General features: G+C 39.6%; 6 protein-coding genes across 11 annotated transcripts; 3 read left to right on the top strand and 3 right to left on the bottom strand.

Annotated features, from left to right (window-relative positions):
• Window positions 1-12,099: 12,099 nt before the first annotated feature.
• Window positions 12,100-27,083, bottom strand: ranbp3b (RAN binding protein 3b; the record flags this gene model as incomplete). Of its 5 annotated transcripts, none has more annotated exons than XM_080502903.1 (17): window positions 12,100-13,423; window positions 14,122-14,317; window positions 14,506-14,648; window positions 15,090-15,210; window positions 15,296-15,420; window positions 16,281-16,395; window positions 16,454-16,529; window positions 16,614-16,714; window positions 17,888-18,004; window positions 19,601-19,698; window positions 20,255-20,347; window positions 20,432-20,497; window positions 23,385-23,456; window positions 23,565-23,642; window positions 23,730-23,766; window positions 23,940-23,995; window positions 27,030-27,083. In XM_080502903.1, 17 exons carry the CDS (start codon window positions 27,049-27,051, stop codon window positions 13,380-13,382), a joined length of 1,560 nt encoding a protein of 519 aa, XP_080359029.1. In that variant the 3' UTR covers window positions 12,100-13,379. The 5 variants fall into 5 exon arrangements, with proteins under 5 accessions (XP_080359029.1, XP_080359030.1, XP_080359026.1 ...); XM_080502904.1 differs by having other exon boundaries at window positions 16,281-16,377; window positions 27,030-27,051; XM_080502900.1 differs by lacking the exon at window positions 27,030-27,083 and having other exon boundaries at window positions 23,940-24,023.
• Window positions 27,084-38,114: 11,031 nt separating this feature from the next.
• Window positions 38,115-39,906, top strand: ccl25a (chemokine (C-C motif) ligand 25a). The gene is made up of 5 exons (XM_080502844.1): window positions 38,115-38,142; window positions 38,619-38,704; window positions 38,937-39,054; window positions 39,138-39,258; window positions 39,340-39,906. Exons 2-5 carry the CDS (start codon window positions 38,641-38,643, stop codon window positions 39,361-39,363), a joined length of 327 nt encoding a protein of 108 aa, XP_080358970.1. The 5' UTR covers window positions 38,115-38,142; window positions 38,619-38,640; the 3' UTR covers window positions 39,364-39,906.
• Window positions 39,907-43,521: 3,615 nt separating this feature from the next.
• Window positions 43,522-47,012, bottom strand: LOC308135108 (serine/threonine-protein kinase NIM1-like; the record flags this gene model as incomplete). The annotated part of the gene is made up of 4 exons (XM_080502982.1): window positions 43,522-44,277; window positions 45,244-45,512; window positions 46,542-46,829; window positions 46,943-47,012. 4 exons carry the CDS (start codon window positions 47,010-47,012, stop codon window positions 43,522-43,524), a joined length of 1,383 nt encoding a protein of 460 aa, XP_080359108.1.
• Window positions 47,013-57,233: 10,221 nt separating this feature from the next.
• On the top strand, window positions 57,234-59,012 carry admp (anti-dorsalizing morphogenic protein; the record flags this gene model as incomplete). The annotated part of the gene is made up of 5 exons (XM_080502981.1): window positions 57,234-57,525; window positions 57,632-57,768; window positions 57,857-57,979; window positions 58,063-58,252; window positions 58,603-59,012. The coding sequence occupies 5 exons, from the start codon at window positions 57,234-57,236 to the stop codon at window positions 59,010-59,012; spliced, it is 1,152 nt and encodes a 383-aa protein (XP_080359107.1).
• Window positions 59,013-60,113: 1,101 nt separating this feature from the next.
• LOC308135512 (calcium and integrin-binding family member 3-like) lies at window positions 60,114-64,466 on the top strand (the record flags this gene model as incomplete). Of its 2 annotated transcripts, XM_080503540.1 has the most annotated exons (6): window positions 60,114-60,164; window positions 60,763-60,797; window positions 61,245-61,356; window positions 61,888-62,035; window positions 64,168-64,363; window positions 64,445-64,466. In XM_080503540.1, 6 exons carry the CDS (start codon window positions 60,114-60,116, stop codon window positions 64,464-64,466), a joined length of 564 nt encoding a protein of 187 aa, XP_080359666.1. The 2 variants fall into 2 exon arrangements, with proteins under 2 accessions (XP_080359666.1, XP_080359667.1); XM_080503541.1 differs by lacking the exons at window positions 60,763-60,797; window positions 61,245-61,356.
• Window positions 64,467-64,805: 339 nt separating this feature from the next.
• Window positions 64,806-70,593, bottom strand: LOC308135506 (ras-related protein Rab-8A). The gene is made up of 8 exons (XM_080503534.1): window positions 70,459-70,593; window positions 69,894-69,954; window positions 68,809-68,869; window positions 68,638-68,715; window positions 68,459-68,548; window positions 68,297-68,362; window positions 67,982-68,032; window positions 64,806-67,653 (listed from the first exon to the last, which is right to left on the bottom strand). Exons 1-8 carry the CDS (start codon window positions 70,580-70,582, stop codon window positions 67,564-67,566), a joined length of 621 nt encoding a protein of 206 aa, XP_080359660.1. The 5' UTR covers window positions 70,583-70,593; the 3' UTR covers window positions 64,806-67,563.
• Window positions 70,594-71,722: the final 1,129 nt, after the last annotated feature.

Here is a 71,722-nt window from a genome sequence, read left to right as displayed (position 1 = left end):
AAACAAAACAAAACAGAAAGTCTTGCCAATAAGTAAAAAAAAAATCTAGACGGAGAAAACATGCAGCATGACTTAAGTGAGCCTTTTCACAGAATCATCGTCTCTTAAATGTCATTAAGGTCTAATTATCCTCCGTCAGCGGCCTTACAAGCCGGTGCTTGAGGATAACAGATTTGAAATTGACCTGCTGATGTCAGGCGAACCTCCACCATATTCAAACATGGGATGACGGCGTTGGTATATACAAGACATCTGCTGTTGTGAACAACAATGTGACAAGATGTACAATAAACATGCCAGATTTTTTTACAGCCCCCCTCCCAGTTCCAGCTGGAGAGAGAGAGAGAGAGAGAGAGAGAGAGAGAGAGAGAGAGAGAGAGAGAGAGAGAGAGAGAGAGAGAGATGGATGGACGCAGCCGTGACTCTGGAGAACCCAAACAGAAAGAACGACTGCGTGGAACAGGTGTTTCTCCTCTTCCCGAGATGAGCGGATGCAACGTGCTTCAGCTGCTTTCTCCCATTCACACAGAGAAATGGTTTATTGAAGCGTTGGCTGCTACATTTTTACAATTTATTCACATTTTTTTGTGGGTGAAATTTGTTTTGCTGGAGGGTGAAGGTGAGGTCAGGTCATAAATTAATGATTTTGTTTCAAGATAAATCGGATAAGTTGCATAACTTCCAATCGCACAGTTTTATGCTTTAATGTTATTGTGTCTTATTGTATCTGTAATTCATGGAAATGTATGTTTAACCTATATTGTTTGACATTGGATCTCTGCTTTATTTTTTGCTGAGAATCAAACTAAATAGTTTATTGTAAATCAACATTTGTTGTTGTTGATGTTTGTTATGTGTACATTTCATGAGTATATTTAATGTGCATGTTTATTTTACTATATTATTTAACTATTATATATATTTAAATTGCTTTTCTATAGTTCATCATATGTTATTTACTTGTTTCGCTTCCTTTTTAATCAGTAAAGTATGTATTACTATAATATAAATATATGCAAATGTATTTGTCATCTGAAAATTGCTTTATAAATTAACAAAGAATAATCAAAAGGAAGGTAACGTATTACTTGCAATGACTTAAATCATCTATTAATAGATGATTTATAGATCTGATCATGAACTACTTTTTATTTTTTAATTTGTGACATTTCATGGCTACAATTTGTAGAATTTATTTATCTGGTTTAGCGTATTTAGACATTTTAGCTGTTTTAATCTTTTTAGCCTATTTTAACTGATTTGGCTAGTTTGGTTGTTTTAGTCATTTTGACTTTTGATCATTTTTTGCTTTTCACGTTCGCCATTTTAGTAATTTCATCAGTTTCAAACATTTTAGCTATGAGTCTTTTTCAAAATAAGATAACAGGATGTAAACTGTTCTACATATAATTTTCAGAAGGTTTCAGGGAGCCAAACAGAGGAACTAAAGAGCCACATGTGGCTCTAGAGCCACAGGTTACAGACCCCTGGGTCAGATCAACAAGCCAAATCTTCTATTCCATAATGCCATATATCTTTCTCTGCTGTGCACTGTAGTTTGGTGGATTGGATGACTTAAGTCTAAAGAAACAAGACTTACTTTCTCCAGGTGGAGCCTTAGCCGCATGTCGAACAAGAACATTCAGCCACAGCGGGCTGGCACCTCCTCTTCCTCCCCCTCCTGGTGGTCACCAGTCTTTGTCACCAGCATTTGTCATAAGTGTCGGTCACCCTGGAAAAAAACAGCAGGCTGATCCCACAAGTGTTTAATGAGGTTGAGGAGAGTCCTGCGGGGACTCCGCTCCTTCCTCTCCTCTCCCACGTGAAGTCCCAGACAGACCCCAGAAGTGCGACGTCACCACTGGTTGATCTTTGTGTTGAGATTCACTCCAATGACGAGGCGACTTGCAACTCAAAACACAAGTGAAACTAAACTGCTTGGCCAAATCTTGACAAGGTCTGGCAAATCACATTGAGAGGTAATGCAGGTTTATAAAGCAGAATTCACACACAAGGCAATATGGTGCTTTGCACGGAAAGAACAGAAATATGATCAGTTATATATAAATAAATAAATCAAATGTATAATGTTTATTGGAAAGCGCAGTAACAGGAACTTGTCATCTCCGGCAGTCAGAGGGGAAGAGCGACCGTGAAAGAATCTTTCCACCTTGGGAGCCGGTAGAAACACAGTGGATCCGCACACCGGTGTCATGTTAACGGAACCCCCAAAAGTGAAGAAAATGATGTGGATACACTCGTATTCACTGTCGTGTAAACGGGGCCTTAGTAAACCTCTTCCTTTAGACCTCAGGGGTCTGGATATTTCATATTCTCATAAGTATGAGATGCATTTCGAACATTCAAAGCTTTATGGACCAGAAGTCAGATTTTGAAGTAGATCCTTTGACACACGCGTGTAGAAACTGAAGCTCATCTCGGTGTTGGCGAGGACTCTGGATGGGCTGCAGATGTCAAACAGAGACATTGTCACGTAAACGGGGCCTTCCTCTCATTCAGGCGTGACAAACTTTTTTTTTTGCTTGTAGATTAAACCAGTTGAAGGATTACCTAACAGTTGTTCGCATGAGCCTCTGGAACTCTAGGTCCAGAGTAGTGGAGACTTGGGGGGGGGGGATTAATTTAGCAGCGTTGTCTCAAAATAGGACTTGACGGCATGAAAATAATAACAGCCATTCTGCAGGCTGGCGTGAGTCCGTCCCAACAGAGCAGCTTCTGTTCTCTGGCTGTGGTTTGTCCTCGGCTCTGAGTCAGTGTCTTTTGGAGGCGCTGCTTGGCTCTTGGTTGAGGTGACGGCGACCAATAGCGAACTCCGCACAGAGCCGCTTGGACACTTTGCGAAATGAGCACATACTTTTAACACTCGTACTGTAGTGTTATTGATGGCACGCAGAGATATGCCGGGGGCTCTGCGGCCTTATCTCTGTTGTCTCACGCTTCCTTTTGTGGCGCGGTCAGTTGCTTTTCTTCGCTCTGAGAGTCTCGCGTGTGCATCGGGATATGCTAAGCAGCTTCAAATGTTCGAACCGCAGCCCTCTCAACGCCTCCCACCCGGGGCTCGGCAGTTCAAACACGGGCGCTGAGGAGGTGTTTTAAGTTAAAATGCTTTTGATTTGAGTCACATATGCATAAAGCAGGGCGGTGAATGCTGGGGTGTTTATTTTCTCAGTGCTGGTGGGTGTGTGAGTGTTTGTAGTGTGTGTAAGTGTTTGGTGGGGGCTTTGACGCAGGGCGATCCCTGGGTGTGGCGGGATTAAATGACGGGGAGGCGGGGAAGGCCAGAATAAGTAATGATAGAGCAGATCACCTCTGCTGTTCCAGGAAAATCCTTTATTTGTAATCATGGATTTTATTACACACCATGATCTCAATACTTGCTTACAAATCATTGTTTTAAAAGACAAACATGGGAGTTTTTTTTTTTTTTTTTTGTCATCTTGCATTGAGTATCTTGTTACTGGACACATTTGATGGGAAACTTAAATCCAAAATAAAGTCTGGAACTTTATAGACCTTAGTTCTGTGACTATTTAATACTTTAAATACATAATGCTATACATTAAAGCTTGTTTGATAGAATAACTGAATTAAATTTAAGAGTAAAACTCACCAACTAAATGTCACCAACTGTTCAAATTAGATGTATTCCTATCAATATAATAAACAAACTGAAATTTCTTTGGAAGCATCATGATCGAATATAAAATAAGTGTTACAGTAAAAAGCTACAGAAGTCTTCAAACGTATTAATTTTGAAAAATGTTGTTAGAATATTTGTCTCTGTAATGTTTTCCCTTTTAATACAATGTTAATGTTAAAATGAAAAGTGAGACGTCGCAAAAGAAATCTCCTATGGCTGTTGCATTATGGGTGTTTTTACAAACTCACCCTGACAGCATAGATTTGAGGCTAATACTAGTTTTTTTTTTTTTTTATCTATATTTTCTTTGAAATTTTGACAATTCTTGTTGATTTGGCCAGATTGGAGGCTCTTGAGGGCCAGTTTTGGCCCACGGCCCTCATGTCTGACACCCCTGGTTGAGAGGGATTTAAATGTAGCATCAGTCAATAGGAAGAAGGCGTAATCTAATCCAGCTGTCATAGAATTAAACTAGTTCTTACAGGCACCGCAAACTATCACACCTGCTGGTAATAGTTGTGTTTAATAAATACAGTACACATATGAAAATTGCAGGTTTGTAATCATTCTTTATGTCCTCGACGTCTCCCTCCCGGAGGAGGACGCGTCTTTTAAATGCCTCATCAGTCACGTTGGAGTGATTTTTATTTTCTCTAGCCCTCCCATCAATGATTTGACTCCTTGTATGGAAAACCGTGACACCTCTAAAGAATTGCACGGGCCTCTTTATGGAAGATCCCTGGTTTTGATTACTGTTCTTTTCACGCGGCACCTGATGTTTAACTAAGAAGATCAAGAAGACACGTATCATAATGCCTTGATGGATATTCACTTTGGCTCATCGATGTGAAAGTACAAACCACTCTCCTTTCGTGAGAGCATTCCTTAAATTCCGATTTAAGTATATTCATGACAAACTTTTATCAGCTTTAATCCCCTCTGACACGACTGTCCTGAAAGCATCGCCAAAAACTTCCCTCGTCGACCAGAACTCCGTGACTCATTCCCACATCTGCCCTTTGGAAACATACTTCAGCTCGCAGGTGATAACAGGTCTGGAAAACGCGGCGTCCCTTTCAAAGTGAGAGTCTTCAGGCGCGGGGATCATGAAGAGGAGCAATCGGTGGAGATTTAACAGGTGTAATTTGTTTTTTGGGGAATTCTTAGAAGAAGCTCTTAGAGTCATGACATAAGAGGTCAATTCCTGGGTAACAATGCACATTAGGCACTTGTCATTCTGACATCATGGCGTGTACGGGCTTGAAAGTCACCCAGGTCGACTGATATTCAGGAGCCGCTGCAGACCGAGAGGGATCGCTTTCCGACGGCTTCCACCTGGTCTGAAGTCATGTCTCTCTGCTCGACGTCATTTGCATTTAATGTGCGCAAAAACCACAGCGAGCCTGTTCATCTGAGCCAAAAGTAATGCAAATGGATTCAGAAGCTGATCAGATTATTTCAGTAGCCGCAGAGAGGCCACGTTATAGATTTAATCAGCTTCCAACGCTGGGTCAGCAGCGGCTGTCAGATTCATTCCTTTTTTATAAAACTGTGCTTTTATTGTGTCTGCCCAAAAAGATGTTGAAAAGAAAAGAAATATTTCCCGACTGAACCATCTGAGTCGCACAAACTGAGGCGATGCGGGGGGAAGTTTTGAGTTTTGTTTTAATGGCATTTGGTCATAAATTAACGTACTCATAGGCCGTAGACTAAAAGTCACGGAAACTATTACAGTTTTCTCTTGTTTCAATGGCAATCCATTCAATAGTTGTTGTTTTTTTACACACAGTGAGTCTGAAGGAAACTTAAGAGCCGGGGACCAAAAGCAGCCCAGAGGAGGCTCCAATCCAGCCAAACCATTAAGCAAATTGTAAACATTTCAAAGAAAACATTTTTTTTAACACATTTCTTAAGAGTAGTGGACACGACATAACATTGAGAGCCAAGGTGAGATATCGGTGACGCTGGCATGAAAGATAACACGGTAGCATTAGCCTCAACAGCATGCAGTCAGGGTGAGTTTGTAAAAACATGCAGCAGCTGTAGGAAAACTTTTTTTGTTTTCAACCTCAACAATTTTGCACCAGACGGTTTCATTAAAATTGGCTCTATGTTTGAGATTGTAGTCATTTTCCATAGTAATTGTTTGGTTTTTGCGAAAAATAGAGACTTTTTCATCACTATTCTCTGCCAAAACAACAACAACATAAATAACTTTTAACTTTAACTTTAAAGGTTATGATGGCACTATTTTACCAATCGGAACCACTCCAGCTTAAATTGGGCTAAATATGGCCCTTGAACTTAAACCCTAACGCTAAAAAAACCAAAAAAACAGACAGCACCACACGAGATCCCACATGTCATTTTCAGAGACTTCCCGTATTTTTCTTGACAAAATGTTCACAACGATTTCTGTACGCCATCAATGTTTACTATAAAGTGTTGCCTGGTGTCCGTGACAACACACCGTGATTATACCATTACTGCGATGATTATTATCCCTTTATAACTCCGATGCCTAAAGCATACAATAAAACGGAAAGACAAGATTCACAAAAACAGATATGTTGCAACATGCTTTTTGCTCATCGGGTACCACCTTTGATATTAACTCCACATAGTCCAGGTTTGTTTTGTTTTGTTTTTTTCCCACAGAATATCCTCCAGCGTTGTAAATCAACAAAGATTGCAGTAGGAGAGAGGGAGTGTTTTTTTCTGTATTCTGAAGAAAGAAAAGCCTCTATTTGACCCCTAACATAAGAGATAAAGGCAGATTACTACGTTACATTCAGACTCATTTTTACCTGATTACAAAATGTACAGATGAGATGACCAGTTTCACATCTAACTATAGTTGGTGTGTGATGATATATGCAGATCCTCACAATAATCGTGACTCAAAAATTTATGAAATAGATGATACTAACAAGGGAGGTTAAATGATTCAGGGTTTCATCTTTAATTTGGATTAAAAGTGTCACTATGACACACTATCAAGTCATGCATTTACACAACCCCACTACTTTTGGCCATGGTGAGTCACTAACCCCTAATAGAGGAATGAGACTGAAGTGCGTTGGCAGTGCAGTTAAAGTTAATCTGGGTGGGCTCGTTTTTCTTGTCCAATGGAAAAACTGCTTCAGACCTGAAGAAACTCCTGAACTCCTGTTTCTCTTAACTCATGTTTATCAGAGGCCGTATCAACAACAAATTAACTCGGTCCCTCTAAAATGAATTGTATCTGATCATAAACATTAAGAGCAGCTTTGATACATTACTAGATGTAAGTGAGCTGATCTTTGTAAAATAGTGTGCTGCATGTTGGCTGTTTTTGTGTTGTGTGTGTATTTAAAAGGCTCCTTTCAAGAACCACTAACGGCCAGATTATGAAGCATCTTCTGCCCAAAAATTATTATATTTTGAGCTTGGAAAGTAAACCAAAATATATCACCATCTCAAAATCCCCCCAAAAAGGAAGACACTTCTTGCAGACTCAGGCCTTCTTTATACAATATTTCAAGTGAAAATGTTTGGTTTTTACCTTTTTGTTTTCTAAATTTTGCATTTTTATTTGAAAACATTGTCATACATACCCAAACCTATAGCAGCATAACTGTAAACTGGTTGAGATCAGCTGTCTGCAACTTTTAATGATTCCTGACCCGCAAAACCCATTTAACCTTCAAAATGAATGATAAACTCTGCTCATAAGTTCTATATGAGCCAACACTATACTTTATGTTAAAGTAACACTGTATATAACATAGCATATATTTTTCTTTGGTAGATCTGATTTGCTCTCTTGAAATTTTGAACTAGTAGTCATAAATAAAAATCCCCAACAGGACTATTTATGGCCTCAGGAGTAACAAATTGAGCTGCATTGATGCTATTTCCACAACCATGTCAAGCAGGCTTCTAAAAATAAATGAGGAAAAAGTAGAAGGGGAATTAAGACTGAGTTAATAAGGGGCTATAAACTGCAGGCTCACAGTATGCTGAACTTCATTGGAAAATACCAACACAGCCACAAGAAGGAAGAACCTGGATGGGAAATAAATCCGACACCTGTGGAGCATCAGCAGGTTCTGGATGAGGAGCAGATGCAACACTGAAAGACAGTATTTACAAGGTGCGCTCTCATGAGGATGTGCTCGATTTCTGTAAGTGGTTTTTATCTGTCCTCATGGAGTCCAACAGAAACATTTTTAAAAAACATTTTCTTTTTTTTTTATTGTTCGCCTGTATGTGTGCGTGCGTGTGCGCGTGTACAGGTGAGTCATTAAAAAGTCTGAAAAAAGCTTTTTAAAGGCTTTTAAAAGGGAAATAATTTATTTATTTTATTCATTTATTTATTTTTTGTGTAAATGACATTTCAAAAGTGTTGTTAAGGAATTCTTCAATTTAATGGAAATTGTTTTTATGTTTATAATATATAAAAATAATTTAGCAAAATTCAAAAAGATCAGAAAGTAAAGGTATTTTAACAAAATCTTTGAACAAGCTGAATTTTTTATCTATCTATCTATCTATCTATTTTATTATATGCCCATGCATATTGTCATTCGTCCAGGTAAGAGGCATCTCAAAGCAGTTGAATCTAAAAAAAAATGTCCATTGAACTAAATGAATACTTGCAATCTGCAGTTTTTGTCAAGTTTAAATCAGTTTAGATTTTTTTCTATGAATGTGTTTTGAAAGAAATCTACAACTCCTTTGAGTGCAAATTGAAATATAAAATTGAAGCTTAAGTATTGTAAGAATGTTATAGAACATAATTTATAAATATCTGAACTGATTCGTCAGTGTAGTAATGAAGCATGTTGGCTTGTTAAGTCTTTGTGGCAGCGGTATTACAACTAAAGTTTGGTAAACATTTATCAATAGGTTGAAACATCAACAGAAAACCAAAATCAATTCACTGCAATTGGAGCCTTTTTGCAGGTTTCAATAAATGTTTACAATACATTTGCATATTTTTTTTGTTTGCTTTGTTCCACACAGTGAAGTGAAGCTCTTTGCTGATGACGCCATGTTCTGTCAACATCTTTGTTCGCTCTGTCCTTCTCCTTTTCTCTCCCCTCTGTGCTGTCCTGCAGGATCGTTTGCAATCTGGACTAACTGATATCAGCTTATTTGTTTGTTTGCTGCTTTTTATGTCCATTTGTTTTTGGTTTCAGTCTTCAGTAAGACAGAAATCCAAACCGAAGGCAAGGAAAGGGAATCAGTGTGTAGAGCGCCGAAAAACAAAACAAAAACACTATCGTAACCAATATGTTGCACCTGCCCTCACCCCAACAAGGTCAGAATACATTTAGTTTTGACTTTGACTTCACTGCCGTAATCATTTACCGGAAAACGACTTCCTGCAGAGTCACCGCGGAGAGTCAGATAAGGCTGGCGAGCGATGGCAGTTATGTTTCTGCTTTGGATGTATGCGATTGCACTGAGAGGTACATGAATCAAATATTTATGACCTTGTGTCTGATGAATACTGTATATAAGCAAGATTTAGTCTGATTCCTGTTCGGTGCAGTCGGGGAACAGCATATATCAACCCGTAGGCCAGATTCAAGGTGAGAATACAAAACAGATGAACCCACTCTCGACTCACAATCTCGCTTCTGTCCAAGGTTGAAATTCACTCTCTACTTAGTGTACTGGAGACAGAATTTCAATTTGTTTTATTTCCACAAACCCTGGAGAAAAATCAACCAGTTCCGGAGATCATGGTTCTGATTACCTGTTGATATGCTCAATACAGAGACAGATGCAGAAAAAAACCTTCTGTTTGTCCTCTGCTTTCCGTGCACATATAATCGGGTACATTTTCAAATAATTTCTAGCGTAGCAAATGGGGTGATACTACTGATCACATGCGGGGGCAGTATTGTGCAGTTTAGCTCTTTGTAAAACAGAAGACATCCGAAATAAGGATCTTTTGAAAGACTGTGGGAATGATGATTGTGACAAGAGTCTATAAACATCTACTTTTCCATTCAGAGCAAATTTTTACACGTACTGGGGATGCAAATACTTATTTTAACAGTTTTCAACCTGTTTCATGTATATTTTGATGAGAAACGACCCACAGGAAACCAACAACTTACACTGCCCTCTACTGGATGCATTAATCAGCAACCACACCAGCTTGAAACACACCTACTAATTTATGTGTAAACAAATGTGTGCCTTTAGGGCACTGTGTGTGCCAAATACATAAGCTTCAAGTGGACCATAAAAAAAGTTGTAAGAGATGTAATAATTGTAAGTTACATCAGGAAAAAGAAAACAGAGGAACAAGAGGTCAAGTCACAACAATGATTGCAGTAAAAAATGAATTTGATCTCATGAACAAAAGAAACTTCCAGCTTAGACAAGTTCTGGGTCTTCAGCTTTTAAGGGGAAATATGGAAAAAATAGTCATGCCTCTGATGTGCATTAGGTGGCAGTATTGCATTACTTCAGGCTACAAGCCTTTCACTTGTATTCATGTTTTGGCTCTCTGCCTTTTTGATCCAGTGGTTTAGATGTGTCCCGCTGATTATCACTAAAGACAACCACGCTGTCACATCCAAACACCTCAGCTGCTTCCTGCTGCTTCTTGTCGCGACTCAATACACCATCTGGTGGTACAGACGTGTACTGCAAGACTAATCTGGCTACGCGAGTGAGAAAAAAATTCTAATTTTGGTAGTAACACATCACAAAGTAGATTTTAAAATTACATCTGGACTGTTGGTTTTGTTCTATTTGGTTGATCATTTGAGCTTATATTGATTGAGATTAATCAAAAATATATTTGTATTTTTAAATCCCCACAAGACTTTGTGCCATCTTTCCACCAAATACAGTCTATCTCTAGCCTCAATATAACCCTTGCAACAAAGCTTATGAATTTTGACCAATACCTAAAGTACAGGTAATTTGATATTATATACCAAACTGTAGAAGAACTACAATTAGGAACCAAAATCATTTTGTAACAGTTTTATATGCCTCTATTAGTGGCAACAACTCTTTAAATGAAGGATCCACAGCTGGAAAACAACAGGAACTCGAGTCATCCCCATCAATATCGGAGGCTTCACCAAACGTCTTGAGTGCAGACTTCCTGAGACCTACAGCACCTTTACCTCATCAGCAAAGAAAAAACAACGGTACCAATTATCTTTGTCTTGGAGCTGCTCCTCAAAATCTACAATAAAGGAATGACAGAGTCCAACATCGAGTTCGATCCAAGCATTTTCAAGTCAGCCCTTCTGAGTCTGTTCCAGAAAGTCTGGGATCGACTCAAAACACTAACTTTTATTGCAATTTTGGCCACACAATACTCAAGTGCTGGTGTATTATCATTGATGTAAAAGATAATGTTTAAAAGAACTGTTGCCTTTAGATTTCCGTTTTCTCCCCGTCTGTGAGAACCAGATTCAAAGAATCTATAAAATCCAATAAAAGCTCTTCGGACAACATAGTGTGTTTAAGTTTGTGTTGATTGTTGTCTTAATACAAAAGTACTTTTACATTTATGCGTTACCGCAGATATTCATAACTTAAAAAAAAAAAAAAATGCATTAGTTTGCAATCTTTCACTCCAAGAATGCATGGGACTAGAGATGTTCTTACTCTGCCTGTGTGGGTTTTTTCTAAACCCTAAGTTATATTCCATAAACACAAAGGCTATGCGTTGCTGTGAACCTCCTGCTCAGCATCAAGGCTACGAGCACCTCCAAAGGCCTCGATCTCGCAAGGGGAAGTACGCAAACCACGGGCTGTCATTGGTCCGTCCTACTTTGTCACGGGACATTAGGACACTTCACATGTGATCCAGATGACAGTGTTGCAAATTAAAAACTCTATGAGAGAAGCGCCATGTTCATAAGTGAGCAACACACACCTGTCACACAGTGGGCACAATCAGTCGACAATGAAGCTCAGCGATTGAAAAAGAAAAATCAAATCGACGTTACGTTGTAATATTGCATGAGATATTAAGAATGTTTCTAAATATATATTCCTGTATCGACATGAGTTAGAATATTTATTTATGCATTCAAAACTTGTGAAGCAGTTTTTTAATGTAAACAAACAAGAGCTGAAATTGAAAACACCGAAGGGAATTTTATGCGCCTGCCTCTTGCTGCCGACATCCTAAACTGTTGACATTAAGTGAAACAAATCCTATTTATTTATTTTGTTCATTTGGCTCTTTTGGGGGGAAGGGGGGTTAATTCACATTCACACTAATGTCCCGTCAACAGATTTGACAGATTACCCTTTGGTATAATTTAGAAACTACAAGCAGCTCCACTTTAAATACTAATCCATTTCCATTTAAGTAAAATTAAAAAACATATTTAGATCAAAACTAAAATTTTGCATCAATTTTGTATAAATGTAGATTTTAAAATCATGTTTCAAAGGGAAAACTTGCAATCAGTCCAAAATGGTTTATTTTTGTAAAGGGGGGGTTGGAGATGAGAAAACATGGTACGCTACTAAAATGATATATTCAAAATGTACATTGTGACATTCACAGGGTATTACAGTTAGCACTCAAAATGTTCCACACATGAACTTTAATCTTCATTCCAACATGTTTTTCCAAATGTAAATGAATAAAAAGTTTGTATATTATCAACATAAAAATATGTATCAACACAATAAACGCATGGGATGTTGAAAAGAAATGGAAAAAAAAAACAGTTACATGCAGGTCTGATGAGTTAATTCCTCTCAAAATTAGAAAAAAAAATAAAAAAAAAGTACATGGTGAAGAATACATCTTAATTTAGACCAAAAAAAAAAAAAGAAAAAAGAAGTTGAGGCGAATCCTTCTGCCCTTTTGTCCTCAAATCACTCACTCACATTTGCAGAAACCGTGTTGTTTCAGTCTTTTATTCACTATAATATAGGTCAATAGGAAATATAAGAAACTGCTATTAATGACAACTTGAGTGGTCTTGGCTAGCCATTACAAACAGCACATATGTGTTGAGATGCCTCATGAAAATGACAGCCCAAAATAAATTACAATTTGCCAAAACCTAACACACGGACTGGTTCGGGATGGGAGGGGAGGAGCGGCGGGCGGGCGGGCGGGCGGGCGGGCGGGCGGGCGGGCGGGGGAAGAGTGGGAGCAAGAGGGAGGCTGGATGTGGTTTGATGTCAAGAACAACCAACTTTAATGACTAGTCAAATACAGTGTGAATGAAGCTCCCCTGGATGTGTGGCGTCCAGAGACACGTCTGTTGAGTGAGTATAAAGGTCCCAAAGTAGAAACTGCAGTCTTAACATGTGCCATACTTTAAAATGTAGAGGAAAACACCCTTACACTCATCAATATGATGAGCAGAAAAGTCCCAAACCAAAGCTTTGAAGTCTTTATTTTTGCTATCGGGGAGAGGAGGAAGAAGAAGAAGAAAAAAAAAAAAAAAAAAAGTACTCAAAAACAAAAATAAAACACAAAAACAGGAGAGGGAGGGAAGGAACAACTCCAGATATTACGCTGAATGCAGAAGAAGATGAACTGCACAAGTTGGGTGAGACACTCCGGCATGGGGGAGGGGGGGGGGGGGGTTATTTCCTGGAGCTAGACTTCTAATATCCAAAAGTACTGGTCTTGGGGACCCATGTTGGTCAAGGGGTGTCCATGGAGATGCCTACAGCAAAATGCATCGACAGCAGCATCTTGGCAAGCCGTCCGAGAGAGACGCTATGTGCTTCCCGCTGCCTGGCCCTCTCCTCCCTCTGAATTACCTGCAGGAAGAGAGCAGGCAGCAGGTTGGCAAAGGTGAAGCGGAGGCGAGAGGCGGCGCAACACGTCAGAGCAGGAAGCTGCTCAATGCTTCATTTTCAACACCTACTGTATTTAACAACAGAGGAAAGCCTGAAGTGGCACGAGACTTGCTTCAGATGTGGCACTGAAATGGGCTCTTTCATGCAAACTCTTCTTTATCTAATTTTGCACCGCTTATTGTTTAAATATTGTATATAGTTTTTAAATCAACCTTGCGCCATTTCTTTTTATGTGCTATTTTACTGTTGCCATTCTCTGTGGACAGCAAAGAAACTCATTCTGCAGGGAAACATGTTACTGATGTGCATATGACAAACTTAAATCTGTCTAAAGTGCAATATTTAGACTATTTGGAAATCATTTCACACTAAATATCAATGTTTGTTAGTTGGGACTGACCTCAAGTTGTGGAGAAAAGATGAAAATATAAACACGATTGAATCAACATACTACTTAAAGCAAGTCATCGCATCAGCTTTTAAACTGACCACCTATTTTTGAGGGAAGAATGGAGTGAATCTAATTATTTAATGTGGGGCTTTTTTTTTCTAATTGGGAAAAAAAAAACAAATCCTATTTTTTTCTGGGTGATCCGTTTGCGTACCGTCATTGTACAACGCTTCTAAGTGAGCATTCAAAAATGATATAAACCACTGACTTGTAGCAGGAGTGGAGGCTGAAGCGGAGGCCGAGGCGTTGTCTTCCTCGTCGCTGTCTTCCTCGTTGGACTGCGGTACCTCGGCTTCGGGGATGGTTGTTGCCGGAGCCTCGGGCTCCTGCTCCGCCCGGCTCTTCAGGGCTAAGATACGGTGGTGTAACGCTGCAGCCAGCTGACCTATGTCTTTAGAGCTACCCTGAAGAACAGAGAGGGGAGAGCAGACGCAGGTCAACCACGGCGCCAAAACAACCAATCACATATATGGATCATGTAGCGGGTGTCCCTGCGAAGCCACTTGACAAAACTTCCGGTGATTTTGGAAGAGAGCCAATAAATCAGGGCCGTTTGCGTTTTCATCTTGAGGATGTAAAATCAAGAACACACCGATATTAGGAAGACCTTGACGCCCTGGTCCTCCGTGTCCATGGCAGTGATTCGTACACTCTTCTCGCTGGCCTTGTCCACTTGCATCTGCGGCCAGAGTTTGGTGTTGAGGATCAACCGGAGGCTGCCCTGGGTCCTCATCACTGGAGGGAATCAGAGCACAAACACAGCACAGCACTGAAACACAACTTCAACAAACACACTCTGTACTAATACAGTGCTATATTTTAAAAAGTACATTTCTAAACATGGATATTTCTATGTCCTATTTGTTGAGTTCAAGTTCATGTTTCACTTCTTACTCTGTCAGACTTTTACATTGGTGCAGTCTCACTTGACAAAGTAGTGGTTACAGGAATGGGCTCCCCCTTGTGTCCAAAGTCAGGAATGGTAAAAATAAAGACAAAACTAAAACAACCGACAGGAGAGATTCTCCCATCATCCCTTATCTCAAACGAACATCAACTTGGAATTTTCCCAGTCCAATCATGCGTGGAGTTGTGAGGACAGGATCTGTCTTGAAACCCACTTTGTTTATTTTCTTTTTCACCCCCGAGAAGTAGCTGCAACGTTTTTGTACGTACCTAGACGGGACTGTAGCGTGCCATCGTCTGTCGACGCCATGTCGTTGAGCCTCAGCGAACCTCGACCTCTCTCTATCCACGACTGAGCGGTCTTCTCGAACACGTATAACTTGCACTGCATCTGAAGGAGGAGGAGGAGACGCGCTGTGAGTGTGCGGCGATGAGTAAACGCGACAAAAACTTAATGCAGTGAGCTCGTCTTTCACCTGTAAAACATTGCTTTCTGATTCCTCTCCGGTTTTCACGTCGACCTTCTCTAAGATGCACTTCTTGGCTGTGGCTTTGGTGTACGCTGCTGCAGACTCCTCCAAAGACTCCGACACACTGTTCACTGGAGACAGAACATGGAGGTGAAGAAGCTACACTTTAGCTTCACCTGTGTCTGCCTGTGAAGAGTCCTGGAGAGGCCAGCGGTGCGGGGTGACGATCATCACTTGACTCTGCAGCTGAACACGGTGCTGTGGATCATTTCATGGAGGCGGAGCTTTGTGTGCCTGTAACTCAATGTCTGCATGCATGACGGCGAGCAAAGGCTCAGGTCTTCAGTGCACTGAAATACCCAAGACCCCATTTACACGACAACTTCTCAAGTGATCATTTCTGTGTTTTCATTTCAGAAATATTTGCGTGTACACGGCAACGTTTTGACAACGATGTCCGCTTCCATGGAGATGGCATGTTGGGCCACTAGTGGGTGCTGTTTGTTTTTGTAATGAAAGCACACGCACTCAGTCTGCCAAGAGTGTGTGTGCTTTCAACCGAGTGTTTTCAAAAAGTTCAACCATGGGAGCCGTTTTCAGTGACTCCAATGCACTGTTGTCGTGTAAACAGAGTTCAAACGTTTTCACTAGAAATCAACACTTCTGAACGGGACCCGAGAACCTTTTCAACTGTACAGGACCTGAAGCTTGATGATAAAGTCTGTGGCTTCATAAACAAAAAAACCAACTGAAGTCTCTACAACAATCTAATGATTGAATGTGTTTACAACAAAAGAGCTCATCTCATTAGTTAGATGATACAGTAATCGCGTCTGTTATGAAGACCGTTTCAAAGGCGCGTCTCTTCACTTCACAGGTCGTCTTTGTGTTGCTCGTCGTGGTTCAAGTCTCTCCAAGAGTCTCGCTTACAGCTACGAGTATTTGAGCCAAATAGACATTTTTCCAGAAGGCAGTGGGATTGTGTTTTTACCCTTCTCTGGGGTGGTTTCCTGTGATGGCGTCTGTGAAGCAGGGGCAGCTGAAACCTCTTTATTCTCCTCTTTTGAAGACTCACCCTTTGGGGGACTCTGAAGACACAACAAATGCTGGTTTGTTAAAAAAGTGAGCGCAATATCACTTCACATTTTATTGTTTTTCACTCACCAGAACCCGTTCAGACATATTCTGCCCAAAAACAAACTTTGATCCACTGTCTGCACTGTTCGTGGCATTTTTTGAGCTGGAAAGGAAAGTACAGAGTATTTCAAACCAGATTTAAACAAAAGAGGTGTAAACAATATGAGGAACGGCAAAGCAGACTTACCTGGGGGTTGAGATGTACTGTAAGAAATAATTAGTGCCTTCTGATTGAGAGTCTGGAGGCACACTATCCTTTGAGTTGTCTTCTGTACTGTTCTCTTCCAACTGGAGGAAAAAACACAAGAGGAAGACGTCTTGAAATGGGCAATGCGATCAGACTAAAACCACAACCCACACAAGAGACACTTCCATTCATTTGGATTATTTGCACAACTATTCCCATTATCACAATCCAAAGTTCACAATTATATCACATTCCTAACCTGGCAAAACTGAATAAATACAAAATTCTATTGACAAGATTTTCCCTTTCCCAGCTGCTCTTAATGTGTTTGTTTTCTCTTTTTTATATTTACACATGCCCTTCTTTTCTTTCTTTTTTTTTAAATAAGTAAAAATGTCATGTTTTCCTCTCAAATCACAGCTCCCCTCCCATCGAGAAATGATTTGTGTACAATTCCCGGAAGTGAATTATTCCTTCCTTTGAACCTGGTTACTGCAGTTTGAAATTTAGCCAGCGATGCAGGAAACTGTCACAAAATAAAATCTATAATGAGGTGACGCATTATTCAGAGTGAAATTTCAGAGTGAGGTGTTAAAGCTGCTCTTCTCACTGCCTCAAATCAAATGTTCTGCTTCCGTATTTAGAAAGAATGTTTACATGACCACTAAAATCTGTGAAAAATAGCTGCAAGTAATCTCATTGTAATGCTATGATCTGATGGGTTTACATGCATTTTACAAATCTGATCATTGGAAAAAAACTGACTGCCTCTGTCGGTTAGCCATAAAAGTCCTATGTAGATAAAGGAGTCTGCTTGTTGGGGAGGAATCGCATAATGTGTCAAGTGAAAATGGATCGTTTTTGTTTTCATTTCTGAAAAAGTTTTGCTTCTACACAGATATATTTGAAAAACGATGACCGTTTCCACGGAAATGTCAAAACTGCTGAAAACAATGTGGTTAGAATGCCAGGCCAGGAGTTCGTGCCGTTGAAGTATTCACTACAGCCGTGGTGTGCATGCGAGGCAGCGCCGTACCACCTCGGGAGCCGGTTTCACAACGTTGCGTTTTCAGTGGCTCTGAGCACTTTTGCCATGTAAACAAATGCCCAATCACAATGAAAGTTTGCCGTTTTGATAAATAAATGGAGCCGAGTTGTATTGATACGGTTCCCCATTATGTCCCATTCACACAATTAAATAATTTACATATGCAATACGGATTGGATTCTGTGCATGAAACAAGCTTGCTGAATGTTCCAGACAAACCACCCACCTTTGCTCTGTCTTTGATATTCTGACCAAACACAAATGATATTGCTACATCCGAGTCTTTCTCTCCTCTGCCTCCATCTTTCTCACCACTTGCTCCGTCGTCCTCATTTTCATGTTTCTGAAAAGGGGAAACCAAAGAAATGCACCACTCATTATTACTTGAATGTGCCTTTTATGATCTAAAAGGGGGAAAAAACCGCTCGACAACAACGAGTGGCTTTTATTAGAAGTCAAAGGAGCTTTAATAAAACTTATTTAACTTCTGATACACTGATTCTTTTTAGATCCATTTCCCTGACATGCAACGCGGTTAATTACTGTGCATGGCAAAACACAGGCACAGTACGTTACACTTTCTACATGGCGGGTAGATGACTGAGGCTAGAAATAAATGAAGGGGATCCAACCACACACCACAAATCTACAAAAACACACACACGCATCCTGGCATCAGCTGGTCCAACATACGCCGCTTTGATTTAAGAACTTACAAACTCACAACTATAAGCGATTCCATTAAGCCTCGTCTATGATGTCGGCATGTTGTTGGATATTTCCACAAACTAAAAATTGGCTTGCAGCCGGTTGTATAAAACATTAAAGAACTTTGTGCACTGCTCCTCCATCAGGCCGGTACCTATTGTGATCGGGATATGAATGCAACCATTAGAATTTGTTTGTGCATGTTTGTGCACAAAAAAAAAAAAAATCTGTGCTTGGAATGGTTTGTGGGGAAAATAAATAATACAATTTTAAGCATCCATCAATGACGCAAGCATCCACAAACACGCAAAAGTGTTTCCATTCGTTTGTCTGTAGTTTGTGCGAGTTTATGCAAGCGAAAGTAACATCTGGGCTTAATTATTCCTCAAGTGATCGCAATTAATCTGACACGTAATGTACATACTTCCAGAATTAATGCAGCAAAAATGTTTGCTGTTCTCACACAAACATTTTGCTAACGAATGAGTCACCAATTTGGATGTTGGTGGGGTGCTGACAACTGTGTTCATAACTGGTATTTATTTATAATTAATATCTTACAAACAGTGGCAGCATGAGGTATTTATCTTTGTGTCTGTACATATTCATTAAAAAAAAAAAAAACGGGATCCTCCTCCTGATCACTGCAAGGAAGTACAGACTCTGGGCCTGTACTTGTTAGTTAAATTATAATAGTTATTCCCAATGACGCTGAACATTTGAAAAATTATAGTAATCATGGAGAAGCTGAGGTGTGAAATATGTGGCCCGAGGGCCTAAACTGGCCCATTGGAGGGTCTAATACAGCCATCTACATGACAATAATAATGACTTAATCCTGTTATTTCAAAAAAGTGCTATGACTGGGCCCCATTTTTAACTTCTTTGTTCACATATAAATAATTGTTAGATGTTATTATGCCATAGTTTCATTGTTCCAGTCCGAAAAGAAGCAGAACTAGAATAAATAAAAGACCCCTGTGTTAAAGTGATCTACTAATTACAATAACAGAACAAAATTGAAAATAAATTCTTTGAAAACAAACAATGCTTTATCAGCAATTATTTATGCTACTGGTAGAAACAAAATGTGTTGATGCATTTCATATGCTGATTTGAACACAGTTTAAGAATGCAAGTGTGTGTGTGTGTGTGTGTGTGTATATAGTCAGAAAATGCAGAACTTAATCAGTCCTGATGAAAAAGCTGGTGATCACCATGACCTTCTCACCTGTGACTTGTCTGAGTGCTCTGTGTTGTTCAGAAACAGTGACTGGGGCGGTGCGCCATCTGAGGACTTTTTCACACCGTTGGTTCCACAACTGGAATCTAAGCACACAAACGCACAGGAGGCTCATCATTTATTGTGATATGGACGTAAAATGAATGAACCACGACAATCCCATGTTACAAAATGAGGAAGGACAAGAAAACTGAAAAGGGAAGGAAGTGTGGGGGAAGGCTTAAGATCAAGTATTAGAAAGACACAAACAAGGCCAAACTAAAATAAATCCAATTTAAAAGAAAACATTTTAATGCAGATAAAGGTACATGACTAATGAAATATGTTTAGGCATCTTTGCGCAACTCAGTAGTGTGGAGGCATTTGTTTTTTTATATGGAAATGCGATTTTGCTCAGTTTTACTCTTTCCAAATGATTATTGTGGATATTAAAAAAATTAAAAAATAAATAAATGCTTAAAGGTAATAACAGTCTCAAGGGTATTTCAATGAGTTCCCTTTGAAGCATTAAGTCAAATAGAAAATAAAATGTACCAATTCAAGTAGCTTGGAGAAAAGATACGACAATTAAACAAAGAAACATTTACAAGATCAAGAGATTTTAAAAGGTAGAAGCCTTTGGCTGATATGAGTGGTACTCACTGGACTCTATATGTGATTTAGAGGCTGGTGCCTGGAGGACTGCAGGACGTAGTACACTACGCTGCTGTTCCTTGGGTTTTTGACTTGGGACACCTGCAACAGAGACACACACACTTTAAAACACTGCCTGGAAATTGTATTCATGAAACTCTAATTGTACTCTAATCAGCGACGGACCTGAACTGGGTGCCTGTCCGTGGATGAGAGTTGGTGGCTTTAAACGGAATCCCACAGGCTTCTCCTCTGGTGACAAGAAGGGAAAGAAGAGGGAAATGTTGGGGAAGGGGAACCCTGATTTACATCAATATTAAATGGATATGATCCTCTTTTCTGACCAGTCACCACAGCAACCCATTTAGAGCAACAAAGCGTTGTGTTGCAATCCAATTTCTCTGCAGGGACTGGAAGGGCTCTCGGGCCTCTCGTCTATTTCTACCTCCGGCTCTCCATCTCAGCGGCTTTATTAGCCGGCCTGACCCAGCCCCAATCAGCACTGACGCAGCGAGCCAAAAGCATTCGTAGAAACCAATCTATGATCCACCAATTAGTTACGACTTAATTTCAACTTTAAACCTCAGCTATCACATGTTCCAGGTTTAAAGGATGTGGAAAATGTGCATTACACAAACACTGGGGATGTCCAACCTCTGATGAAGCTCTTAAATATTTGGGATGGTTGTGCATTTATTTCAACTTGAGGGGAGAGGAGAAATTGAAAAATTGAAAACAAACCAAACTGCTTTATTACAAGCAGATGATTGGGGTGCACCTTTAACTAGTCAGGACACATGTTTTTTCTTTTTTAAAGCAAAAACAAACCCGAGTCTGATTTTCATTTTACAACACGCTCCTTTTCAGGATATGAAGGGCAGACTGGCCCGTATTCAATAAGGACAAACAACCACACAAGCAATGAGACCTGGTTTTAAAAAGTCACATTTAATAATACCGTCACCAGATCGGCCACCCACTCACAGCACTGCGAGGCATTTCACCACCAATTGGTTTTTCTTCTACTGTTTTACTTCTACATTTTCCTATATGAATTAGCTAGTTTGATTACAAGTCATTTTATTGTTTAGATTCAATTCTTTTAAACCTTCGACTTCCATTTCATTACTTTATAGTGTATTGCAGAATAACATTTCATCTTCCATTGGTAGTTACAACCTCAGTGAGATTAGACAGAATATGTATCACTTTAAAAATAAGATTCCAAACACAAATGTCTTTTTTGTGAGTGCATGATTAACTTCCCCCCCTAAACAGAGGATAAAATCGATTTGATTTTGATCAGATTTTCAATACTGATAAGAGACTGGCCCCACACAGTGCATAAATATGCAACCATGCCAAATGTTTCATTTGCTTACACCACTACAGACCTTGTATGAGCACGACAGTATTTTTGGACACAGGAACTTCGTTCTTGATGCAGTTTCGTGTTTAGCAGAAACCCACAACACTACATATTGTTTCATAGTCCATTTGGAATATATATTATATAAAACCCATATCTATTCCTTCAGCCACATCAAAGCAGCAAACACAATGCTTTTAAATAAACATTAAAATAGAATTTGGCTTTGGCCATTTCATCATTTATGTACGACAAAATATTAAAGAAAAATCTGTCATTTGAGGTGCCGTCCTCAAAAAGTGAGAACTGTCTAGTTGGATGTCAGATAAGTCTGGAAGTAACTGACAGATGCGACAGCTGCTGGAGTCTGAAGTAGAATCAATGACTCAGTCTAGTGCGAGTGTGAGCAGCTGGAGACCACAAAGCTTGGGATTCTTCATACTTGAGTGGGGGTGCAATTTGAAATGGTGGCAGAAACGGGTGGAAGTTTGAAACATGTGACTCAGTTGCTTCCTCATTTCTTGGGCAGTCCTCTGACAAACCTTAAAATTAATTTTATTTGAGCTATGACGACTGACGAAGACTAGAGTTGATTATGCTAATCCAAGTTACATAACTTTAAAGGAAATACATAACAGGGCAAATTACTCAGTGAACATCCAACATTTTTAATCATCAGGATTAACTAGCCTCACAGTAAAGAATGAAAAAACAGAGTGGAAGCACAGCGTCTGCACAACCATCCACGACTGAGCCAAAATGGTTCTGTTCATATGTGGAACCTCATTTAACCTCACTGGAAAAATTACCACTGCAGAAGATCTGAGAGCAACACTTGTGTTATCTTTTCTATCAGTTTGGTTAGACAGAAAAGCTTCCCTCCTCTCGAGTAGTGACTTGCATAGAACAAATATTCATGTTATTATTGATAATCATACCCACGATTACCAGTGTCGCTTAACTTGGCACCAAAGCAGAACTAAAATAAGTGCAGGCAGGATCACGGGCCACTTAAGGCCAGGGTGTCACAATATTAACAAACGGGATGTTGAGAAGCTCCTTCTTCAGTTTAACAACAACTAGCTTCCCGGGTAAATGCAAGAAAAGGGCAATAAAGACACAGTGTACTACATTGTGTGTTAGCAGTAGATAGAAGTGGCTATCAGCTCATTGGTACTGAATGAAAACAGAATGGGGATTGCTAAACGACAAGGCTACATGTGAAACTCCTGCCTCACCAAATACATGGCACATTTAATAAAGCTCAGTTATAACGTGAAGAACAATTCACAAAAATTCTGCATTGAAAAGACAATGTAGTGTCAGTTCACCATACATTTGACTATTTTCAATGTGCATTCACTCGTACTTAGCCTTCTTAAAAGAGAAAACGCAACTGAAGTCGTGTGTGTGGCTAAACTTTTTTTTTTTAATCCATGAATAATGCGAGTCTCCCACAGCAGATACTTGAGGCCCTGGCTCAGAAGTTAAAAATACCACATGGGAGTTAAATACAGTTGGTTATAAAGAAAAAAGACGCGGGATATGGAAAACGTCACAAGTCTTATTGGCAATAATGACTTAAGAAAATGAAATCAGCAGGCTGCTAAATGTTATTGTTTCCCAGTTTCAGTTAGCCTCCAAAGTTTATTGCCTGAAACTGTGGACAAAATGACAAGTTTGACCTTTGAAACTCAACAGTTTTGCTGCGGGGAGGGGGGGGGGGCTTTGAGCTGTGAAACTAAACTCATGGTGGTGGAGATAGCTCACCTGGCTCAGAGTCAGAGTTCCCAGTCGGGGACTGGCAGAAACTGGAGGGCATGAATACATTGTTCTTGGGAACTGCAAAGTAGCAGACAGGCATTGCGCTCAGCATACAAATCAACGTGTAAAACGCCACAAAAAGAACCAAAGAAAATAAATGTCTGCTTAGTCACCACGTGTCCTTACCAGAATGTGGGGGTGGGAATGATGAGGTCCTTTCCCTTTTCACAGGGGGGCAATAGCTTCCCTCATCTTTATCTGAATCTGGAAAAGGAAATAAAGCATTAAGACTGAAAAATGATTTGAGTTTTACAAGGACAAGCCAGGCTGGTTAAGAAAATGTGGATTTACCTTCTCCATCTTCTGCACTTGAGCCTTCTGCAGATCGCTGCAAAACAACAACAAAAAAGTACTGCAAATCGTCTAAATCACTCCAAAATGAAGAAAAAGCTAAAAGCAACCTAAATAGTTTGCACATTGATCGAGTCAACTGCAATACAATCTTTAAGAATTTGAGGTTCATGGAGATGAAAAGTAAAATGTGTCTTGATACAAACTTACCTTCTGTGCTTTATCTTTTTGGAAAACAAACACAGGAGGTGCTATGGCAGGCTTGTCTGTTAAGAGAAGATGTAGGCTGGTCATCCAAGAACTAGCATGAAGCACACAGTAGTCGCCTCTGAATTGTTTTCAAGATTTACAGTTCATAACGAAAGAAAGAGCTAACCAAGCACATGGAATGAATAACATCATCTAATGCAGGGGTATCAAACACATATTAGTGGGCCTGATTGGCAAAAATCCAAAATAACTTTTAAATTTGAACTTAAGAGATTTTCTTTGATGTGGCACAAAATGTATGTGATGAAAATGTTAATATTTTTGGGGAAAAAACCCAAACAATTACTGCTGAAAATGACTAATCTCAACATCAAGACGACTTTAATGAAACCTTCTGTAAAATGCAGTGAAGAGTCCAAAAAACGTCTCATATCGCTGTCGCAATATGGCTGTTTTACAAACTTATCCCGACAGCATGGGTTTGAGGCTCATGTCAGTTTTCTATCTTTCAGGCAGCATCACTGATATCTCAGCTCAGCTCTTAGTGTTGTGTTCGCTACCCTTAAGAAATTTATTTTGAAAAAAATCAGTTCCCTTTGAAATTCCTCATAATTTGCTTGGTGGTTTGGCAGGTTGGATTTGGAGGCTCTTGCGGGGCAGCTTTGGCACGCAGGCCTTATGTTTGACACCCCTGGTCTAACACCACAGGATCATTTTATAACATTGTATAAGCTACAGTGGCTGGAAGAGACTGTCTCACAAACTGTGTGTGTGTGTGTGTGTGTGTGTGTGTGTGTGTGTGTGTGTGTGTGTGTGTGTGTGTGTGTGTGTGTGTGTGTGTGTGTGTGTGTGTGTGTGTGTGTGTGTGTGTGTGTGTGTGTGTGTGTGTGTGTGATTAAAGCACCACTCTAAGTGTTAGGTGAGTTAAACAGTAGATTTGAAAGGCAAATGTAGGGTTGTAGGTGTAGAGAAAGGAAATGGGAAAATAAACTGGCTCAAAATGAATTATTGTGCTTGCCAACAATGTCGACTATGATTCAGTGTAAACCAGAGAAGAGATGTCGGAACTGTACAAAACTTCATCAGGCAATCAATCATGTAAATAGCTATCAAAATAATAAGAGCATAGTATTTTCAACAACATAGAAACAGGTATTGGCAAAACTGATCACGGTGAGAACTACACAAATGTATTCTCTGTACTGGAGGGCCAAACTTATACAGATTATTACACACTGTATGAGGATCGCTGCTACTAATCCAATGCAAAGATGAAACTGAATGGCTTTTTCTGCTTCTGTGACAGCTTTCATTTAAAAATACATTTAGATGTATAATCAGTAGGGTATCATCTTCTTCTTTATATGGAAATGATCTCCAGTTCTCAAAAAGACAAACGAGGCCATTATTATTATCATCAATCCATACTATTGCATCAAAATTGTACCTCAACAAAACCTGAGCACTGTCATTCAAACTTTCATCACAAGTCATTCGGATGATTTCATATCTTTTCTCAGACATCCGCAACACTGCAGTCTGCATTTTTATCTCGATCCACATCTCAGCCATCCTGACATACTCTGGCTACCTGTTGCTTTTACACGTGACTTCAAGCTATCGCTCCTTACATACAAACCTCAGAGATCAAACCTTTACTCAACTGATCTTTTAATTGTACATACTCCCTCTGCAAGGATGTGCTATTCAGTTCATAAGAGTAATTTGAGCCTTTGTAATTAAAGTTGCAAGGCTGCAGAATCAACCTGTCTGAAGAGAACAAGCAAGCAAAGCCAATACCACCTTTATTAAAATGTCTTTATACTTTAATGTCCTTGGTGTTGATGTCTTTTAACAATTATATTCCATTTTGAATGTATTTTAATTCAAGAAAATGCATCTAGTGAATGTGCGTTGGAATACATTTATCATTGCTGTTATTGTTATAATGGAGGGAAAAAAGAGACGGAAATCAGCAGGGGAGAGGAAACGGGTAGATGTCACCTCAGGCTGCCAACATCTCTACCTTCACTGTGAAACCTCTGTAAGAAGTGTAATCCTATAACGCAGACAGACAAAGGTTTTCGTCTGTCTGGGTTGGGCCTATTTCACTGAGCAGGTGTTAGCATCCCTGTCGGGCATAAAAAGCATGCAACACCAGCCAAATTACATCCACTTCACAACCAGATCTGCTACTATAAAAAGCACTTCCCATCCTGACACAAACCCTCGGCTGTGGTTTGTATATGAAACCTATAAGAGAGGAAAACGTGTAATTGCTGAGTGACCTATATTTAATTACCACCTTCGTATCCATGTGCAGCTTGTAAAAAGTGATCTCTGGCAAAAGAAAGCAAGAATACCGACATGTAACAATGGTGTTCTCTTTAGATACCCATGCATGTCAAGATGTTGTGATAACCTGCCGGATCTTACGCGAACTGACCCTCTCCAGTAAATAGCTGCCTCCACCGGTTGTTTCGTTAAGCCGAGTTTAGCTACCTGGCTACAGTTAGCATGAGTCATCCAGCAGACTAACAACGATGCAATACGTCTACTGCGCGTCCTTCCAAATACTTCGTTATGATTCAGATTACACACGAGTGTAATAATCTGGGAAAACGATGAAACGCCGATTACACTGTTTAGCTTGACGCTGTTAACTCTACGCGCCTAAATGAAGCAACGATGCAGCTAACTGCATGGGAAGCCACTGTAAACACCGAATAATAACACCGTAACTAATGCGAGATAGCCCACACTGTCCGGTTACCCATTAACCCCGTGCGATTGCGTTTAAATACATGAAGTTGTTTTGCGGACTATAAATAGCAGGGAGCTACTGTTGGGAGGTAAGCCGGGCGTTTCGAAGCTCTCCGGGAATTACCCGCCTCCGTGCCCCTAGCATCGTTAGCATGGCTGCTAACGCTGTATTCTTGTAAACGCAGCCGGGCTGCAAGTCGCCCGTGGTCGCCGTAAACACATGGCCGAATCGCTTCGTTCCAGTGGTCAAATGTGTCGGCAGCGGACATGTATCGTAGACACGGACAGAGCAGATGCATTGTTTTTCTCACACTGCCACTCACTCACCTTCGTTTGCCAAGTCCGCCATTTTACTTCGACGCTCACACACCCACAACCCACCGCGCATTTAACACGAGCCGAGGCAGGGAGCGCGAGAGGCACCGTCCAGTGAGGGGGGCCGCGAGCCCTCTGCTTTGCCACCGTGCCCCTACGTACCCTCTTCTCTCCCCAATATAATCTCATGTACCATCTTTTACCCCCTTTATACCCCCCATGTACCCTCCAATATACCTTCCTGTACCCCAATATGACCTCCTGTACCCCTGCACCCCTGCACCCCAACATATCATTTAATCCCTGTACATTGTTGTACTCCTAAATATGCCCTCTGTGCCCTGTTGTACGCCCCTGTACCCTCTGCTGTGCCCTGCTATATCAAAATATACCCTCCTCTACCTCTGTACATGCCTGTATCCACAATATACCCACCCATACCCCTCAATATACCCTCCTGTGCCTTCGTCTACCCCCTGTACCCTCTGCTGTGCCCCCTGTACCGCCTTCATGTACCCCAATATCCTATCCTGTTCCCCTCATGTATAACCTCTGTCGTAACTTTCATAGCTCCACACACCTAAATGTAACTCCACAGATAATACACATCAAACCCATTTTAACTTTCAAAATTCTACATAAGAAACTTTTCCAAACAGTGTTTGGAATGCATATTAACATTTATAACACCAAATAAATCCATTGACCTTCTATACCAGTGGTCTTGCTTTAGATCCCCTCAAATCGCAAGGAGAAAATATAAGAATATTCAACTGTTCAAGTTTATTGCAATAAAAAAGCAGTGTGAACATAGATATTACAGTAATAGAAAAAAAAGTTAAATTATGAAGTTAATTGCTTTATTTCTTGATTGTTCATGCACACACTCCTTCAGTTTTGATGACTTCAACAAAACTTTTTGACCTCTTTTGTCCTCAATATGCTAAAACCCACATCTCAATTTCTGCCTCGTGTTTCATCATCGTCAGCCAGCAAACAAACTTAAACTTACTAAACTTATTATCCACTGACCATCGACTGCTCAGAGGTATGAATAGACGGTGCTTGTTTGATTTTTGTCTAGAATTTTCTTTTCTGTCCAGACAAAGGCCAGCGACCCACTTTTGGGTCACGACCCAACGGCTGAGATCAAATGGCTTTATTCAACATGGAGTCACGGGGTGTTTAAGCTGATCCCAGCTGGCTGAAGGCATAGTACGCCTTTAACGCCACAGGACAAACACACAGAGTCACACACACACTCACATTAACACCCATGGGCAAATTACAATCAGCAAAACCACTTCAGAGCATGTTTTGGAGTAACTGCAGAAAACTCATGCATGCATAGAGAAAACGTGTAAACTCCATCCTGAAAGGTCAGGACTCCAACCGGAGACCTTCTCACTGTAACACAACATTACTAACCACAACAGTACTGTGGAGTTTCTCGCTATAATACTGGAAATAATTACTACTACATAACCATACTGTATGTATACTGAAACTGTCTTGATGTTAAAGATTGATATTTGTGAAATACTTTTTTAAACGTTGCCATTTTACTCATAAACCACCAACTGTCATCAAGATATACTTACGTTGTGTAAAGAGTGTTGCATATACACTTATGTCACACAATACTTCTCATAAATATACACACAAACTGTTTATTTTATATTTTATATTAACTTGGGGTAAGTACTCTAACAATTAGAACAAATTTAATTCTTTAAAAAGCAGCACGTACAAGGAAAAGTAACTGATACATTTCCTTTATAATTAAGATGCCGGCTTAATGTGTTCATATCTATTCACTGTGTGATTTGTCAAAGAAATCAGAGGGAAGTTGTCTGGCTTTCTTTCTTGTCCTTAAAATAATAGTGGACAGTGGGACATAAATCTGAGTTGCACCAATTAGTTAATTAGGAAGATGCGCTATAATCTCATTTAGCACGTTGCTGTTAAAAGTCGTGACACTGAGGAAAGTCACAACTGTGAGTGAGATTTATATATCTGTCATTTGTAACAAATTATACAGCTTGGAAATCAGTAAATTAATGTTGCATATCCCCTTCAAATACATGTTTACGGCCTATGGAATAAAAGCAGCCTACTCTGAGAAAACCCACATATACATGGGAAGAACATGGAGTCTCAATACAAAGTCCCAAGACTTAGTGCTGTTGTAGTACTCACTACAACACCATCATGCAAACTGGGAATAAATCATGCTACATTTGTAACAACAAAGCTTGGAAATCTGTCAATAATTTAAGATTAATTTAATTCATGACATCACCATTATAGTGAATATCTCTCTGTTCCTCCACAAATGTGATGCTGGGGGTCTCATCCAGCTTTTTTAAGCTCTTGTTTTTCTCATTTCAACAGCATTACTGTCTTTTTTGGGGAGGGAAATGACAAATTGTTTCTTCACCAAACCATCATATAGTGTGTTGTTTGGCATTCTTAAAAAGGCTACAGATTAATCTGAGGAATTGCTGCACTGTGTCAGACAGGAAATCTAAACAAAATCACTATCCTGATTGGGAAAAAATAAACTCTCTGCAGCCTTAAAACACACTTCATAGAGCTTCTCACCGCCCTGAGTTTGTTTAATCGCTCTCATACTGACAGGGTTTAAAGGGGGAACCACATGGCCACAATCTAGTGTTGCATCTGGAGACCCTGTGTTGTTCTTTCCTGACATATTTATTCGTTTACCTTTCACATTTCAGCTCTATGTCTCTCCACACTGCAGGAGAAAGGGATACTCAATAGGAGCGGTAACGAAGTGAAGGTAAACAATGATGTATTCATGTTGCGTGTCTGCTTCAATCTTCATCATCATTTACAAAAGCAGTTTGAGCTCTATCTTCATCTGTGTAGCCTGAGTGAGATACTGATGGGACATAAAACCAAAACAAAAACCATGCTCATGATTTGCAGCAATGTCAAGAATGAGTACTTTCACTGAGCATACACAATGAGATTAAGTCTGTCAAACATGTTGAATGAATTTCCGACCTCATAAAACATTCGCAGAGCATTTTTTCACTGATTTGAAACCACAATTGTTTACACCAGCTTGTAATTGCTTTCTCTTCTTTTAATGGTGTATTGGTACCTTTTATGAAGGCCACATTCAGTGTGTGCTGTAAATCAAACATGAAAGCATCCTGGGCTCTTCCGTCGTGTTGATTGGTTCCCAGAACTGTAAACAAAAAACCACACCACTCCACTTGCTTCGGGGATTTGGGGACACAAGTGAAAAGCAAACATGAATCTGAATTCTCACCATTTCCACTCTGTATTTTTTTTGCGGGCAATTAAAATGGTTCCATGTGGATGTTTTTACGACTTGGTGTTTTGGGGACAGACTGAGACAATCTGCTGGTCTGTTGCCTCACGTGTAATTTCTTAAGAGTAAAGTTGATGTAGTGCACGTGATTTGACAGCAGAGGGCAAACTCTCATTAAATCTGAAGCACACGCTGCATTGTTCACCACACGTTTTAGTTCAAGACCGGCAAGATAGTGCCTTAATAACCTTAAAAATTAAACGTTTAAGGTTTTCTTTGTTGTGATGTAGAGTATATGTAATGAAAATGTCTATATTTTTTTCCAAATGGCTCAATTATTTCCACAAATGTGTACAATATTTGTATAATGTCAACATAAAGCCAATTTTAGTGAAAACTACAGTGAAATGTCTAAAAACTTCTCCTGTAACTGTTATATTATGCATGTTTTTGCAAGTTTCTTTGAAATTTTTACCATTCGCTTGGAGGTTGGATTGAAGCCGGTTTTGGCCCATGGGCCTTATGTTTGACATCTCTGCACAACATAACCCTTATCAGCTCCTGCATGTTCTTGTGTAAGCACTTTTTTTTTTTTTTTTTTTTTTTTAGACTGGTGACCATGAAGCTATTGCTATATCAGCTCGGAACTGGGATGGTTCCCATCTGGCAAGGTCCCAATTCTCAATATGCAGCCTTCACATGACAATAACAGAGAAGCAACAAGAAGTGCAACTTTACTTTTACTGTCAGACTCCAGAAGAGAGACACACAGGCTCTTCATCACATGCTTTTATCTATTTTAACTTCCTAATTAAGTGGAGTCAGCTTGAGTAATCGTGTACAAAACCTCATCGGAAGAACATGCAAACAACAGGTTTAAACCACAAATCATCAGAGGAAAAAAATAGATGCCAAAGTGTGCTATTGTGGTTTGCACTCTTGTGTTACTTAGGGTGTTGCAAGAGTGAAACATGTTTGTTTGGTTTTTTTTCTCCAGCCCCCTGCTATCATGAGACATGTGCTAAATGCTTACATTAAAATGTGACCGACTGCCAGTTAAGGTCACATAGAGGAACATACATGAGACAGAAAACTGCACAAATGAGGGACAGGCCTAAAGATAAAGCATTTGTTTGTTTTCTTGGTTTGAGTCCGTTTCAGAAATGCTTGGCAAAGCGCATTTCATAAGAGTTTGCGCAGAACAATGTTGACCAAAAGTTTTCAGAAAACTTCACGCTTCACATTTCCCTTCAGGCTCAAGTCAAACAAGCCACTGCATGTGTTTATGCTGTCTGCCACAGAAAGGCCTCATTTGTCAGAATAGCTTGGCTTGGGCTTTGGGCCATAACAGTTTCTCTTCTTTTTCTAATCCATGAGTGCAGTTGATGTCCAGTTTATATCTGAGTCAACATATTTGTATTGGTAGCAGGCCAGGGGACCGGTCGGCTCCGAAACTGTAATTATACTGCAGCTAAATGGGAGGACAATTTCGTGGTACAGACTCAGAGGTCTATGGTAGACTTTGGAACTTTGTTCAAATTGTTAAAACAAGTATATCACAGTTAGAGTCAGAATAAAACTCTCCCTGAGCCTCAGGATGTGTTCTGTATGCAAAGATATGTTATCTTTTTAGAATTCAGTCGTGTTTCTTACAAAACAGATATCTCCTTTTCCATGTTATTGTAGCTAATACCTAAAGACAAAACCCAAGGGGGAATACCACAAAAAGTTGTAGTTATGATTATGTAATACCTCCCACAAAATCCAAGATCATCACTTTGTTTTGACTTTGTTTTGTGGTAATATACTTGCATTTCAGCTCATCAGAGGTGTCATTTCAAAGAACAAAGCTTTGGGATATGATAGGATTTAGCTGACAGCTGAATATGTTTAAGACAGTTGATAGTGTGAAGATAATGTTCTGTGTGTGTGATCGAGTGAAAACCGAGAAGCAGTCAATTCAAGTGTTGGACACCAGATTTTTTAATCAGTTCCAATCCGACCACAGTAAAAGAATCCCGATGCAATCACTGTTATTGCAGTCTGCGAGTGAAGCTGCACTCAACTTTGTTCTGTTTTAATGTGACGCGTTTTACTGTTTGATTAAATCCTGAACAAAAGACTCTCATCTTGACTCATGTGACAGATGTTAAATCTGCTGTCTTCTTTTGGGAAAGGATCTTTCAGATCTTCCAGAACAGACTTCCTACACAAGTTTGACAGTTTTATGATCGTAAAAACACCAATGCCCTTTTAAAAGGTAAAAATAATAAGAAAATATTACGATCATTCACAGATGGATGGATGGATGGATCAGTTGGTAAGATCTCAGTTTGTAAAAAAAAAAACCAAAAAACAATATACTAATACTTCATTATATTCTTTTGTCTGTGTTTTTCATCTTTTACCAAAACCAGAAAAGAGTGCCTTAAGTGTCAATCAATCAATCAACCAGCCAATCAATCAATCAATCAATCAATCAATCAACCAACCAATCAATCAAACAATCAATCAATCAATAAATCAACTTCATATAGCACTTTTTATACAATAAATGTAATATAAAGTGCTATATGCATACATACATACATACATACATACATACATACATACATACATACATACATGCATACATACATACATACATACATACATACATACATACATACATACATACATACATAAAAATGAATTTAAAAGCCAGATTAAAAAGTTGAGTTTTTTTTAACCTTTTTTTTTTACCTTTTTTTTTTTTTTTTTTAAACAACAATCTCTGCAGCCCTGAGGCTGCCTGGCAGGCTGTTTCACAATGGCAAACAGGCTAATAAACTTGGTCACACAGAGGTTATACACTCACACTGATTTATTGGTATGCACAAAGGCCAAATCTCATGATTCAGTTTCTTATAAAAATGAATTATGACAATTGCTGCTCAGTAATTTCTGATTCGATCATTTTCCTTTCGTTTTTGCTTTACGGGTAAGCTGCAGTTTACAAATGATTGGTTGCAACAGAAGTGAATGTTGAATCAACGTCCTTATTCAGTCCACAGCATGTGAGACGGCTCTAACTTTCTTCCACCGTGTACCAAACATAGACTTCTGATGAATGGCCTCTCCGACGTGTCTTGATGAAGGGAGCAAAACAACATATCAGATGATCTGAAAGGCATGTTGAAGACAACAGAGTGTATCACTGCACGGATTGAGTCCAAGTTCCCTTGGCAGTGGACCATCATCTTCTGTCAAATGCTCACCGTCATTAATCCATCAGGGCGGCTTTATTTTTTTTTTTTCCCCAAATGCTCAGTCACAACCAGGAATAGAGATCAACAAAGCCAAAATATATATTTTTTTAATCTCAAGAAGTTACAGGATGTTTTGCCAACAAATGTTCACTTCATTTATATGATTCATCCCACGCAGCCAGCAGGAAGCAGTCACAGTGAACACTTCACGATACATTGACGGACTCTGTTGATAAATCAGAGCAAAGAAAATGTATATGAGCGAATTTAGAGCTAATTTAGAGCCTGGGTAGAACAATAGGTAGGCCTTGCATTGACTTTTGCCTATTTTTGTAAATATTTTTTGCAATCTAATTGCACCGTTTTGTGTTGAGAAGTTGTAAATATCCAAAGTGAGCTGCAATGTGCAGCGGGCAAAGAAAACAGAGTGTGGGCCAATGAAACGCCTCACTGGATTTCAGCAGAGCTGATGTGAGAACAAGTAGAGAGTATAAACAGAGTGCAGTGCTATCAGATGTCCACCGAGCCACTCAGGACTCATTAGTATCTGTCACCCAGTGTTAAAAATAATCCTCATGAATGCAACACGGCGGCCTGCTTTGGGGGAAGCTTTGAGCGGATATGCTATGTGCACACAGCTTCGGTGCATGTAAATGAAGCAGAAGTCACATCTGACCCTGAACCACTGTGGTGCTTTCATCAGGCTTTTCTGGGAATGATAAAAAGGGAAAGTAAATATCGTTGATGTATTTTCACCCTTGTGGGTTTAATTAGAGCCAAAAGGGACAAACAGCTTGAGAATCCTGTATAAAGGAGCTGAAGTAGTGTCTTACATACATCAAATCAATGTAGATTTTTATGTTTAAGGAAAGCTTCAAGTCATACCGTCATGTCAATGTATTCAAATGTAGAGATGCGCAACAGATATGCACAAGCTTCCCCCAAACTATGGGTCAGGACTAAAAGTGGATCATAGGTTGAAGGTTTCAGGTCACTTTGTGTTTATTGTAATGAATCTTTTTATCAGTACAAAAACTAAGAGGAACTACTCCAGTGCAACTGGAAAAGCGATACCTGTTGAATTACAGCAAATAGAGAAATCACAGCAGATGAACTGGACACTGTATCTTACAGAAATAGTACTTTGCACAGGACATAATTCAAACCATGTACAGCAAGCCTTCCCATCATATCATTTTCCAACTAATTATACTGAATAATATAATTATTGTCATCAATGTATTAACTTCAGCCATTTTGAATGTAGTAAAGCCAATAATGTAATAACTCGCCAAGAATGTAATTAAATAGTACACAATTTTTCATAACCAAAATTGAGAGGCAGTTAGATGGTATTTATCCTCAGTGAAATAATATGTCAACTATATCATCCAGTTTACCTACTCTAACAGGCAAACTGCCATAAAACCTGCAGAAAAAAGCCTTGATATCCAAGTGTTGCAGTCCTATTTATGCATTATTACAATATTAATGGCAGTTTTTACATTTTGCTTTTTTAAAGACTTGTCTATTAGTTTACTGGCAAAATATTACTGTGGCATTGGGTCAAATATCCTATGACACTATTGGCAAAGGATTACATAACTGACTTTATTACATTTAAAATGGAGATTTATATAGTGATTAGTCTTCCTTCACCCTCACCTTACTTGACTCAAATAAATAGTAAATTCATGGTTTGTAGTTCATAAAGAACCGACTCTCTGTTTTCTATCCACTCTGAAAGTAGATAAATACGTGTTATGTCTTTGAAAAGCAATGAATAATAATTATTAACCAGCTTCCTGTTCTTCATGCAGACTGGGATTAGCTTACTCATCGTTTCGAGATAATCTACACATGTCATCTATGGAGAGCAATAAGACAAGATCAAACACATTTCACTGCTTGTATAATAATGTATTATGCATGTATACCTGTATAATAATGCTTGCTACAAAAAAAAATCTTGACTCTTGACTTGACTTTATTAATCACACATGAGGAAATTTGGTCATCACAGCAGCTTCATCTTGCACAAACAGTTGAAGTGCTTGTATGCATATATTTCTGCTCTGGTATGGTATTTACTGATCACAAACAGGAACAAAGACCTATAACAAGATTATAGGGAGCAAAGAAGTTAAGATAGAGTAACAGAATATGGAATAAAGAGCATCATATACTAACAGAGTAAATTACAATATATTTGTTCATAGCCACACATATGTGGTACATTCAACGTGAGAGATATTTGTTTATGAGACATATATGTATAGTTAATCAAAGTACACCCACACACACATACACAAAAAAGTACCAACCAAATGCCAGTTAAATAATCATAACAGTCACCATATTAAACAGTTGTTTTTATCATATTCTGTAATATAATCAGTGATAAACTGCTTAGAGAATGTATTTCTTTATATTGTATACAGTATCTAAAGTTATTATTGCCTGAATCTAAAATCAATGGACTGCAAGGGTCTTTAGTGCAGCTGACAGATCACCTAAATCCCAGAGTAAGAGCAATGTTAGTCTTTCTGGATGAATGAATAAAACAGTCTGAAACCAATGATTAAGGGCATTTAATTCATATTTCACTGAACAATAAAATGTGATTGGTTATAACTGCTTGAAAGGACTGAATTAAGTCACATTATTTATTTATCCAACCAATTGCAGTTGTTTAATGAAACATGTACAAAGAATTGAAAACCCAAATACTTACAAATTGCTAAAGTATGATATGAATTTTTTGCCCTTCATTATAAAAAATCATATAGACCTGCTTTTTTTTCAGTGTATGCTTATACCATAGGAGTAGATTTAATGTAAATTAAAAGTTCTCAGCCAGTTAAAAAGAGCTTCAATGTCTTTTACTTGTCTTCATCACAAAGTTGTATCAGCAGTATCTTACAGTTTGGCACGTTTTTATTTTTTTTAACATTTACCTTTGTCATGTTGTGTGAAACTTGAATAAGACCAGATAAAGATTCAGAGCATAAAGGTGACAGTAATGCTGTTGCTCATTTACTTTTTAATAGCGTGGAAATACCCAACAAGGAGCATGCAAAAGTTTAATCAAGTCATAAAGGCTTTATCTCCTGATAATTAATCCAGCTGGACAGTATTTAGTAGATTTAATTATTTTAAGATGCAATGTATGTGTGTTGACTGCATATTTAACTCAGTTGATGTTAATAAATCAATCAACCTATATTTATATAGGTCTTCATAAGCAACGAGAGAAAAAAAAAGTATAATTAAAAAAGAACTTTAAGAAGAGAACTGAACAACAGTAATTTAACAAAAAATTTTTTTAAAAAGATCAAATGAACATAAAATATTCATATGAAAAAGGAAAGTTCAAACTGATTTTGAAAGGAAGATGAAATATTTGTTGTGAATTGGTCGCCACTCAACGTTTCCAAGTGAAAATGCAAAACTTCAGGAGCATTTTTGGCGTCCATTTACACGACGACGGAACTTGGAGCCACTCAAATGTTTTGAAAATGCCTCCTCGTGTGGAACTTTTAGAAAACACACAACAACAGCACCCACTAGTGGCCCAACATGAAAACTTCATAATTTTTAGCGTTTCAATGCAAACAGATATAATTTTCAAGACATCCCTCTATAAACGCGTAACCTTTCTGAAACAAAAATGCAAAAATGCAAAATTTTCACTTGAAACTCTACGATGTGTAAACCGGGCCTAAACAGTGGTCCTAAATTGTCTATACACGTGAATATCTCTGCAGTGCGTCTCCTTCCTTGACCCATAGTCAGCCGGGGTCCGCATCAGTGTCCCATGACACCAACATGGATCAGCAGTTTAGAAAGTGAATGAATTATTTTCAGAAAGAGCAACCAATTATATCAACACAAACCATCTGCCTCGAGGTTTAACATGAACAATCACTGCCGTTGTTCAGCTGCTTCTGAAGCTTCCTCTCAACACCAAAGTCCAATTCTCTATTTGTGTTCAAAGCTTCGACTAAGCGGAGAGATTTTCTTATCAAGTGAATTTGGTTAAGAGCCTTGAACAAGTTGTGTAAATAAGGAACCACGAAACATCTTCATTCAACAGCCGTTGCGTAAGACCGAGTGTTTCTCAACATGTCATTGTCTGGGCAAGCGCACTGAAATGCTTTCACTAGCCAGAGACTCCAATTAAAACGACCTCAGGCAGAACGGAAATGTATCTGTTGAGAATGAAATTTATGCAGCCGAATAAGAGAAAGTTAGTGAAGACACGTGCACGATTCGCCCCCTCCAGGCCTCTGTATGTACAGACATATTGTCTCAATTCACAAATATTTAAAGAGTCAAACACATTAATCACGTCTTCTTAGAGGTTGACAGAAAGGGATCATGCAATGATGAGGCGAAGCTAAAAAAAAAAAAAAAAGGAAAAGGAAGATGATCTGAGGTGCAAAGGTAGGTGACGTTTATTGAAATATGATCCTGGCTGAATGCCCGGGTGCTTTATAAAAGAACCTTGCTCGTACAGGTTGACAGACACAAGATAGACAGATCTCTTCAAGCAGCAGCTGCATCGACGGAGGTGAGAAACCCCTCATTGTGTTTAAAACTCTGTTTTTACATGAACTTTTTTTTTTTAATGACTTTTCATTCTGCGTTAAGTTCAATACTGGTAGGTCATTTTTTGTGGATTTTTATTTAGAGTATTTCAGATTAAACTTTAATGAAGTTGCATATTTAGGCAATGATGGTGGATTTAAAGCTTATTTCCATATCGAATAATATACATTAATTCAAAATAACTATTAAAAAGTAATTGTAATTAAATGATTTGCATCAAATGCTATAGTCAAAATGGAATGCAAGACTGAAATAAAGCTTGTAATTAATTTTGGAAGCCGAGTTGAAACCGTTTCAAGTATATAAACAGCACACAGGTCTGCTTCAGGGTCCAAAGTTTCAGGTGTGAATGAGGAAGGAGCCGAGCTATAATGACATGTGAGCGATAAGGCCGAAAAACAAAAGTTCTCAATTCGTCCTCTGTCGTTTTTCCCACAGTGCTGCCACTTCAGACTTCACCATGCGGTTCAGCACACCTTTCTTTCTGCTCATCCTTTCTTGCCTCTGCCTTGCACTGGCACAAGGTGAGGCATCAGAGGAGAAACATACGCTGAAGAAAGCTGCATTAACGCATATAAAAACAAGGGATTAGGATGTTTTATTATTTTGTGTGGTTTAGATAAATGATTTCCTGATTGCTTCGGTTACATCAATCGATTGCCTTATTGTCTCAGTGGTTTATGCTGATGCTGCACACGTTGTACAAAGCGTATGGCGGCACCAATCTACATTGGACTGTTTGCTCTTTTTTTTCAGTTTCCTACGAGGACTGCTGCCTGAAATACGTGAAGAAATTGAGCCACAAGACTCAGAAACACGCAGTCGAGTACAGAAGGCAGACGGCAGATGGAGGCTGCAACCTTCATGCTGTAATGTGAGTTTCCCAGAGCGCAGTTTTTAATTCTTGGTGTTGTCACGTCTGAAAGTGAAAATCTGACGGTTTCAATGGACCTCCAGCTTCACCATGAGGAGGGGCCGCGAGTTCTGCGCAGACCCCCAAGAGCATTGGGTGAAGAATCTGATGAACAGGATTGACGAGAGGGAGGCAAGAAATGACAGAACCCGGACCAACAGGAAGGTATTGACTGAAGAGGTTTCACTGAGGTTTTAAAAAAGAATGAAGTGATACTTAATGGGTTTTTTTTTTTGTTCTTCACAGAATCATCCACATATAGTAAACTGAGACTTCCAGGAACATCTCTCCGTCCTCCGCAATCTTATCAAAAAGAACATTTATTACTGCTTTATATCATCTTACAGGAAAGCAAGGGAAGTCTACAAACAAGGACACTCTTGTAGCAATACTTTTGCTTTCACTCTGGACTGAATTAAGGGTCAGATGCTTGTGCAATGTTGCAGCAGAAAGCATTTGTTTTTTTTGTGGTTTTTTTGCAGGCTTGGACTCTTGAAGTTGAGTGGCAACCGCACATAGAAATCCATTGAGTGCTTGGATGAAAATGTCTGTCTTACCTTTGTTAAAGCTGTTCAATTACATAATAGGTGATGGAGTGCATAATATAACATCTTCATGTAGCATTTGGAGTCGACATTTCTTCTGTGAATCTTTATGTAGTATTAAGTGTTATTTTTCTTTGTTTGTGGGCAAATAGAAAAGAAAAAAAGTCTTCTAATTTCTGAAATCTCTGAGAAAGACAATATTTGCTTACATTTGTATACGAGGTGTATGACCATATATTTGTGCGAATAAAAGAATTTAACTTTTCAATCATGGAAAACTTTTTTTTAATGTTTGAACTTACATTCAACCTAAAATGCATTTTCTTTAGATTTTAGTGGTTGGTCCAGCCTTCAGCCATTGTTAGCTGGGATTTGATCCAGTGCCCCTCAGTCTTGATCAAGACAGACGGATTCACAGCTTCACACAATTAAAAATATTTTTAAGTAGGTCTGATTTTTTTCCCATACAATATTACAAATTTGAAAATAATGAGTTCACACTTTAATTAGCTTTCATTTTCCTAAAAGTATAGTTTTAAAAAATCTAGGGTTATTCCCACATCGACATAAAACTACATATTATGGCAATAATTTTAATATCCAACGTCAGCTAAAATCTTTCCTGGAGGTTTAATGAGGCTGTTCCATTCCTACCTCATCCGATTTTCCATCAAACCTCTTAAATGCTCTATTCCCACACATCTGCTAAAATGTTACAATAAAACAATACAATCATATCTGGTATTAATAAATCCAACTCAAGCAACACACTACCTCTTCATTAGTCTGCTTTTAAATTTTGTGGGAATAGTCCAGAAAATATGGCAGTTGTCATTGTTCCATTCTATTTTCCAGTATTGCAATGAAGTCTTTCTTTAGCTTGACTAACCAACTTCTGAGATTAAAAAAAAAAAAAAAAAAGGATTGTAAAACACAACGTCCATGTACAATAACTGCACAGAAAGAAAGAAAGACTTAAGTAGCTGTGAAAGTGATTCACAACCCGATCAGGGCTGACACTGTGCTGGATGCAAACTCTGATCTATATTTTCCATCTCATCTTCACGGACCTTCACAGGAACTGCCAGGGCTTGCAGCTGATAAAAATCTCCCAGTGGCACGCACAGTTTTCCATTTTCCAACGTGATTGATGACTTTCAGACATAGGTGACTTCCAAAAGGTTTCGTCTTTGCAAACCTTTTGCAAACTGTTTGGTTGGAGAAATGTCTTGATTGAGCAACACCAGCTCCTGCACTCTACACAAAAAAGTAGGGCAATCAAGGTTTCTATGCAGTAAATGCACGCACCAAAGTGTTTTTATATGGTGCCAAATTTGCTGCCGGGCAAAAGTGATTCATAGTCTGACAAATGCTTTATTATTATAAAGACATCAATAGCAATAAAGGTTTTGAGAGGCATCCAAAAGCAATATGAGTAATACTACTAAACCACCTTCAGTTGATTTCAGAGGGTTTTAAAGTTAAAGCCTTGTTTCTTTTGTTTATGTTACAACAATGCTGAGAAATGTGCTGTGCTTTGTTTTTTGGGGCACAAGAGCAGGAAAGAAATGGAGCAAATTAGCAGCATAGACAGTTCAGCCTATTTTTTTTTTTTTAATCAAAACTGACATTACAGAAAATTAAAGCTTTAAACACACAAAAAGAAAAGAAGACACAACTGCTGTATTACACAGGCTTTAAAAAAAAAAAGGTTGAATGAATTCAGAGAGATGGTTTTTATTCCAGTTGCGTCTTTTGCCACCTTTATAAGTTGTTTGGTGCCAATGTTTGACGATACACATAGATGAAAGTAGTTGTAAAACAGGGCGCTTCACAAAGTCATTTGGAAATGACATTTTTATTGCCAGGATACATGAGATTACAAAAACAGGTCACCACAGCAACTTGGTTTCACCACGAGCAGTGAGTGCAGTGAAGTCAATCTATTAAATAGTACCCTATGTGCCCTCAGGTACATTTTGACTTTACTGAGTGTCATTATTTATTATCAGATGATTTTATCACTGGCTTATTTAGTCCTTCGGTTAAAAGCGTAAATAGAAAACTTTTTTCTTTCTTTACAATATTGCCAGTATAAACTTACTTTTTTTTTTTAGAAAACTATAATTTACGGTCAAAACACATTTTGGTTCACGGGCCACATGCAGCCTTATTTCATCTCAAGTAGACGAGGCTGGTTAAAAAAAAAGGGCCACAATAAGCATTCAATTTAAATTTGGACATTTTTTCTTTGTTGTGGCAAAATATACATGATGAAAAAACAAGCATTTAATGAATATAATCTGATTATACGGCTGATTTTAACAATACCTTGTGGTGTAAAACACAGCGAAAGTCCCAGATATTTCTCCTATAGCTGTTGCATGATGCACCTTTTTTACAAATTGATTGATTGACAGCAGCAAGATAGTCATGGCAGCATCACAGATATCTCGATATTAATTTATCAGACAAAACATGTCAAATAAATACTTGTTATGAAAAAGATATTTTAATTTTGTGCAGACATTCGTCAGATATTTTGGATTAGCAGTTTGTGCTTACATACGTCCTTGTTTATCACATTTTAATGTCAAGAAACAAGTCAACTGTACTGTTTACTCATTACAGTACATTCTCTAATTTGTTGGTTGCATGTTAAAAAAAAAACTGCCAGATTTGATTAGACTTTGCACTTCTTGGGATCATCTTACAGAACTCGGCACCAAAAGAACAGTATGTAAACTGTTGGATCATGTTTTCTTTTACTGGTTAATTAAAAAAAAAAAGTGTATTTTTTTCCCTAAAGGAACATCAGCCATCATGGGGAATTTTTGTCACTTGGTTTAAATGCAGCTCACACTGTAAAAACACTGGGTGTTATTTTAGTGGAACAAGGAGTGCCAAGAGTGTCACAGTGTGTGTTCCGGCAGATTAGATCTCATGAGACACAGCTTTTCACAGCCAGATTTTAACTTGAAACTATGTTCTGCACTTCTGGAAACCACATGTGACAACAACACGGCTCTTGCATAATGGCATTTTCCCCCAAATAGTGCAACTGCTTTTGATAATGCTGTTGTGTGGTGAATACACAACATTCACCATGTTTTACTGAGGCGAATGCTTCTCGGTCTCATTTAATCAGCGACGCATAAATATCAAAATACATCCCTGTGCTAATCTGAGATAAAGGTATATGCATGGACACGTCCATGTTTTACTGAGGACCCGTTTACATGACAACATTTCAAGTGAAAATGCATCGTTTTTGTTTCAGAAAAGTTTTGCATTTACATGGCAATGTTTTTAAAATCAATGTACGTTTAAGCGGAAACTCCAGAAATGCTAACGAGGGTGTAGTTTTCATGTTGGGCCACTAGTCAGTGCCATTTGTTTTGTGACGAAACCACTCACAGACACATGCACGCAGAGCACAATATGCTATAAACATTATCAATGGGAGTGCAGTGACATTTGTATGGACGGACGACCAAGTTGGTTTGTTATTGCACTGTTCACTATAAAACTACCAGGTCCCAGAACAATATGGACTCGGAGACATGACAGTCTGGAAGAAACACTGTTGTTATTTTCCATCTACTGAGCATGTGCAGAATAACTCTTTCCTTTGGCCATGGTGCACATATGCAGCATCAGTGTTTCAGAAAAATTACATTCTTCCCCATTTTCCATAAAGATGGAGTGAAAAAGTCCATCTTGGAAACCGTATTCAAAAAGTTGCATTTTCAGTTGTGTAAATGGATACCCAAAATGTGATGAAAATTCAACGTTTTCACTTGAACTTGTTGTCACGCGTGGTTCAATACTTATTGCACAGTTACGCATTGATCATCATGATCACTTTAAAAGGTGAACTTCATTACATGATGATACAAACCACAGTTTTGTGTGTGTTCAGGAAACCATCTGAGCCAGCCCTCCTCCTGGCTCTGTTCTGGGACTCTCCGCTGCAGGTCTGGATGTAACCGACAGCTTCCACGGATCTCCTTTTCTGGATTCGGTGGAGCAGAATCCGATACGCCCCAGTGATGGGACTCCTCAGGTCCAGGTTGTTGTTGAGAAGATGGATCTCGGTGATGCCCAGATCCTCCAGCACGGCCTTCACGTTTAGTTCCTCCGACGTAAGACTATTGTCGGGCTCAATCAGATGAGAGGGCGTGGGTCTACAGGAAGGGTAGGCCTGGGGATACTCAATGCCTCTCATCCACTCGCTGGTCATGATCTTTGACACGGACAGGCGATCGACAGGAACCGGCCTCAGGAGGCCCTTTATGATCTCCTGGCAGGATGGAGGTACGTACGGGGGGATGGCATAAGAGCCCTGGAGTATACAACACTTCAGCCTGCCTGTGTTTGTAGCTTTGAAAGGCATGGTGGCCGTCACCATGAAGTACAGCAAAATCCCCATCGCCCAAATGTCTGCGTACTGACCGACGTAGCCCTTTTCTTTGAACAGCTCGGGGGCTGCGTAGGGCGGAGAGCCGCAGAAAGTGCAGAGGATGTCGCCGGGGCAGCAGCGTGTACTAAAACCAAAATCCCCCACTTTGATGCAGTAAGTGCTGGTGTAGAAGACATTTTCAGCCTTCAGGTCCCTGTGGACAATATTATTATCATGCTGGAAGAAGAACAAAGACAAAATAAAGAGTGTTAGATTAGTGTACCTACATTTTCACATTATTATTTAATATAGCGATTTAGCTGATTATATTGTACGTGAAACATGCACGACATTTAAAAGTGATCAATCTAAAATTGCTTTTATTTAAAATGTAGCACTTAAATAAATCAGTCTTTACTACCATGATTTTAAAGTTTATTTTGTTTAATTTGGCAACAAAATGAAAAGTTCACAATCCTCCTCTAAAACTCATAGCAAAGTTTCTGAGACATTTCTGTACTCACTGTGATCGAGTGCAGACATGAGGAAGCTTTGCAGCCAGCGAGCCAATTTCATTTCCAAATATTAATAATTTACTGCTTTCATAAATAATGTGAGGAACATTGTTATTTTAAGCAGATGTCAATCAAAATTATGCCAAATTTCTGGGTTCATTTGGCAAAAAAAAAACCCAACCCAAATTAGACAGAATTAGAAACAATTAGAGACATACAATAATTATTCAAAAAAAATTTTTTTTTAATTAAATTAACTTACATGATTCTCACAGATTCATGTGGTGGATTTGCTTCATTGTAATTTGGTCCTCTGGTATTGAGGTTTACATTTAAGTATTCCTCACAATAATCAAAGTTAAACATCCCCAATTTAATGAGTTGGACTTACAAACTATACACTTGTCTTCAAAATAACTTCCAAGCTAACTAGAAGGAATGTACTCTGTACCAGAGCCGTAGAGAAATTTCAAACATTCATATCAAGTAGTATCATAAGAAATCTGCCAAAAGACGAATGGAGCATGTTTATTCTGATGCTTGTTGACATGTAATGTGGGTTTACTTTGTCTCGTAATTGGAGCTTTGAACTGGGGTAAACAGTTGTAATGTTCCCTTACAAAACAGATCTTTATCTCAATGTAAAGGGATTAAAAAAAAATAAAAATTTCTTTTAACGTTATCTTACCATGTATCTGACAGCTGAAAGGACCTGTGAGAACACCAGCTTGCTCTCCAGGTCCGACAGACGCCCTCTAGTGGTGATGCGGGAGAACAGCTCTCCTCCGCTGGCATACTCCATCACCAGGTAGAGCCTCTTTAATGTTTCCACCACTTCGTACAGGCGCACTATGTTGGGGTGAGTCAGCCTCTCCATGCAGGAGATCTCGGAGGCAAAAAGAGCCTGAGACTGCTTGTCCAGACGAACCTTATCCAGGATTTTGACAGCCACTCTCTCTGTCGGGCAAAGACAGACACAGGCAAAAGTGGTGAGGCAATGAGAAACAGACACACACAGCTTGTTTTTATTGCCTCTAAAATTAAATTCCCCCTCTGCCCTTTTTGTTGTTTTTTCCCCGTCTTTGCACTTTGATCTACGCCTTTTATTAAACCGAGTATGTCATGAGACACACAGAGCCGGGTGAGCTGTGAGGCCTGAGAGCAGCAGCGGGGATTACTGTCTGATGAGATTACTTATGTCTTCTGACATCTGGAACGACCCAGACTGGAATTACATCCTGCAAAATGCCGACTCAGGTGTCTCCCACGAGCTCCAACTGATGTCTGTGCGGTTATTGTAAAGCAGAATGCCTCCATCTAACAAGTGGATCAGGCAGAAAACAGTTTTTATTTGATTTTAACAAGCATTAATTGTTTTGCATGTAAATTTTACATTTAATTGGAAATGAAAAGGAGCATTTACAGCAATAATGATATGCAACACTTATCATAATCATGTATGTGGAAATATTCTTTTTCCCCCTAAATAGTCTAACAGAAATATCCACATTATTTACATTTGGGACTAACATTTGTTCATTTTCATGCCTTGTAAATGGAAAAATACATTTGATATGAGACCTAATATCCTAGGAATCAAAACGAGCGTGGCTTACTTTATTAAGCAGCTTGTCTTACCTGGAGGGAATCCAGAGACACGAACCTTTACTTTAAACCGAATTACTACTTTTTATTTCAGAATTATATTCCAAAAGTTACAATATACAAGTAAATTACACACACATGGATTAAACCTGCTTATATTGCACTATTTCTTTAATTATAGCGGTACAGGTGCATCTAAACAATATAGAATAACATTGAAAATGTCTATTTTTTATACAGTCACAGCATAAAACAATTGAAATTCTCTATTTTCTGTACTATAGTCATGGATTTATGGCTTGAGCCATGCTTTTATTAAACTTATATTAAACTGCCGGCGCTGTGAAAATACAAAGGAAAACAAAAGCAAAGCATCCTCACCTTTGGTCAGGTCATGTATTCCCAACCTAACCTGGGAGAAGTTTCCGGAGCCGATCTCCCCCCGCAGCTCGTAAAGGCCCACTCTTCGTCTGAACGTCAGGTCATCCATCACCTTCTCCGAATGAGTCAGGTCGTACAAGGCCTTCCCGAACGGCGTGCGCTGCGTTGCCTCTTCGTCTTCCGTCACGTTCCCATTTTTCTCCACATTTTTCTCCACATTTTGTCCCACAGGCGTCGAGTTCAGAGCGAAGATTTCTTCTTGGCGCTGCGTTATCCTCAAGTGAGCCCCTGAGATCGAACAAAAATACATCAGAATTCCTTGGAATGATCATTTCATGAATATAGGTTTAATCTAGTCTAGAACGTTTTGAATTGTGTCGATAAAATCAAAGTTTACTCACATGTCTTCCCTTTTATGTTCTTCTTACTCCTCTCGGTGTTGACTTGATTGTTTCTGTTGTTTGAATACATCCTTCCTCTCTTTTTTTCTTTGCCGCCGTTCTTTTCCAAATTTTACAAAAAGCGAAGGTGGCCAATTACCAAGAAAACCAATTTGCAAAAATGCACCTAAGCAGGAAAATCTTGTGACCAAATATAAGGAGCATGACATGAATTCAAAACCATCTGCAGGCATCGGGAATAACGCTCAGAGTTGTTTCTTGCTTGGATAATCTGCTGCCTGTACAGATGCTCGCCTCTATCAACAGCGCTCCTCAGTTATGCTGCATGGTTGTCACCTGCACATAATCCACCACTACAACACAACACTCGTTAATCCCTCCGTGTTGGACTCCTCCCATGCAGACAGATACCAGCTTTACAAGCTGCTTTAACACCTAGACATGAACACCTGGATACAGGTCCTTGCACAGGACATTGATGAGATTACCTATGCAACCTATATTACAATCACTGCGCTGTTGAGGGGTCGGTTGCCTGCTGCAAGGTTGCAACATGCAAAGGTTATATATGCATTATATTGCCAAAACTATTTGCTTAGCTATCCAAATCTTTGAATTGGGGTGTTCGGAGTGAACAGTTTTGGTGGAGGGGTGGGTTGTGGTGTGGGTTTGTTTTTTGACCCCTTCGGTCCAGTGAAAGGAACTCTGAAAGCTTCAGCATACCAAGACATTATGGACAATTTCATGCTCCCAACATTGTGGGAACAGTTTATAGGTGGCCACTGTTCTAGTATGGCTGCACACCAGAACACAAAACAAAAAGTCTATGAAGACCTGAATGATTCAGTTTGACTCTCCTGAACAGAGTCCCGTTGGACACTGACTTCTTGTCAGTGTCCAACCTCAAAAATGGTCACTCATTGACACGAAGGGTTAATAAGTGTCTATTCATCAGTCTGGACAGCAGTGACCCAGACATTGACCATGACACCAGACAGACACACTGATGTCTGCCACCCGACAAACCTCTTCCCACCCAGACTGCACAGAGAGACAGTCATCGCGCATAAGCCGTTGGTTCATGTCGAAGTGACTCACTGTAATCCCATCATCTCAGCACGTGTGGCGCCGGAGTAAAGCCGTCCAGTAAAGGAAAGGTTTAATGGAGATGGAAGAGAGACTTCAAGACAATTATATCTACGGCATGAAACTGTGTAGAAGCACAAATTATAGACTTAACTGCCAAGTAATAAATGGGGCAGCTTTTGTCAAGGTCACCATTAGAATGGATATGGATGCACTTGATTAACTATGTTAAAGGGTTAGATGAAACTGATGAACGAAATTATAATTTTTTGGTATATTTGACTGCATCTGTAATTGACCTATTGATTGAGTTTGTAATGTTTGTTTTGGAGGTTTGGGAATCGACATCTGAATGTATACCAATTATCACTGTTTGATTTAATCCAGATTGGCACAGGTTATAACAAGGAGCAGGTTTGGCATAAAACAGCAACATTATTCAGTGATTTATATCATAATTTGTAGCTGTATGAAAAGTTTAAACAAAAATATTTTTCAGGGAAAAAAAGACAATGGTTGCAATGGCTTGACAAGAGATTGAATTTCATTGTAAAGTTGTCTATGAGATGCGTGAAGGCCATTATTCTGATTTGTCTTTTTTTCCTGCTGAAAAAGACCTTTAGAGTCAGTTCTATAAATAAATTAAGATGTAGGTTATGTTTGACCTGAAAAAAAACAAAAAAAACAAAAGTGTAACGTCTCATAAACAAGTAAAGCAAAGTCTGGAATTATGTGGAAACATTTGTGATTAAATCAGTAAAGATTGCTGATGAATGTACATAAATTACATAAATAAACTTAATGTAATAAGCATGCTTGTCAGTGGATGTTTACAACTTGCTATGTCCCGTCATGACCCAACCCATACCCCAGGTCATTGCCTGTACTTACAGTTAAGGTTGACTATGGGTAAAATGCAGAAAGATATTGATCACTTTCATTATAAGTTGACTTCAGTCCTGCTTCGTATCAATACGTTTTGGTTTGAACTTCTCTGGTGATGTTGCTTCAGACTTTAATTTTTACTTGGCAGTGATCTTTTCTCCACAAAAAACACGAACAGCTTTTGAGATCAGAAAACGACGACGTCCTCTCATCTCGCCAATCTTCCAGTTTTTAATATAAGCCACCTTTGCCCATCATGTAGAGGTTCTTTTCATTATTCATTCTCAAGGTGACAAATAAATAAAGGACAGATTTGATGGCAAGTCTCAGTTTTCAAAATGTGCAAATATGGACAACTTGGATCAATTGAAATGATGTTGTACTATTAAAATTGTATAACAGACACACATACATGTTGTACTGTTTTGATACATTCATGTATAGAACATATCGCTGCAGGTTAAATAGATGTACATGTTTTTGTTATTTTCCTCCAATTACATGCTATAAAATACAATTTCTTACATGAAAGGATATACAATGCCAGTTTGTTTTGAATATTTGACACACACATATATATATATATATATATATATATACACATATAAGCAAAACATAGGCAATATTAATTGTTAACCCCATCCACCTAATGGTTAACAGAAAAAAATCTGTACAATATCCACCTTTAATAAAATCTATTAATAATTTAGAAAAGAAAAGATTTAAAAAATCCTATATCCTGTACTATATAAATATACAATTCTGTTAAACAGTCATTTAATGAGTATACTCAGACTGAGACAGTAGATTTGATGGAATTTAATGAAATCAACCAACAAGAACCGACTGGCATCTGCTTCATTAGATTGTCTGAGCGATGGCTCCCTGAACAAAGTTTTCATGATACCGGGGAAAATGAGGATATCACATTAACACATCAGAGAAGCACTAATGCCTTCGAAGTGAAGTAGAAGACGGGGAAATCTTTACTATAATTACAAGAAATAAAATGATACATGAGGACACTTGCTTGTATTCTTTTGTAAACTAACCTCAACCTGAACTGAAGTATTGTAAAAGAGGTTTTAGAGGTAGTTCAGAGAGGTTGGACCATTTGGTGCCATGCTAAGAGAAAAAAAAGGTGGTGAAGTTATTTGGGTGGGGGTGGGGGGTCTCAGGCCCCCATGCTGGTGTTGTTTATGTGTTTAGGCCGGGTCTTGTTTTAACTCCGAGGTGCTAAACACCTTCCCACTGAGATAAAAGATGATTAATGCCTTTGTATGAGCGACACTTTAACAGCTCAGGACTATTTAGGCCCTTCATTAGTGTGATCTGGGCCTGGTGGACACACTCGAGTCGCAGGGTTCCTCAGCAGGACAGACAAAGGAGCTCCACACACCGCCTTTGAAGTCACAGCGGCCTGAGAGGCATTACACATGAAAATCTGATTAGCTCTCGCTTTTTCTGACTTCACACTGCCTTTGAGGCCTTTCTTTGGGTGACATTTGGGGCCGAGGCTGGCTCCCATATAAATATCTGAAGCAGCAGAGAGCAGAGAGGGACACTCTGGATCCGGCAGCCGAGGGACTAAAACCATGGATGTACCGCAACCTCTCCTTCTCCTGCTGTGTGTCCTCCATTTGACTTGTAAGTAATGTTCCCTTCTCCCATTCTGCAGTGGCATACAACTACATCTTTATAGATTGTTTTATCAGAGGCATTCATTAGTTTACCAGTTTGAAATTTCTACATTCAAAGCAAAAACAATGAATTACATTTTTTTTTTTTTTTAAACCAAATGATAATAAACCAAATGTCAGAATAAACTTGTGGGCAAAAATGCAGATCAGAAAGCTTGAAAATTAATCAAGATTGAGCTGACTTCTGATTTTATAAGTAGTAATGTAGATTAAATGATGTAAAATACTACTTAATTACAGTAAAGTTATTGTTGTGAGGAATTAAGTATCTATCTATCTATAGCAAGCAGACATACATTTCTAGTTACCGCACACCTGAGTCTGACTAACTTAATTTACACTTGACCAAATTTCTTAACCGAGGGTGACGGGTCCTGTACACGCGACACACTCGTCTGTCACTTTTAGACCCTTGCATGCAGAATAATCCCCTTTCTGATCTCGTCCAACAAGTTTGTCTTTGTATTTATTTTCTAGTGGCTGGAGTGTTGAACAAACACGGCGAGCACAGAAACCTGTTCACACAGAGAATGTGCTGCAAGAGACAGAGCCACTTTGTGTATATTGGACAAGGTAAGACGACACATGTCAAAGAAATCCTCCGCCAGTGACTGTGTGTTCAGTTTGTACCAACTTGTTTCTCGTAAAAACATCCTATAAAAGCAAAAGAAAGATTTATTTTCCCCTCACTTGTTACTACATGCACGCTCAATACCTGGAAGGGTTTTGATATAAATTGCCATGCACGTTGAAATCGAAAGTACTTTTATGCATCCCGTCAGATATATCTGGGAGTCCTGTGAGCATCGATGTGGGAGTGTGCAGATCACACTGCGGGTGGATGAGGACGAGGCCGTCCCATGAAACAGGGCTTCGGGAGGATTACTCCAAACATGCCTCCATGTTGGAGTTTCTCAAGAGCAAAAAAGTAAGTGGAGGTGGTGGAACTTTCATGTGCTGCCACAGGAGGGCGGTGTCACTGTGTGATGGATTAATGAGGCTTCATTCATCAAGTTACTGAGTCACAACAGATTTCACCATCTTATATGCATCATGAACAATACACACCATCACAAGCCGTTTCACAAGTTAATGCCTTAATATTGCACTACAGTCTACAATACTACATATAAACGATAAAATGCTCCTATCAGCAGTTTAGTTCTGCACATTTCACTTTAAATGAGTACATTATGTGATCAGGTCTAGTTTACATGTTTTCCATGTGTATGAGTGACTTTCAATGTCCTTAACCCGTCTCTGTATTTGCCTTGTGATGGTCAGTCTATACAAAAAGAATGAATGAAAAGTGCACAATTTGCAGCACCTCAGCATGTTTTAAGTCACATTACAATAACAACAAATCATTTTTCTCACCATAAGACAAGGGTGCGCAGGCCGGCTGCCCCGGCGAGCCTGGAGCCGCTGAACCAGCAGCCGTCGTGCGGGATGAACCAGGAGTGCGAGCCCACCGGGATGCGTGTGGAGCAGGTGCTCCTGTTCGAGGGACCCCGCGAGGTGGAGGTCATCCAGGAGTGCCAGTGTGAAATCAAGCTGACCCAGTGCATACGCGTCCCCGCGCTCAGGACCTACTACGCCAAGACGCCGTACGAGACAGTCATCGACGCAGGGGGATGCTCTCGGTCCAAAGGACCCCCAGGTGTGTGTGTGAGGAGACTTACACAGCACCTGCAGGAAACACCCAGAACAAAAGCAAAATCCATGTTTAAATTGCACTCAATCACAAGTACTGAAAAGGTACATTTCTAAAAAAAAATAACTACACAAAAATATTTAATTCTACTAAACTATATGACACGTCGTACGAATCTAGCCTGGATTTGTCAAAGTATACAATAACAATGGCAATAATTCTAATCTGGTCCTTCTAATCCTTCTTTGCTATTCATCTGTTCAACAGCAGAAACTGAATGTGTAAATACCACTGTCCTGCCACTGTTGTCGACCAGATGGTAACAGCTTATGAGCCTCAAAATACAACTTTAATCAGACAATATGCTGCAAAATGTTCATTTCAAGTTTTAAAATACAAATGAATCCGAAACACTTCTGTGGAAAAACAGGGGATTGTTGCACAGATAGCTATTCATGTTGATCTCTTCAAAGATGAGTCAAATCTGAACTATTTCATATTATGTTTCGCGGTATGAGAACTCTAAATCCTGGACCTGATGTGTAACTTTCTCTCTTCTCGGTCACAGAAGGATTCTCCTGCGTGCCCACTAAGTTCGACTCGGCTTTGGTGCAGACCCCAAACAAAGTGGAGCTGATCCAGACCGTCGTGGCCTGCGAGCTGAAGGAAAGCTGCTACAGGGTCAAACATGTGGATTATTTCTACGAATCGGTCCAGCATGCAGACGGCGTCAAAGAGAAGAGGCTCAAAGTGAGTACAATCCGCAAACAGGTTTCCCATATTCAGCTTCATCCCGCACAATAAACATCTTCCAATTAGCATTCTTGACTGGAAGAGTGTCTCCTTTGTGAGCCCTGCTTTGCCATGCAGAACGAAGCCGGGCTGGAGGAGGACGCCAGCCAGCAACAATAGCATTTTTATTCATCAGACACATGTGTTAAAAGCAGCACTTAATCAAGCGAGTCCACTGGCTGGCACGATGCATGCTGAGCGACAACTTTAGGAGGTGTTTGCATGTGTATTCCCAGCGTATGCACAGACCGAAGAGTTCCTGGCCCCAACTTTATGTACTTCAAAGATGCATTAACTTGTAACCTAAAACTTTCCACCGCAACTGAACAGTTTCCGTCTCCAGCTGTAGTTTCTTTTGTGTTCTGGAAAATAGCATAAAATCTTTAAATATACTTGTTTGCGGGCCATAACTAAATCTGATCACCTCACTCAATAAACCTCTTTCCAAAAAAAAACAAAAAAAAAACCAGTCCGCACAACCAACAACAAAGAGAAGCCTTGTGACAATTACACAAACAAGACAATTAAACGGAGGAAGATTTTCATGGAAACTTCTCAGCGGAGTGCTGCCGTGTCTCCTCACCCGAGGTGTGAGATGAGGACAAACACAAATGGCGCGTGCAGGTGTCGAATGAAAGCAGTTCGCAGTTCGCAGGCCACATGCAATGGCAGCTGCTCTCTGCTCAGGTGGGTCAATATTTGTGAGCAGCTGTGTGCTGATTGCCCTCTCTCTGTGTTGCTAATTCTCTCCAGGAAATAGATGTGGGCAGATGTTTGGGAAGCTGCACTGCAGGAAACCGATGCCTTCTCAGGTATGTATGAATCCAGCTGCCAGACCCCACCCCCCTTTTCTCCACACACCTCTTGCGTCCCTCTCCTAACAATTGCCCGCCAGCTTTGACACCTGCTGCACTCCTGCCACCAAATGCTCCTCCAATAAATCGTCCTTTATTTTTTAGTGTTGGCCGTTAAATTACATTTATACGGATTATTTCAGACACTGGCACCGGGGTCTGGTGTGAGGATTCTAAATACTTTTTTTTTAAGTAAATATTCCTGAAAACAATCGTGATACCGTATCAATTTTTTTCCCCCTGGGATTATTTTATCCTATATGTAAAGCAAAGTGTACTTGATCATACTCTTAGTTGTCATGCTGCATTCGAGGTCATTGGGAGTAAACAATTTCCCAGCATAGTTTTTTTTTTAAACTCTTCTGATATTTAAAAAACAAAAATGGGTCATCAATGATGATTTGATATATTTTTACTGTGACGCAATGAATTCAAAGCTCATAATGAACATATTTGTTTCAAACCTTCCCTGTCATTACATTTTGTCGCTATTCTTGAAAAAGTTTAATACCACATTGATCAAACATTAACTTACTTAAAAAATTATTTAATTTGGAGTTTAAGTATTCCTATAAGTGCTCCCTATTCAAAGTGACAATAAAACACGACAATGTTATCAAAACAGAGGAGGAAACAAACAAAGCAGAAACTCTACAGAACTTTATGTTCTCAGATATCTGTACTTTAATTACTTGAGTACCAAATTTACCTCTGAGACATGAAACAGCCTTTGGCCATATGCAGCCTTTGCTTGAGTCTGAATGTCAATTAGAAACTATTAATTAAATTAAACTTATTGTACATAATGCATGCAAAATCTTTACTTTATTTTTATTACAATACTTCATGCTTTTGGGAGCACCTTCAGGCATTTTGCTGTGGAATCACCACTTGCAGTGTAGTACAAGTGGAAAAATCCCACTGACATACTGTTTTTTGTTTTTTTTTATTAGAGATATAATTATTTTTTACAGAACTGAACAAGTGGGAATTGGTGGCCACTCGCTTCCAAATTATCTCCCAAAAACACTGATAATTTAGCAGATTTAACTAATTGATCACACATTTCATTGAAGTAAGGCCTTTGAAGTTGGGATCACAATGAACAAACATGCATTCAAATATGATTTCCAATAGTTAATTTTTACTTTATAGTAGTGACTAGTTTTCCTCTACCGTCTTTTATCTGCTTTCATAGGAATTATAATGACTTATCTGCTCATAATTATGTGCAAAACCTCGTCAATCTAAAATATACTAAATTGTGCTGATTTATCTCTGTCATTTCTTGGATTGTTTATTAATGATATTTTAAAACCAATAAGCCTAAATAACTACTCAAATCATGCATTTCTCATTGCACACAAAACCTTTAATATTGCAACCTCAGAAAGGAATGACGAACCCTGATAAATGTGTTTTAAATGGCATTTTGACTTTCTTTTACCTTGTGCTTACATCCCAGTTCTGCGTTTACATTTGTCACAGCCAAGACTGTATGAGAACAAAAAGATCTAATGAATTTGTTGCTGCACAGTGGCAGTGATGGCCATCCAATGAAAAAGGCTGATTATTATTTGAGTGCAAAGAGTCAAATGTGGAATCTCTTCAAACGTATAACTACTGTGGATTCATATTTGGCAGGAATAATTCCAGTATGGGAAAACGCCTGACAAAAAATGTATTTGTCATCATGACAAAGCCAGTCTATTCTTAATTGCTTTTTGGTAATTTTTTTCGCCCCTCAGGAATCCAACCAATCCAGAAATCTGCCATTTATGGTCAGGAAGACAATCCAGCTCTTGTGTTCCTCAGGACTATGAGAGCCACAGCTTCCAGAACCAGAATGAACAGACCCGGACAGTCCTCTCCATCACGTCCTGCTCTTGTCAAAGCTAAACAGACTTCCAGCCGTCTCTGTCAACAATTTATTTCACCCACAAAGTACTGATGTATCATATGTAATATATGGGAAGAAAAAAAAATTATGTAAATAAATGTAGTACAACAATCTGTGTGTAGTGTTAAGTTTGCTCCTCCTTATGCGTCAGGGTGGTTGTGTATAGACATTATCTATGAAGCAAATGAATAGTTAAATTAGACAAAACAGTAAATGTGTATTGGGTGTGTCAAATTCTGCTTGTGACCTCCACCCTGGTAATTATCATGAAAATGTGACAATATATTTTTGAATTTTACGTTTATCCACGAATTATGTAGCTGGCTGAGCTCTTGCGCGTGTGTTGTTCCAAGCGCCCAGTTTGGAAGAAGCGCTTAAAAGGAGGAGGGGGCAGCAAAATCAATTAACTTTATACCTGTCTTTGAAAAACACACGTGCAAGCAGTTAATTGCGCCCTCTGTTGATGGCAATGTGTGAAACGAAGCATGTCTGTCAGTTTTCTGTTACCTAAAAGTAAAAAAAAGGCTTATGGCCTACCACTGAGGTGACATGCAATGAAAAAGAAACTTTGATCTCTTAACCCTTTTCGGCCACAGTTTGTCTTGCGCTCGTGCGTAATTGTGCGTAAAGATCAAAGGCGCCAAATGGCACAGTGCGCACTTTCAGTTTCCTTCGAAAACAATCAAGCAGAAATCACTTGTCCAAATCATTGATTGCTTTCAGGCCCCACAATTTAAAGTAAGGTTAAACTTAAAATGAGTTCTGGTGTTTTAACAAACTGAAACATAAGTCTTGTGATTCTAACCATCTCTGCATTTTCGCAGGTGGTTTGGCAAATGGGTGGGCTTCTTTAAATAAAACTTCAAATTCAATGGCAATCTAACTGTGAGGTCTCCAGCTATGTACATATCAGACGTGCCAAGGGCGACACTTACCCCTTTATCCGCGTTAGTGATTTCCTCCCAAGACAATGCACCCATTAATTGAGATGATTTGTTTTTATTAAACGCAGTTAACGTCCCGTTGCGCCCAAACGCCACAGATCTCAGATTCAGGTATTGGTGTGCAGCTTAACTCTCTAATGTGAAAAAATAGCGAGGAAAAACACAAAGTACCTGATGATGATTTAGAGTATCCTTTTTTCCCCCCACTTTTATTGCCAGACATGGAGACAATGGCCTTGCATAATGTCCGCAGTGGAGCTCACACCTTGGTAACACTGCCATTAGTCTTTCTTTACATAGGCTCAATTGCTGATTTACATTTGTGACCAAATAGAATATTTACTCTTAACCAGAGACCAGAGGGGGTGGGGGAACAGAGAGCGTTTAATATAAAGAGTGGACCTCCGACGACTCGGCATTCACTCCAAATTGGATCCTGACGCTCGTCCACCTGGGAACTTACTCACAGCTCGGAAATGTTGTTTCCCATCGGCCTCGTCGTCTTCGTGTGCAGCGCAGCAGCTCGACCTCTGCACAACTCCAGCGAGCACGCGTCGACTTCCTGGACGCAGAGCGGGGAGGTCCGGTCCGCCGCCATCAAGAGGCTCCTGGAGGTGTTCGGGATGGAGGACCCCCCTGACATACACGGACACAAACAGCCGCCACAGTACATGCTGGACCTGTACAACACCGTGGCTGACGTGAACGGCGTGACTAGAGATCCCGATCTCCTGGAGGGCAACATTGTGCGCAGTTTCTTTGACAAATGTAAGCTCTGATTTGTGCATGTTTTGTTTTGGGATTTTTTTTTTTTTTTTTTTTTTTTTTTTTAATGCATTTGCTCTGGTTCCTAACGGTTGCTTTGCATTTGCAGCACGCAATGAACAAGTGGACTTCAGGTTCAATTTGTCATCAGTTGCAAGAACAGAGAAGATCCTGGTTGCTGAGCTTCATCTTTTCAAGCTTCGTCCTCAGTCAACACAAACCTTGAACAGGCATCACTTCTGCCAGGTATGGAACCCAAGTAAATCAATGGATTACATCCTCTCCTCGTGCTATTATTTCTAACAATTATTAACATTCATCCTGTTTCTTATAGGTCAGCATTTATCAGCAGGTCGCCAGAGGCCACAAAAACAGCACACAGAAGCAGAAGTTATTGGCTTCTCGGCTCATGCCCGTCCACTCCACAGGCTGGGAGGTGTTCCACATCACAGAAGCAGTGAGTGCATCACCTCTCTCTATCAAATCTACTGGAGGGTATATGAAGCCTGCTCTAACCATCGACCCACCCCTCGTGTGCAGGTCAGCTCCTGGATGATGGATGAAGGTGGGAACATCGAGCTCCGCGTGGTGGTTCAGAGCCTGGGAGGAGGACAGATGGATAAGAAGCTGGTCCGCTTCGCTTCGGGACGCAACCACCATCAAAGTAAACAACCCATGATGGTTCTCTTCACTGACGACGGCCGTCGCTCCACTATCCAAAAAAATGCAGGTCAGATTTTTGTCCACCTTTATTACTTTTAAATACATCAGTGGCAGGAAACATAAAGTGCTGATACCAGAGAAGATTGGAACTTCCTAAAATGCCCTTGATGAGAAGAAGGCTCTTCTCATCAATACAACAAAAACAGGCATAATGAGATTATTTCTCGCACTAATAAAACATTTGAAATACTTATTAGATTAGTGTAAGTGTCTGTTATAAAGCTGCTGATTTGTGGTTGGAAGTGAAAAAAAAGAACTGGTACTCTGAGAGCACAACACGTTCTCATGGCAAAACGCCTGCCCGAAAGAAGATATTTCATATATTTCCACATGCTAAACCTTCCACTCCATCAACAGATCTGAATGACACTACCTCCAGCCTGCCCCAGGCGGCCTCGCCGTCCCGCAGCACTCGCTCTCTGGGCTCCACGGGAAAGGAAGGCGGCTCCACGCACTGCCAGCGCCGTCCCCTCTTTGTGGACTTCGAGGAGATCGGCTGGTCGGACTGGATCGTGTCCCCCAAGGGTTACAACGCTTACTACTGCAAAGGCTTCTGCTCCTTCCCGCTGGGCCAGAGCATGGTGGCCACGAACCACGCCACCGTCCAGTCCATCATCAACGCTCTGAAGCTGGTGGACGGCGTGGAGATGCCCTGCTGCGTGCCCGACGAGCTCTACTCCATCAGCCTGCTCTACTTCGACGAGGACGAGAATGTGGTGTTGAAACAGTACAATGACATGGTGGTGGGAACCTGCGGCTGCCACTGACGCTGCTCCTGTATGGAAATCAGGTCGTGACGCACAGGCCAACGTCTGAACTTTGACTCTTATTTGCAACTAATGTGAAATGTCCCAGCTTCTACATGTGAGATTGTAATCTATGTAAATATTTACAAAATATAATATATGTGAAAGATGAAAGTGATATCCCTTGAAAGATGTAGATATGTATATTTTATGCTTTTTTTTCTAATAAAATATTATCTTGTTATAATAAAGATCTTAATGAAATAAATAACACCGTCAATTTTTTTTTCTTGCAATAGAATAGAAATACTGCATGAATCCCAGAGGGAAATTTGTCAAAATTATTTTAATTATTATGATGGCAGAAATTAAATAAGCACTGTCATCAATCTGCCAAGAGAAACAATAAATGAGCATTCTGTCTCTCTCTCTCTCTCTCTCTCTCAATACTTAGTATTTGTTGACTCATTAAGTTTCCAGGTCTCTACCATTTAAAAAAAAAATCCAAATATAACTTAATGTTGATTCCTGTCTAAATTTAACTTGGAATGGTATTTCAAACTTGCTCATTTAAATGTGCAACATAAGCAGGTAAGTATCATTGTTACTGCTTTAATTTAAGGTCAGCATCACTACTCTTTGTATTTCCAAATTCCATGTGTCTTCAATGACACCTGACCTAATAGTGAACTCAAAAACATTCTTGGCAATGATGTAAATATGCACTATAATTGATTTCCAGGATGAAACAAAACTCGTCTTCCCTCAAAAACTCTATTTGCCCACTACAAAACCCTTTCTCTGTAGAGTGTAACCCGAGCGGGGATGGAGGCGTTGGCCATAGAGTGGCACTAAAGGGGGTTGATACCGCTTGGCATGATGCTGGACGACAGCCCTCATTCATTGTCAGAGGGGCTGCTATTCACAATGGAGAAAACGATGAAATGCTGCCATTATAGCGGCGACCATAGGGCCTGGTGGCAGCCCGACACCTGATCTCCTCTTTGGCTCTGGCCGCCTTTTGTCAGAGTATTTCATATCTGACATAGCTCCCTTGAAAAAAAAAAAAAAAAAAAAAATTACACATGATGTTGGAGCAGCGATGGACCTGAGGCTGCAGCTATGGGGAATAAACAGACCATCTTCACAGCACAACAGCTTGATGCATATCAGGTGTGTGTCAATTCTGTTTCTTTGGACGAGTAGACTGTTAAATCCAGTTAGAGATGCGTTTCTCATCCGTGCTACCTTATAAAATCACCAGACAAGACCATGGGGCTTCTTTAGATCCTCATCAAGAGGTGTATAAAAGTCTGTTTGTTAGTTTAAACGTAACAGTTAAGATGGCACGTATCTTCCTGACTTGAGTTCCTGTTTTAATTATTAGGTACTGCGCTGATATAATGAATGTTGTGCACAGAAAACATGTGGTGATCAACGTGAGGAATCGGTAAACACGGCACTAACCGAGGAACTTTAAAAAGTAGTTAAAGTTATGGCTGCTTTGATCAAGTGCAGCACTGCAGTAGCAAGGTCATGCATGAATAATGCAATAATAACAACAGAGACAGAGATCATTCAGTGAAATGAGCACTTTCACTTTTGATATTCTTCGTTTGTTATACCTTCTCTTTTTTAAATATAGCTTTATATGAACTTGCATTTTCAGTGTTCTGCTGGTAAAAACATTTTTTTAATGATTTGAAAGGTTCATAAATGCATCCTTGTGTTATTTCCTTCAACCACTTGATGACTCTGATTGTATTTTCAGGACTGTACTTATTTCACAAGAAAAGAAATTCTCAGGTGAGCATACAATGCTTTGTTGTTTTTGTTTTTTTTTTTATTCGGTCACTAAAGCGATTAATTTTGTTGGTAAAGATTAAGTAAATCTCATTACCACTGAGGCATAGCTAATGCTGGATGACACCCTTCAGTAATGCTAATGTAGCACACCGGACACAGCTGAATTTTGTTCTGTTCTGCACAATACCATACTGTAACTCTAAACGACACTATCAGGAGATCTGGGTTACTGTGGGGAAAGGCTACCACTGAGAACACGCGCTCTCGTAAATCTGGAATTTTACAGTCATTTTACAGTGTTTTAATCAAAGTAGCGACATAAGTGAAATAATGCACTAAGTTATTTTCCACACAAAAAACACCTGCTTCTTCAAAACTGAAAGCTAAATAATATAAGGGATATCTTGTAATTCAATATTGAAAGTAAATGTTTTAAACCTTCCATAGACTCTTCTATCGCTATCGGGATTTGGCACCGCAGCTCGTTCCTCTTGACTACACCAACCAGCCAGATGTGAAGTTACCATATGAGCTGATTGGCAGCATGCCCGAGCTGAAGGTAGACCCACTGGCCCGCGCACACACCCCACAGACCCGCTCTCTCCCTGTGTTTCCAATCCATAATTCATGGTCAACTAATCGACAGAATTCTTTGAAAGGTTATATGTTACCCGACTCCTTTAAACTTGAAGAATGCCGGCGGGTCCCAGAGAGCACACTTGTTGGAAACGGGTCAATTATATGGCTCTTTACACAATGACAGAGAGGTAAACAGGCGTGTTTATCTGCTGTTCATTGGGCAGCCCCCACCCCCTCCCCTCCCCTCCCCTCCCTTCCCTTCCCCTCCCATCCGCCCCCCCCTGAGAAAAGTGAGAGTGATCTGGTCAAGATTATGTTTGCCTTTTGAGTCGACTCATAAATGTTTCAAAGTTTGGATTTGTATCCTGTTGACAAAGATCAGGCACAGAAGACAACAAATGTCCGACACCTAAATGTTGAGCCCTTGGGGTGTGGGGGTGAAGTGGGGGTGGGGGTGGAAGGTATGAGCTCCGCCGGACTCTGACTCGGTGACGGCGTCTCCTCTGTCCAGGACAATCCGTTCCGTCAGAGGATCGCGGAGGTTTTCTCGGAGGACGGAGAAGGTAACATGACCCTGGACGACTTCTTGGACATGTTCTCGGTCCTCAGCGAGATGGCTCCGCGGGACCTCAAGGCCTACTACGCTTTCAAAATATACGGTGAAATACTAAATCTCCGTCGACGTCTTTTGGCTTTATGTCACCCTTTAGTCTGCCTTGTCTACTGTCGCGCCAGCCGCCTCCTCGTCCTTCTTCAATACCTTCATGAGTCTTCTCTTCTCTTCCTGCCTGGCAGCTCCAGCTCCAACACCCTTTGCCAAACGTTTGTTCAAATCATCTCAACTTGGCTTCTTCTCCTCTCTTAACTTTTGATCCTGGTCAAATCTCAGTTTCTCCACACCTCTGTGATTTCTATCTTCTTTGCCTGCTTATCTTACTTAGGCCCAGTTTAAACAGGGTTTTCAAGCGAAGCAACTTTTCAGAAACGAAAATGCAAAAGCAATGTGTTTTCACATGAAACATTATGGTGTAAACGGAGCCCCAGTTTCTCCACTTCGTCACCTCCAGCTCAACCCATTGTCTTTGAGAGCAACTGCCACCGATTATACTGATGCGTCCATCCTCCATGATTCACGTCTTCTGTGAGTTATGCCTGCTCGTCTTACCAAACTTTACACTCACATTTCACACTGTCGTCGTCCTGTTCTCAATAGTTCAATCCAGGTGCTTGAAGGCATCCACCTTCATTTTCTCTCCTTCATGTATCCTCACTTTTAGACCTTCCGCCCTGTCATTCACACACATTTTCCGTCCCGAAGAGAAATATTTCGTAAAATGTTTATTTTGTGTTCTTTCTTTCTAAGTTGAAGTTTTGCAATTATTCAAGTAAATTACTGTCTAAACGTGGAAATTCCAGAGGAACTTATGTGTGCCTGCCACCCACTTTGTATGGGATTTTTTATATATATTTTTGCAATGTTTTGGGATTTATTCAGAAATGGTTTGCTGAATCATTAATAAAAGTTGTAGCAACCTATTCCCGAACATTTTGCACGTTTTGATGTAGCTTTTGTGTTCGTGCTCCCAATGGTGCGGGAAAGTTACTCATTGATTAAACAGCAGAAAGAAAATTATTAAAAATAAAAGAAATGCATGAAAATAACAATAATAATGATATTAATAATAATAAACAACTTTCCCGCAATCAGCTTGTGGTCAATGTAGTGAAGTTTAAAAATCTTTAAAAAACATTTTTTTTATGTATGCTCACAGTTTCATTACAGATGTTATCATCACAGCTCTAAACAGGTATTTATTTTGATTATGTAGAGCTTTAATAAAATCCTTTTAACAGTATAATGCCACCACAACATCCACTGAGCGAAATAGGCCTCTCATCTGTTCGACAAGCCCCTTAAATCCCCCCCGATAGTCAATGGAACATGGGAACTGTACATTTCGGTGCCATCACAGAACAATGGCAGAGGCCTGACGGATGGTGCATTGAGCGCTTTGAATGATTAACAAGCCCATTATGGAAGCATCAGGCTTGTGTCAGATCCACGTTTATGCTTCGCAACCGTGTCCCCCGCACTAATTAACAAACGCTGACAGATAAAGACGTCACGTCCCCGTGGCCATGGGTTAAGAAAGCTTTTCATCCATTATTCAGACCAAGAAAAAGTTGTGACGGGGAGAAACCATTGCATTATGGTGAAGAAGAATGATGACAGAGAGTTTAAAAGATGAAAATGGACCAATTTACTATTCTGGTCCGTTGGTCTGAAAATTGTTTTTCCAATCAACTTGTGACAGTTGAAGCTGAAATAATATCTTTTTATCCACATTTCATAGTGATAACCCACAAATTTAAATGACTGACACACAATGAAAAACTTTACAGCAATACATCCTTTTTTGTTTTGTACTTTTTCACGTCTTTATTTCAAACGTACAAATAGAGTAGAAGATAACTGTAATGGTAGAAACTTGAGTGCTTTATTATCATTATTTATAGTATTATTCTTCTGTTAAACAGGTCGGATACACCTCAGCTTGGCAAAAAACTGAAAATCTTGCCCAGTTTAGGAGTCTATTTTTAGTCTTACCCCAATTGATTTAAGATCAATTCACCTAACAACCAATATTTCAGCATGATAGAGATTTTTTACTTGTTCCACTGGCAGATTTTTCACTTATTTCAAAGTAAAACAACCTTGAAATAAGTTAGTTGTTTTGAGAGGGGCATCGTTTTCCAACGTAGTAGCCTGACGCTTCCTTTTCTTTTAAAGATTTCAACGACGACGACTTCCTCTGCAAGTCGGACCTGGAGAAGACACTGAACAAACTGACCCGGAACGAGCTGACGGAGGAAGAGGTCAGGATGGTGTGCGAGAAGGTCATCGACGAGGCTGACCTTGACAACGACGGGCGCCTCTCGTTGGAGGACTTCCAGCACATGATAGTTAGAGCTCCGGACTTCCTCAGGTTCGACTGACTCCATTGTTGGAAGATTTTGAGCTTCTGCATTCACGTTTACATATCATTTTTCCTCATTTCTGCCAACAGCACCTTCCACATAAGGATCTGAAGTGGAAAAAGAAAGTTGGGACTGAAACTGCTTTTACATCATACGCCGTGATGAACCACAGCTTGTATTTGTATTTTTTATTTATTTATTCTAATTCACTGAAAAGCCACTTTAAAATGTCTTTGGGTGATTCAAAATGAAGCTCTATCAAAGAGTGGAAGCATCAGTCAATCCATCAAGACAAGGCTCATTAGTTATGACCATCAACAGTAAATTTGTGTTTTGTAATCGAAATGGATTCAGTTACAGCGGTATAGAAAAGAAACCATCCCGTCATGAAGGCTCTAGTACGGGTCAAGTTATATCAGCTGAACTAAGCCAATAAAAAACACCAACACCGAGTTTTCTCATTTTATTAAATCAAAAGTACACATATCTACAAATTGTAGATACATTTTTAATATGGGTTTAGAAAGTACAGTACAATTTAAGTAGATCTCTCTTTATTTAATGTGACATTTACATTGTTTTGTTTGTTTGTTTTTTTACTTTTCTTTACTCTCCCTGTGTACGTCACAATATGGATGAAAATATGGCTGTAAAAAGGGATGCTCGGTATATTATGACGTGATAGGAATCTTAAGAAAGATATGTTTTTGAAAAATAAAAACCAAAGAGGAAGTATAATTTCAGAAGAAAAAAAAACTGAGTCCCACAAAAAGTCTGCTCCCTAGATTTTTCTGTTTATGTCTTTTAAAGCTACAGTGTCACTCCAAAATCCTGCTCCACGATCCTACACCGTGCTCAAACCATTTCTCAAACTTTGGCTCAGTGAATGACACACACGCACACACGCACACTCAGACGCACGCACACAAATTATAAACCAACCCCATACATTCAACTGTACAGGTCTACAAGTAATGTCCGGAAATTTCATGACGAGAAGATGCACAGGTCCAAGATTCACGATGCATAGCTCACCTACGACTGAACTGAGAGCGGTTAAGACAAATGGTCGTGGTCGTCATGAGGTCCCAAATAAACTGTTGTAACAAAAAAAAAAAGAAAAAGTGCAGGCAAGCAGAAACAGACCCCCTCTTCAAGTGATTGTGCATGTAGGAATGTGTGAGAAATGCAGGAACGTGAGGAAATGATGGAGGGGGGAGAAAAAAACACAAGAGAATCAGGGGAAGGGGGGGGGGGGGGTAGAGCCGGGGGTCACACTTTTTGAATTAACTCTGGCTTCTTTTCTTAATAAAAATACTGACTCAAACATGACTTTCTGAGGACGCGTGGCGCGTCTCTGCCGCCACCTAGAGGTCTACTTACAGGAACACAGCTGAACACAGAACTCGTGAGGTTCTCAAAGTGTGGAAGGACGAGCTTCCTCATGCTGCAGGTTTTTAGTCTGCTTGGAATAACGTTGTTTCCTAAAACTGCTCAGATTATACGATACGCGCATATTCCCAATGGCTGCAGAGGCAATGAGAGGTGTAATCATCAGGCAAGTTTAGACTACGGCAATAAAAGTGTGTTTTGACTAAATAATACGTTTCCCACTGAAGTCGTTTCTTTTGAGGATTTCTTCAAGACAAATTCAAAAGGGGGAAATATTCAGCTGCATCTTTACCATTTAGGTTCCTCTGACGTCTCCCTATGGGAGGCCAGCCCCACACTCCGAGAACCAAACGACAGCTCCTTCAAGCTAAGATCAGGCAGGGAAACATCACTTTAAAAAGGACAATTTGGCAGGGCTGCAGCATAGAAACACAAGCCTCAATATTCTTTATACATACAGTAAAAAAAAAAAAACAGGGACACTTCTTTTTCTTTTTTTTTTTCTTAAGTGCGATAACAACAGTGGATCACTAGTATTTTTGAAATATCATGTATAAGTAAGTAGGTGTTGTATAAATTTTGGTATATTATGCCCGTTATATCACCGAGACTCAGAAGGTTTTCCATAGGTATCTGTATTGTCGTATTGCGAAACTATCACTTGGCACAGGCTACACACGAAACACAATTTACTGGTAAAGTGCGAGGAGAGCTGCGTGGTGGGGGGGGGAGGGGCCATACAAGTGTGAAACCTCCACGGGTTCTCGTTGCCAATCGAATAAACCAGAGGCGTCATACGGCTTCGTCTGTGAATCAGAGGCGAGACGAAACGCTCGAGAAAATCCTACCCAAAGCTTCCAACATGCCATTTCTGCCACACAGTAGATTCATACCATTAGTTTGAATTTGGTTGAACAGTGTTTTCAGACTTGAGGGATGGTTTTTAGAAAGACTTTTTTAAATTATATTTTAAATCACTGAAGTCTTATTCTCCCGTTCACAAAGATTAGACAGAATATTTCACTTGCAAAAGAATATAAACAGTCGACTTTTCTCCCATCAATCCGCCCGATACTTCCTCACAGACAGGCTTAACATAAAACCAGCCGCAGCTGGAAGAAATCAGCACCAGTACTGAAGGTAAAACTAAAAACTGCAGCTCGTGAACAATGATGGTCGGTCTACTTAGAAAACCAGTCAAGTCAAGTTAAAAAAAACCCAAAACCTTCCAATAGCTTTCTCTTCCTCCGCTGCTCTTGATCGTATTCTCAGCTTATGATATGAAAACTAAAGCACGTGCCGCTCTGTTTCACAGGAGTTCGAGCCCGTCGGCCTCTGGTTGACAACCGTCACATAAAAAGGGAAACGCGCTTTTAAAAATATCCCATCTGTATTCCAATTCCAAAACTATTCTGTCAAAACGACTTCTCATCTTTTCTGCTTTTGTGCTACCGTGGGAGAGTGCGGGATGCGTGAAAACGAAGAAAAGCGACGTTTGGAAGTAAGAGCCTGTGTTTCGTGCGAGATGGAACACGTGGATAAAATGCTCCCGACCGAATCCTCCGCCAGCCAAAGCGCCGTGACCCATGGAGATGATAAGATCTCCATAAAATGGAAGAGATGCAACCCTGGAAGCTTTTCAGAGGAGGAAGAGGGGAAGGGAAGTCCTCCGCTTACTGACAATATAATGGTTTATGTGGACCGGGGAGGGCAGGTCGCGGGTGGGGAGAAAGAGGAAAAGGGGGAGGAAGTGCTAAGAGCGAGCACAGTCCGTGTATGTCCAGCCAGCGGGAGCCAGAGTGGAAGGCGGCGGTCCTCAGAGTAGGCTGCAGCGGAAGAAGCTGGTCTTTTTCTGAGGCTCTGAGATCTTGACTCCGTGGCTGCTTCCCTGGGGTGTGTTGCCCTCCTGCAGAAACACCAGACACACACACACGCACAGACACACACACACACACACACACACACACACACACACAAAACACAGGTTTCTGCTCTCTTGAGCTCACTTCAACATGGTTCTCTTGGTCTGTGGACCAAAGAATTTTACCGACAAAATATATTCACAATGCGAGAACCGCATGAACAGACGTGTCATGGACACACACACTCTCACCAATATACAAAAGCAAGAGCCATTGGCAGCTTCTAAGCTCTGGTACTGGAATTATGGGAAAAAAACATCCCTTGAACCCTTGTGAATTTTTTCCCATCACAAAAGAAGTTATTTTTCTTACCAATTTTGTGTCCATTTTTGATTTGATGTCTCTGGCGAGAGTCAAAAACGCCTAAAAACCAGAACAAACAAACAATCATTGACAAGAATCCGATACGCATCTATACACAAGTAAATGAATATTTACATCAGTACTTGGCCAATCAGATCGGAATTCAAACAAGGGAGGAATATGGAAAGAGACACTGAATGCATTCTGATATTTTATACAAATAGGGGAAGGCGAAAGGTCCACGCTTGCATAATTCAAAACAGTTCAAATTAGCCTGGAATTGATTATCAATGATTCACTTTGCGAACGAAACCAACAGCTTACATTCTCCACGTTGATGTTGGACTTTGCACTTGTCTCCATGAACTTTATTCCATACTCGAGGGCCAGCTGAAACGAAATGTGAAGAAAACATATGAGCTACTTATTCCTTTATTGATCGCGCATTATTTTTCCTTTTTTAAATCCTCCTCCATATCTTCTCACCTTCTCCCCCCTTTCTTTGGAAACCTGCCTCTTGTCATTGATGTCACATTTGTTCCCGAGGACCATCTTCTCCACGTCAGACGACGCATGCTGGATTTAGAAAAAAAAAAAAGATTGATATTTTAACCCTGCAATTCAAAAAGCACACGAATGAGCCTATATTGAAACTAAGAACACACCTCCTCTATGTTCCTGATCCAATTCTTGATATTATCGAAGGACTTCTCGTTGGTGATGTCGTAGACGAGCATGATTCCCTGAAAAGAAATGTTGAATCATGTGTGAGCAAAACTTTAATAAAATGTTCTTATTAAAGCCAGAATTGTATCTTGGTGGGTATTAAAACTCACCATGGCACCTCTGTAGTAGGCCGTGGTAATTGTTCGGAAGCGCTCTTGACCTGCTGTATCCCTGAGTTCAACAATACGAGAAACAACAATAAAATTTGGGGTCAAATGATGACAGTAGCGACTTTCTTTCAGGTCAGACTTGCACGTACTGCTTTAAATTTTTACATGTATTGATTGTCAAAAGTGTCTGAGCATTCTTAATCAATACTTTACAACTCTCAAGCAAATTAACCATCTTTTTTTCAGACTTCAAAACCAGATGTGGTCATCATAAGGTCCAGGGGCCATATGTGACCTTTTAACTCTGCCTGACTGGCCTCAGCATGTCAGTAAGAAATCTTCAATCAAATTATTATTGGCTTTATTAGAGTTCAAGTTGTCACATCTTTTGTGTGTTACACATAGCAGGGCCAGCCATTGATACCTCACAAAATGTGTTTTTCCACAATGAAAAAAAGACAGTTAATAAAGAAATAACTTTTATTCACTAAGCTAGAAATCTATAAAAATATAATAATGATGTAGTGACAAAGGCTGAGAGAGAAAAGTGATGCAGAGCAACAGTCGCTCATAAAATTTTTTTTAAAAAGCCCATAAAAAAGTAATTAGTAATGGTAGTTTTTCATGTGGTGGCCCAACCCTGATCTAAAGGCATCCCGATCACTTTTTAAGACTTACCACAACAGCACAGATGCAATACAGTAGTTTGGATTCATAGTTTCTTACCAAACTCTGCTTTCATATGTTGCTGCATATAAACATCTTCACTATTATACAACAACGGAAACTAGGTGAAGGCTCTTTATGCCTTTCTTTTGATATCAAATCTACTTATATAATATATATTTACAGTTGTTACTCTGCATAATTGACTAAATGAATACAAATGTATTTAATCAACTATACCTGAAGGGAATTTTCATTGTAGCTCAATTAAAAATCACATGTTATTACATAAGCAAGGCAATTATCTTGCGTTAATAAGCACTTTATCTTGTGTTGAGTTGGATCCACCCAGAGTATATCAGGTAAATATTAACCCTTCACTGTGTCTCGTATCAGGGAGGAGAAGGAATCAAACTTACCATATCTGTAACTTTATCTTCTTTCCGTCCAGCTCTATTGTCCTAATCTTGAAATCGATGCCTGGACGCATAAAGACGGATCATGTGTGTCAATCATAACGTTAGCATATGCTGTCAAACAGGGCTAATCCAGTGAGGACAGCCCAGAAAATAGACATGTAAACTGATGGTAGACAACAGGGGCATTAACATTACATCGAAAATACAAAAGTACAACAGTTGGGTGCATATTTGCGTGGGTAAAGGGTGCTACATGTGTGGTTTTCCGGTGCCGCACCAGAATATAGACGGAGCCGAACGGCTAACGGCTGACATTAGCCATCCGGCATGAGTCTGCTACGAAGCCACGGAGCACCATTTTTAAAATCAGACATCACGAACGCCAGATATTAGCAGTGTTTCCACTTCTGTGCTTCGTCGTCTGTGAATTCGCTGTATCAATAAATGACGAATCTGTATATACAGACATGTTAGCGTAGCTTGCATGCCAGTACTTAGCCGGATCCCGAGAGGGGCAGCACGTACTGTAAACACAGAAAGAGTTCACATCCGGAACAAAACTCACCTATCGTGGAGATGAATGTCGAGTTGAAGGCGTCTTCCGAAAACCTGAACAGGACGCAGGTCTTCCCCACACCGGAGTCACCGATTAGCAGTAATTTAAACAAATAGTCGTATGTTTTCGCCATACTTGATATTATTGCGGAAATCCCGCCCGGCGAAGCAGCGACGTGAAAGTGGGAGGAACCACGCCCCCTGCTGGCCCGGAATAATAGCACCCCTTTGGTGACCTGGAATAACACTGCCCCCTGCTGGTCCGGAATAATCCCCCATAGACTGTCAACAGGTATTTGTCCTCACTTTAGTATTTTAAGAAAAAATACTAACTAAATTGAAACTAACAAACAATTTTCTTTCTTGCATATTAAAGGTCACCACAACAAAATGAAGAGGAGACACAGTGCACGACTTCTGACCCAAGTAACCCAAGTAAGCACACCAATGACAAGCTATTATTCATAATTGAGAAATGAGTGCATCAGTTGGATGGGCTTTATTTTACATATAGTTAATTAGATGGCTGCACTAAACCTTGGTTGATAGGCTGTTTAACCAGCATTATTTTAAACAACAAATGTAATTATGTTTTTCAGATTTGAGATGTGGAAAAAATTATTTGAGCAGAAGACAACAGAAAAAAGCAAATGTTAAGACATTAATTAGATCACAATTACCTAGTTAGGTGAACCACCAGAGCAGGATGGATGAAGGTGAGCAGTGTTTTTGTCAGTGTGCTGCTCTTCATTGCTGGTTGGTCAGAGCTGAGCAGAAAATTGTCCTCTCTTCTCCCTCTTCTTCTACTTCTCCCATCAATGATGAATAAAATCGCAGATGCACAATATTTTACACCTATTTCTCCGTTGCTTTGTGTTGACTCTAAGTTAAACTGGATGATGTACAAGGATTTTGCCCCAATGAGTGACAGTCAGACTGTCACACGTGTCAATTCAGCTGAAACAAGAAAAATACTGTAAACTACCGTGAGATCTTGTGGTAGCTTGCTTTAAAAAAATTTTTTTCTTGAAAACCATTTAAATTTACAGTATTAAGCTGTATTTACATAAAAAGATATTTTACTGTACAAAATAGGCCGTATTTTTTTTTTTACAGCAATTTGTTATAGTGTACACACACTTGGATCAGGACGTTTTTGAAGGATCCACAAATAGTTTCCAATAGATCAAATGCTGCAATTGAGTTCTACATCATTACCAACTTTTTTCCTTCTCTTACTTTGTGTCTTTTGAAAAAAAAAAAAAAATTCAAAA

This window comes from Blennius ocellaris (genome assembly GCF_963422515.1).
Source record: "Blennius ocellaris genome assembly, chromosome: 10".
NCBI classification, from domain to species: domain Eukaryota; kingdom Metazoa; phylum Chordata; class Actinopteri; order Blenniiformes; family Blenniidae; genus Blennius; species Blennius ocellaris.
This window is presented reverse-complemented; position numbering and strand designations above follow the sequence as displayed.

What these genes read in the sequence shown, in the direction of transcription:
- ccl25a (XM_080502844.1), top strand. Translation starts at nt 38,641, where the DNA reads ATGCGGTTCAGCACACCTTTCTTTCTGCTCATCCTTTCTTGCCTCTGC. An exon ending in TGCAACCTTCATGCTGTAAT is followed by an intron (nt 39,055 to 39,137) that starts GTGAGTTTCCCA and finishes ATGGACCTCCAG; the next exon opens with CTTCACCATGAGGAGGGGCC. An exon ending in GAACCCGGACCAACAGGAAG is followed by an intron (nt 39,259 to 39,339) that starts GTATTGACTGAA and finishes TGTTCTTCACAG; the next exon opens with AATCATCCACATATAGTAAA.
- LOC308135506 (XM_080503534.1), bottom strand. Translation starts at nt 70,582, where the DNA reads ATGGCGAAAACATACGACTATTTGTTTAAATTACTGCTAATCGGTGAC. An exon ending in CCTACTACAGAGGTGCCATG is followed by an intron (nt 68,716 to 68,808) that starts GTGAGTTTTAAT and finishes ATTTCTTTTCAG; the next exon opens with GGAATCATGCTCGTCTACGA. An exon ending in CCAACATCAACGTGGAGAAT is followed by an intron (nt 68,033 to 68,296) that starts GTAAGCTGTTGG and finishes TCTGGTTTTTAG; the next exon opens with GCGTTTTTGACTCTCGCCAG.